We start from the raw sequence: 71,215 nt of genomic DNA on the forward strand, positions 1-71,215 counted from the left end.
GCCACCTTAGGTGTATGTGGCTGGCGCCTTAGCTGCCTGAGCCACAGGTGCCGAGCCCATACTTCTTTCCAAAAGGGATGTATTGGCTTGTACTCCCACCAGCAGTGCAGAAGTGTTCCCTTTCTCCATATCCATGCCAACATCTGTAGTTTTGGGATTTTGTTATGTGAGAGACTCATTCAGGAGTTAGATGATATCTCAAGTGGTTTTGATTTGCATTTCTCTAATGATTAAAGATGATGAGCATTTTTTCATGTATCTGTAGGCCATGAGCCTATCATCTTCAGAGAAGCTTTTGTTCAAGTCCCTTGCCCACAATGAAATGGGATTACTTGTTCTTTTCTTATTAATATATTTGAGTTCTTTGTGGATTCTGGTTATCAAACCTTTGTCAGAACCATAACCTGCAAATACCCTCACTCGTTATGAGGGCTGTCTGCTTGCTTTACTTACTGTGTTTTTGGCTGTGCAGAAGTTTTTTAGTTTGATCATATCCCAGTAATGTATTTTTGATGTTGCTTCAATTGCCTTGGGGGTCCTCCTCATAAAGTATTCCCCCAGGCCAATTTCTTCAAGTATTTCTCCTGCACTTTCTCCAAGATCTTTATGGTGTCATGTCTTAAGTTTAAATCTTTTATCCAATGAGAATCAATTTTTGCTAATGGTGAAAGGTGTGGGTAGAGTTTCAATCTTCTACAAGTCGCCAGCCAATTCTCCCAGCACCATTTGTTAAATAGGGAATCCTTCCCCCAATTTATATTTTTGACAGGCTTAGCAAAGATCAAATGACGCTAAGTCTCTGGGTTCATCTCTTGGTTCTCAGTTCTGTTCCATATATCTACCTCGCTGTTTCTGTGCCAATACCATGATGTTTTGATCACTATAGATTTATAATATAGTTTGAAGTCTGGTAGCGTGATTCCTCCTGCTTTGTTTTTATTTCTGAGTAATGTCTTGTCTATTCGAGGTTGTCTCTGGTTCCATATAAAACGAAGTACTATTTTTTCCAGATCTTTAAAGTATGACAGTGGTGCTTTGATAGGGATTGCATTACATTTTTAAATTGCTTTGGGTAGTATGGACATTTTAGAAATGTTGATTCTTCCCAGCCATGAGCATGGTATGTTTTTCCATTTGTTAAAATCTACAGTTATTTCTTTTTTCAGAGTTTCATAATTCTACTTATAGAGATCTTTCACATCCTTTGTTAGGAAAATTTCCAAATATTTCATCTTCTTTGGCACAACTATAAAGGGAAGAGTCCTTGATTGTTTTTTCATCTTGACTATTATTGGTATATATAAAAGATACTGATTTGTGAGTATTGATTTTGTATCCTGAGATGCTACTGTATTCTTTGATCACTTCTAAGAGTTTTGTAGTTGAGTTCCTGAGGTTTTCCAGGTATAAAATCGGATCATCTATGAAGAGTGAAAGTTTGATCTCCTCTGGCCTTATTTGTATACCCTTGATTGCCTTCTCTTGCCTGATTGTGATGGCTAAGACTTCCATTACAATGTTCAAAAGCAGGGGAGACAATGGGCAAACTTGTCTGGTTCCTGATATTAGTGGAAATGATTTCAATTTTACTCCATTCAATATGATATTGGCTGTGGGTTTGCTGTAGATAGCCTCTATCAGTTTAAGAAAAGTCCCTTCTATACATATTTTCTTAAGTGTTCTGATCATGAAAGTATGCTGGATGTTGTCAAAAGCTTTTTCTGCATCTACTGAGAGAATCATACGGTCTTTGTTTTTTAATTTGTTTATGTAATGTATTATATTTATAGATCTATGTATATTGGACCAACCTTGAGACTCTGGGATAAAACTCATTTGGCCATGGTGTACAATTTGTTTGATGTGTTGCTGAATTCTGTTTGCTAGGATTTTGTTGAGTATTTTTGCATCAATATTCATTAGTGATATTGGTCTATAATTTTCTTTTCTTATTGAGTCTTTTCCTGGTTTGGGGATCAGGGTGATGTTTGCTTTATAGAATGTGTTGGAAAGTATTCCTTCTTTTTCGATGTTTTAGAAAAGGTTAAGTAATATAGGTACTAGTTCCTCTTTAAAGGTTTGGTAGAATTCTGATGTGAAGCCATCTGTTTCCGGACTCTTCTTTTTTGGGACATTTTGTATAGTTGATTCTATTTCAGTACTTGATATAGGTCTGTTCAGCATTTCCAATTCTTTCTGATTAAGTCTAGAAAGTTGGCATGCTTTCACATATTGGTCAATTTCTTTCAGATTTTCATATCTGAGAATAATTTATTGTAGCATTCATTAAAGAGTCTTTGAATTTCTGTGGTGTCTGTTGTTATTTCACCTTTGTCATTTCCCATAAATGATATTATGCACTTTAATTTTCTATGTTTGTTTAGGTTGTCCAAAGGTTTATCAATTTTGTTGAATTTTTCAAAAAAACAACTTTTTGATTCATTAATCTTTTGAATAACTCTTTTGTTTTTGATTTCACTTAAACTTGCTCTAATTTTACTTATTTCTTTTCTTCTGCTGGGTTTAGGGTTGGACTGTTCTTCCTTTTCCAGTTACTTAAGATATCCCTTTAAGTTATTGACTTCCTCTCTTTCCATTCTCTTGAGGAAGGCTTGCAACGCTATAAGTTTCCTTGTGAGGACTGCCTTTGCAATATCCCACAGGTTCTGATAATTCATATCTTCATTATTTTTTCATTCTAAAAACTTGGCAATTTCCTTCTTAATCTCATCTATGACACAGCTATCTTTCAGCATATGGTTATTTAGTTTCCATTTCTTTGTATAAGTATGCAGATACCTGTTATTGGTGAGTTCAACTTTTATTGCGTGATGATCTGAGAAAATATAAGGAATAATTTCTATACTTTTAAATTTGCTAAGGTTAGACTTGTGACCTAAGATGTGATCAATTTATGTTCCATGGGCTGATGAGAAGAATGTGTATTCAGTTTTGTTAGGATGAAATGTTCTGCAGATGTCTGTTAAATCCAATTGTTGAATGGTAACATTTAAGTCTCAAACTTCTTTGCTTGGTTTCTTATTGGAGGATCTATCCAACACTGCCAAAGGGGTTATTGTTGCTCATGTCTGTTAGCTTCTCTTTTATAAATTGAGACGCATTCTGGTTGGGTGCATAAAGGTTAATAATTGAAATTTCACCATGTAGAGTTTTATGCTTAATAAATATGACATGACCATCATTATCTTTCCTTACTTTTGTTGGTTTAAAGCCTATTGTATCTGCTAATAAAATTGCAACACCTGCTTTTTTCTGATTTCCATTTGCCTGAATTATAGATGACTGTCCCTTCACTCTGAGTCTATATTTCTCTGGCCTGATTTTTTGTATCCAGTCAGCCAACCTGTGCCTCTTTAAAGGACAATTTAAGGCATTCACATTAATTGAGAATATTGATAAGGCTGGTAGTATTTTGGGTATTACGTTTTTCAATAGTCCAGTGGACATTTTTAATTTTTTCGCCACTGTGGAACTTGGAATTTGATCAAAAGTTTCTGAGTTAGTTTACTTTGGTGGTAGAGCATTGTGCTGGTCATTGTGGAGGATAGGTCTAAGAATATCTTGGAGAGTTCGTTTAGTTATGGCAAATTTATTCAACATATGGTCATTAAAGTATTAATTTCTCCATCATAAATGAAACTCAGTTTAGCTGGATACAGGATCCTGGGCTGAAAGTTATTTTGTTTTAAGAGATTAAAAGTCAATGACCACCCTCTCCTAGCTTGAAAGGTTTCAGCAGAGAGATCTTCAATCATTCTAAATATTCTTCCCTTTGTAGGTTATGGTTTTCTTACATCTGGCTGCTTTCAGAATTTTCTCCTTCATATTAACTTCAGTGAAGTTAATAATGATGTGCCTGGGAGATGTCTTGTTTGGGTTGAGTCGTGCTGGGGTTCTGAAACTATCTGCTATCTGCATTTCAGAATCTTTTGGCATGTCTGGAAAGTCCTCTTTCATAATCTCATGAAGAAGAGCCTCCGTGCTTTGTGAAGCAACTTTGTCACCTTCAGGGATTCCTATAAGGTGAATATTAGTTTTCTTTGAATTATTCCAGAGCTCTCTAAGAGAATGATTTGTTTTTGCTCTCCACTTCTCTTCTTCTTTGAGTGTGTGGGAGCATTCAAAAGCTTTGTCTTCAATGTCAGAGATCCTTTCTTCTGCCTGATCCATTCTGTTACTGAGGGATTCTACTGTATTTCTTCAAATCTTTAAGGGCTGCAAATTCTTGCCTGAATGTGTCAAAATGTTTGGTGATTTTTGTCTTTGAATTCATTGAATTCTTTGGACAAATTTTGACTTGCTCCTTGAATTTCTAATTCCAAAGTTACCTTCATTCTGTTAATCTTATTTGCAATCCAAATCCTCAATTTGATTTCTCACATCTCAGTCATTTGTTTATGAATGGGATCTTCTGTTGTGTCCCCTTTGTCATTCCTTGGAGGAGTTGATCTACTCTGATTAGTCATGTTGCCAGATTTTTTTTTTTCTGATTCTACCCCATGATTATTTTTCACCATTTGGCTGGAGTAGCTGGTAAGGTGAAAATGAATTGAGGGTTCCTAGAGTTGTAGTTAACCAGCCCTTTACCAAATAACTGGGACTGGTGATTGTGGCTTTTCCCCTAGAGCTTTACAAAGGCTGTTGGTACAACAGCCTAAAACTCTGAGGAATTGCTTGGTGTGGTGGGGCTAGATGGCTCTAACCTGTATTCAGCTGTTCAATCCTGGTGAATCAGTGGCTTTGGGCTGAAATCTCAGCTGTGGAGATACACAAGCGACTAAGACACCTACCACCCAACAGGCAACAACCGGAAGAGGAGAATCTTACACTCCCACAACAATTCAACCAGGGTACAACCTTGGTGGATCCCTGGGTTATTGGCCCAGGTCAAGAGTTCCAAACCAATTGTCCCAGCCAACACAAACACCTATCAGGTGAGAGAGTTCAAAAGGTCTTCAGCATCTAGGCAGTGGGGGTCCTCTGGCAGCTCAAGTATAGCTTACTATGGTGCTCTGTGGAGTCAGAAAGGCCCACCCAGCATAGTCTAGTGGGGCTGATGCCTCTTTTCCCCTTTGTACCTCCATCACACCCAAGCACTGGTAGCCCAGTGGTCCAGGCTGGACCAGGCTGTGGTCCAGTTCCCTCCAATGAGCAAATGCGCCAATTTGGGCCTCTGAAGCCAATGCCTTGTCGGATAAACTACCACACTCTGAGACCAGACAGCTGAGGTAGCTGAAGTCTGATTACCTCAGTTGCTCAATGGAAACTGGGGAGTGTTCCACCTGAGCTCATTGGAAACCAGAGGTTAACAAAGTGGCAAATGTTTTTTGCCCTCAGAGACTGTTTCTCTGCCCCCAGCTGCTCTGCTCCTCTAGTATCCCTGCAATGTGAGATCTAGCTCCCTGAAGCAGTTCATAGAATTGCGGAGGTGTCGCTCCAAAATTTGACCCGAGTGGGATCACTCTATTAATGCTACTGCTATGTGGGAGGTGTCTCCACTCAAGTTCTCATGCCTCAACAGTTCCCGAGCCTCCACACATCATACAGAGATCCAAGCCTCCACCCACTGCTGAGTTGCTCTTTTTCAGAGTTAAGCCAGACATCTTCCGCCCTGTGCCTTTCTGCACTGTTATTGGATTCCCAGTTATGGTGTAGGTGTGCTACCTCAGACCATGCAATGCCCAGTCTTAGCAAAGAACTGTGAATGTTCTAGTCTCTACAAGTGTTGGGCTTCTAGACCACCAGGCCAGGAGGAAGGGTGGACTGGGAGTTTAGTGTGGCAGGGAATATATTTGTTCAACCTTCATGCCAGACAAGAGAATGCCCAGGCTCACAGCAGGGACTCTCTGGAGAAGGAGTCCCAGCTTCCAGCAACTTGTTCCCGTGGGGTGAGTGAAGAGGACCTCAGTTCATTGCTCACTAGTAGAGATCTCATAGAAAGCAAGCAACTCTCTTGAGGGAGGGGACAGACACACATCCTCTTTGGAGTGGGTTCTGTGTCTGAAATTTGTTTCCTTGGAGTTGCAGCTTGCCTCAGCAAAGAAGATATGCAATTATCAATATTTTCTCTCAGCTTGGCTCCCACCTTTCAGCTTTGTTGGGTTCTTTCTGGCCATTATCTTTCCCTCTGGATGGGAGCTTCTTTTGAAATCCGGCTTCAGTTGCCTATCATCCCCCACTCCCCTTTGCTCTTGTTGAATGTAAAAAATGGAGTTAGGGAAAATCACCAACCTGAGGTTTTAGCAGAACACAAGGCACATTGAAACAAAATGAACAAACAAACATAAAAACAATCAGACACACAAACAGACCCACAAACAAACAATCAAAAACAAAAATAAAACTCGAATAGCCTGATGTAAGCACTCTAAGCAACCATAAGAGAAGGGGAGGGCTCACGCCCATAGCCCAGCGGCCAGGGCACTGGCCACACACACACCAGAGCTGGCAGGCTTGAACCTGGCCAAGGGCCTGCCAAACAACAATGACAACCACAACCAAAAAACAGCTGAGTGTTATGGAGGGCACCTGTAGCCCCAAGCTATCTGGGAGGCTGAGGCAAGAGAACTGCTCAGCCCAAGTAGAGGTTGCCATGAGCTACAACACCACAGTACTCCACCAAGGACGACACAGTGAGACTCTGTCCAAAAAAATAAAAAAAAAGGAAAGCAGAGAAAAAAAATAATTAAAACAAATTTTAACAATAACACCTACAAGAAAGAAAAAAGGGAAAATTTTTTTTTAAATTAGCAAAGAGAGAAAAGAAGGCAACAAAATTATTTATATATATGTATATATAAAAACACGAGACTATATATATGCCGTAGGGATCAACTTTAGGAGGAATGTATTTGTGTTGCAATATACTTTCTGGACACCAGGTGGCGCCATGAGTGGTTCCCAGGCTTAAATTGTTCTTTGTGTTTGCCTGAATATCCACTTGGTACCTAGACCCTGCCAAACTGCTGATTCCACCAATCTCAAAAAATCTTCACAGACAGGTTTCATAAATTCTCCCTGCAACAGTTCCTATGAAGTGCAGATATCCTGGGCCAGTTCTGAGTGTAGGACGACTGTCTGCTTCTGAGATTCAAATCACTGAGCCTGGCCCTAGTGGAAAGGTACCTGAGGCAACTGCCATCTCCCAAATTCCAAAACAATGGCCTCTTCCCATCCAGGATCTTTCCCACCTGAGTGTCTCTCCCTCCACCTAACCCCAATAGTGCTGTACCAGATGGCACCCCACTCTGGCCACCTAATTCCACTCGGGAGTCCACACTTCATCAATCTTTCCACACAATACCTAGTTTCCCCATGAACTGGGAACTACAATCCTCCATGGTGGGGCTGGGTGCCCCACTGCTGCTCACAGCCACTGCAGCCATGAGGCAGAACTTTTCCAGGCAGTCTCCGCAGCTCCAGATTACACTCCAAATGCAGCAATCTGCCACCTCTCTGCACACCCCAAACTGCCACTCCACACCAATACTCCATGCTGGGAATGATCTAGCCCACTCACTCTCACCTGTTCTTCCAGGAGAGCTGAGCTAAATATCCCTCCTGTCTGCCATCATGCGCCACCTCCCCTCAAAATAGCCTTTCTAATGCCAGGCGAGTTGTCTCACACTTGTAATCCTAACACTCTGGGAGGCTGAGGCAGGTGAATCGCTTGAGCTCAGGAGTTCAAGAACAGCCTGAGCAAGAAAGAGCAAGACCCCATCTCTACTAAAAACAGAAAAACTAGCTGGACATCGTGGCAGGTGCCTATAGTCTCAGCTATACGGGAGGCTGAGGTAAGAGAATCGCTTGAGCCCAAGAGTTTGTGACGTCCCAGCACTCTACTCAGGGCACAGAGTGAGTCTGTCTCAACATACATACATACATACATACATAAATAACTTTTCCAGGAATGGTGAACCTGGTAAAATCATTGTGTCCATCATACCAGGAAGGTCACACAGAAAACCTTTGCATGGACCTAATTTACGTCAGCCTGCTGGTGCTGCTGTTATTTTTCACCCATGTAAGGGTCTGGTAAACAAAATTTCAAAAAAATTATGGGAAAGTATTAGCAAAGACAGAGCTCTTTGAGGGTGATTGATACAGCTAGAAGTGGCTAAAGTAATACATACTGATACAAAAATTATAGTTTTGTGTATATAAAATTATATTGCCAGGTAGTTCTAAAGGCTCCAAGGTAACAAAGTCCATAAGTCCCCAAAAGATTTCAGTCACTCCGCAAAAGATTTTAGTCTATAAGGAAAAGTTCATAATGGATTTAAGGGTTCTTATTCAGCCTGGGAGGAAGGCAGGGCTAATGAAGTTGCCAACAGCTGTGCTTAGAGATAGGACAACCTCACCCCAGTACAGTGCCCTCTGCCGTTCCACACTATACCCACTGCAAGCAGTGGGCCTCAAAGCATGCTCCTAGCACCAGCAGCAATAGTATCTCCTGGGAATTTGTTGAGAATACAAAATTTGGTGTGGAGGCTCACACTTGTAATCCAAGCACCTTGGCAGAAGGGTTGCTTGAGACCAGAAGTTTGAAACCAGCCTGGGCAACATGGCTAGACCCTATCTCTATAAAAATCAAAAATTAATAAAAATGAAAAATTTTAGGCATCAACTCAGACCTATTCAATTATAAACTCTAGTGGTGAGGTCCAGCCATCCATATTCTAATAAAGCGCTCCAGGCAGTTCTGATCGAGGCCAAAGTTTCAGTATCACTCACATAGGAAGATTTTTAAAATGCTATATTAATGTCATTAATAGGTTCTTGGGAACTATAACTTTAAGCAAAATGACATATAATGAAACCAATTTTACCTGAGGTTAATTGAGATAAACAAGAGTAGAGTCACCAAAACATCAAACTTCTCAACGAGAACTAAAAGTAGACCTACCATTGGATCCCGCCATCCCATTACTGGGTATCTACCCCAAAGGAAAAAACACATATTACCATAAGAACATTTGTACTTGGATATTTACAGCAGCTCAAATCACAATCATCACAATTGCAAATATGTGGAAATAACCCAAGTGCCCTTCAACACAGACTGGATTAAGAAATTGTGGGGTATGTATACCATGGAATACTATTCAGCTATAAAAATGGATGAAGATTTTATATCTTCTGTAACAACCTGGACAGATTTGGAGAATATTTTCCTAAGCCAAGTATCACAAGAATGGAAAAATAAGCATCAAGTGTACTCAGGACCAATTTCAAACTAACAGACTAACAACTACATGCTCACAGGAGAGAAAGACCAAATTAAATTCAGTGGGCTGGGGAGAGGAAGAAGTTGGGTAACTTCCCACCGGACAGGTACATCCACAGGGATACAGCACATTTACCGAGTGAAGAACACAGCTACAATGTGTTCTTTAACCTTACAAAAGCAATTTATGTAATGTAATCACATGTAACCTCATATAAACCTGAAATTTAAAAAGGACTCAGAACACTTCTTAACACCAAACACTGCAATAAATGTGAGCTGTGCCTACTTTTCAGAAAAATGAATGAAAACAAAGTAATGATTTATTCATGTTTTAGTGGCTCAATGAGTGACCGTGGACATGGCGGGAGTGAGTTGAATCTAGGAGTGAAGGTTTGCAAGGCTAAAATCGTCAGAAGCTCCTTCCTCCCACTGTGCAGCCGAAAGCCACAATCACAAACAGGGCAGCTAGCACAGTCCCCCGCTTCTGGTCACACCAGTTATTGTCGGGGACTGTAGACTTCATGAACATTTATTTGACAATAATGTGTATTCATTCCTTCCTGCATGTTTTCCACCCCACTTACTCCAGTTCAGAGATGTAGGAGGCTAGAGTCTGTCTGACAACGCAGGGCCAAGGAGGAAGCTGACCTTGGTAGAACGCCCCCCCTCGGCAGGGCGCACTCACACTGGGACACACTAATTACCTAACATGCACCTAACGTGCGAGGAAATCAGAGTGCTCGGGGAAAACCCACACAGACATGGCAGAATCCGAGACTCCACAGAGACAGTGATCCTGGAGGGAACTGATTTCTTTGTTTCTCATCAATGTTATAAGGAAAGCATGTTGTATGACACAACATCATTTGAGGACCTGCTGGACAACAATACCAGGCTCCATCCCAGAGAGTATCAAATTTAATTAGTCCGGGGTAGGTCCCAGACACTCCCCTACCCCCAAGTTGCCTAGGAGATTCTAATGTCTCAGCCAGAGTTGAGAATCACTGGCCTGTTTGCTTTAGGATCCATTCCAAATGGTACTAATATACATAGTATCCCCACTGGAAAACAAGAGAGAAAAAATATATATATCTGGCTGAACTGAATATACTAATGCTTTTTCTCTCTCAGTAATTCTGACCTCCAGAGAGTTCAATTACTGGGTCCGTGCCTCCCTGACAAATGGCAGCCTTGCTAACTCACATCATAGCAACAAGGAAATCATAAACAGCTTCCAGGATGTGCCTCGCTGATTCAACTGTCTTAGATAATATCTTCAGATATATAAAGACATAAGAAAAAGGCAGACACCAAACTTTTCACCAGCTAATTCAAGCACATGTGTTTGGGCCGCATGTACAGGCTCTGCATTCACCAATCTTCACCAAGATGCCAAGGCAATCTGGAATACAGAAACAGCTTCCGATATTTGCTGTAAAAAAAACTTACAGGAAAACATTTTTATTCATATAAGGAAATTGAGTGGCTCCTCAAACTGCCACGTGATAAAAACCAAAGATCAGTAGCAGCTGTATTAATACTTTCTGATTTTTATTCCTCATTTCTATTTTATTATATTCTAAGAAGTACCCTAACAAATAGATCTGAAGAGCATCATTTCCTACTAACCAGGTTAATGGGGAAATTAGACTTCAAGATCTAAGACCAGAGGGTCAAAAATTATGAATCCCCATGCAGCAGCAGCAGGGAAGTTGTCAGCAACTCAGATTCCCAGGCACCATCAGACTGGCTGATCAGCAGCTCTGGGGTGGGCCCCACAGCCTGTGCCTTAGTGTGTTGGGGGATCCTGATGCATCCTGGAATATAAGAACCGCCAATTTGTAGATACGACATTGCACCTTTTGTCTAGCCAGCCCAAAGGACAAGACTTTCTTCTTTCCACGTTCTCCCAAAAACCGACCTGGTAAAAAAGACACATGGCAAATGAAGTCAGCTTTTCAGATCCCAAAGCTAACAGGACCCAGACATGGTTTCCACATCAAGGAGCCACTTATGGTCAAAAGGATCTGTTCCAAGACCACAGTTCTCTTCTTTTAACCCCTGTCAGTCCACATAACCTCTCTTGAACCTAGGAAGAGATGACTTAATGCCACAATTTGGGTCACTCGTTATCAAACCTCTGTGGCCAGTGATAGTCTAACTCTGACCAAGTGCCTTAATTCTAGTACCGGGGCCTTACTTTGTAGATCAAGGATCCTTTGTGATTAAATCTCTATCCTGTTTCTCTTATAGCTAAAGATTGATTCTTTATCATGTAATACAATAAGGGCAACCCGTGGGGCCTCAATCCATTTGCCTTACATCAGAGAATATCAACTGTGAGCCTAGCCAGCCAAATTTTGCTTGGGAGGAGAAAATGCCCACAGATGTGATGTTTGATTAGCACTGTTGATCCATATTGAGTTATTTTAAAAGTCAATATTTAAAAAGCAAGTGATTTCACATGCAAATCTGAACCCGTTTTCATCTGAAGTATCAAATAATATAGCAAGAAGAGGTTTGCATTCCCACATAGTAACCACAGGCCAAGGTAAAAGAGCAGTGCCATTAGTTTATCCTCTAAATTTTAATTATCCTTTGTTATCACAGGAATACTAATGCCATAATTAAAGTAGAAGGTGAAATACCTTTAATTCCAGAGTCTCCAACAAAAAAATAAGTAAAAGGCCCAAATAGCCATGTGTTTCAAGAAAGATAGAATGTTTCTTTAATATGTAAGCAAAGTACGTGTCTTGAAAAAATACCTCTGAGGACACCATTATAATAAAAAATGTTCCCATTTCACCCATTGGCATTACCTGTCAAGACCCCATACGATTTTGTTTCTGCAACCCCAGTGTATGAAATAATTCTCTCCTAAACCATGGATATTTTATTTACACACTGAGTTTCAACATTGGCTGCATATCTGTTTCACTTAAGAAGATTTAAATATGCTGATGCCTGGATCCCACTCCCCAGAGATTGTTTTAATTGGTTTGTGTCATTGCCCAGATGGCAAGACCTTTCTAAGCAGTATTAAGTTGATAGTAACGTGCTTCCAGAACTGAGAGTCATTCTACTGGCAGGGCGTGTGAGATGTGAGCTCCTAGATGATGGTGGGAAATTTTACAGAGCCAGCATGGATCTGCTTTTATCCTTTGTCTCCCTTTTCTGTGATAGGTTAGTATTTCAACATTGCTATACTTATAAATACTTTCTCATTCTCCCTACAAGTTTTTCTTTGACCCACAAGTTATCTGGAAATAAACATCTTAATTTTGAAACATACAAAGAAACGATTCTGTTGCCTTATGTCTGCATTAATAGCAAACAGAGAATGTAGCATGATGCCAATCCATTGCAGTTTAAAACTGGTATTGGACAAGACTGTGATCAAGTTTTATGAATATTCCTGGGCACATTAAAAGAGGACCATAATTGTGGTGTGCTGTGTTCCATACCTTCCCATTTCAGCAGGTTTACCAATCCCATTAAAATCTTCTCTATTTTTCTTAATTTATTTTCGACTTGCTCTGAACTTAAGATTATTTTAACTCACACGATAATGATGAATTTGCCTTTTTCTTCTGCAGTCTTATTTTATACTTCAACTAGGACTGATGAGCACACATGTGTGCACAGAGGAATGTAAAACTTAGTAGAAATAAAGGAGCGGGTAGGAGAGCAGAGGGGATAGACAAAAACCTACCTAATAGGTCTAACGAACACTACTCAGGTGATGAGCACACCTGCAGCCACGACTCCAGCGTTATTACAAAAGTGATGCATGTAACCAAAAATGTGTGTAGACCCTTAATACTTTGAAAAATTTTTTTAGAGATAATGTATAAAAGTTGGGAGGAAGGTAAAACTATGGGTTAGCTATAGACTGGTAGGTTACATATGCATGTTAAAATTTCTGAGATAAGGAAGAAAAGTCTAGAAATAGTGCACCTTACAAACTCATAGAGAAGGAAGACATAATGAGGGGGAAAGGTGAGGAAAGAGAAGGAATGAAACACAGGAAGCATAAAATGAGATAATAATAAAAATATTAGAGATTACAGTACATGTAAGTTGACGGAATACCCCAGTTATCAGAAACTGGTTACTATATTAGCTAAAATATAAATTCTGTTTATATGATGCTTATCAGTAAGGCACTTTAAAAAGCATACAGAAATCTTGGAAGTAAAAAGGACAAAAAAGGGGGGGTATGTTCGACAACACTAACCAAGAGAAAAGTTGGATGGCTATACTAACATCACATAAACTTCACGTTGAAATTAAAAAAAAAAAAAGTCCTGAGCAGGGCCTGTGGCTCAAAGGAGAAGGGCGCTGGCCCCATATACCGGAGATGGCAGGTTCAAACTCAGCCTGGGCCAAAAACTGCAAAAAAAAAAAAAAAAAGTCCTAGAAAGTGAGGGTCACCATAATGATAAAAGATACAATTTTCAATTCACATGTACCTGATAATATACTTTCAAAATACTTTGTGTCTCTCTAGAGAATAGTTCCTATCCTTTGCAGTTATATTTTCTTGTTACTACAAATTACTTCAGCAGAATTCTTCCTTCTCTCCTTCCTTTCACTCCCTTTACCAGATCAGCACTTTTCTTTGCAATTCTAACTACAGAGAGAATATCTGGGCAAGGTGACTTGTCAGATACACTAAACTATCCCTTCCTGCATTTCGAGTTGACAGCTGAATCTTCCCGTAGAGTTTGATAACTGTCATTAATAAAAAGGATGTTTGATGGTCATGCATAAACCTACTGTTTTACACCTAGACTCTCAAGCAGAAAGGCAGAGGGGACATGGCCTTGCTTTGCCTCTTGGTGATGATCACCACAAGTTTATTTGATTGGTTATAGTTTAGCAGATGGGAAGAGAAACATTTTGGCTGTCAAGATTAAATCACAATCTTACGGTCTAAATTCTGGACTGAACAGGAAATCCCTGCAGATCTGTTAACTTTTCTGTAATATGAGCAAACCATGTCTCCCACACAAGTTCTTACTAGCCATGGAGCAAATTACTTGGATTATCTTACAAAGTTGCAATTTGTAACTGGGATTCCTCTGGGGAGAAGTGCTGTGGAAACTGAATAAGGAGTTTCTATTCATTCATTCATTCTTTTTGCATTTCCTTCTCTGTTTCATATTTTGTAACTAGTAGAAAGTCAACGTAGAAACTCTTCCTCTAGTTTAACTTCAAGTTTACTCTTTATGTTAAAAAATCAAATTTGAAAAATAGATTATCTACAAATTCACTATTCTAATGTAATATATAAAGCCTATATATTTCTTTTGAAATATGATTTTTAAAATCCTTGAATTATGTGTTCAAAGATATTTCCATATTGCTTCTTAGGCAGAGATTCTGCGCAATCCCTTTGCAGACTATTTTTTTTTTAGATACTGAAATATTCCTTTTATTATATATTAGCACAAAACACAATTTAATACATCATACATTATTCACTATTTAATTTGCTTTCGATTTTTTATTACAATAATTGCTCCTGTCCTGAATATTTTACACATTTTTAAGACTATTTTGGCTTTCCCTTCATAAATTATTTCTTTACATGGAATCCCATGATGGGATTATTAGGCCAAAGGCTATGAACACTCCTACGAGTATTGATAATCCCTGAAGTTAGTTTTATGTGGACTGACACTGCACGTGACTAGTGGCTTCATGGCAACTTCATCAGGAAAGACCATTTTCTTTTTCTTTTTTTATTTTTACTTTCATTTTCCTTTGTTCTTTCTCCCCACGCCCCCACCACATGTGCTTTGTTCTTTCTCTATTTCCATCTTTACTTATCATATAATTCAATGTATTGATTTCTTTCTTTTTGATCTCTCCTAGTACTACTAAATTTAATTTTTGTAACTGAGTACATTTTTAAATTTTCTTTTAGTTTTTTCTTATTTACACGTTTATTATAATTAAAAAAAATATTATAGTGAATTATGTAAACTGCACATCTAAATATTCCCCTGAAATGCCAACCATTTACTCAGACAACTTACTTTTCATCATTCCTCTTCCCCCCTTTTGGGGGGGTGGAAGCATTATGTGTATTATAATTGAGTTGACTCAGTAGTTACACTTCTCTAATAACTCATGTTTTAGGCAAAAATTTTCCTTTAAAGATCCATTTTGGAAGCACTGACACACTAATGCACTTTGTTTCTCTCCCTCGAAGTTTGTTTATTTATTCATATTTGCTTTTTATTGTCTCAGTAAAGGTTCGTAAGAAATGTGCAATCTCTTTGCAAACTATTGTTTTTTTTAGATACGTGATGCAGTTTGCTATTATGAATTAAATTTTATTCTAGCTTCTAAATGACTATTGCTAGTAAGGCATTTATTTTGCCTATTTGTTTTTTTTATTTACTTTGTACTTACCTACTTTACTGGAGACATTTATTAGAAATTATTTTTAACTGATTATTATGGATTTCCTTGGTTACTCTTAATACTTATTTTTGAAGTAGTATTATATTGCATTTGTCAAACCACCCAAAATATTAAGAATAATATCAAGAGAAGCATTTTATAGAAATAGAATTGTTTTTAGCTAGGTATTACATTTGCTTTGGAATAAATATGTTGACTACGGCACAAAAATATTCTTAGATTTTGATTTGTTGCTTTCTAAATGTGTATTAGTTTATTAAGTGCCTTTTCACACATCTAACAATATAACCCTATCAGTTTCTTCCAGTTTTATCTCAGACACTGAATCATAGGTTAATAATAAGGGTTCTAAGGCTGATCTCAGTGGTAGATGGTTATAATCCAAGCATATCCAGCAGCCAAGGAAGGAAGATCACTTGAGGTCAGGAGTTTGAGAACAGCCTGAGCTACATAGCAAGACCCTGTCTGTGAAAAATGTAAAAAAAAAAATAGCTGAGTATAATAGCATGCACCTTTAGTGCCAGCTACTCAGGAGGCTGAAGGCAAGAGTACCCCTTGAACCTAAGACTTCAAGGCTGCAGTGAGCTCTGATCGTGCCAGTACACTCCAGCCTAGATGACAAAGCAAGACCCTATCTCAAAATAAATAAATGTTGATGTGTTAGTAAGTTTCAATATAGCTTAACATCCCTTCACCCATAAGTCAATAAAATAATTTATATTTATACTCATTCTGAAAGTTATTTATTTCCACTGAAAAATACTATTAAAAAACATATTACTCTACTTGTTTTTATACCTTGTCACTGCCTACGTTTAGAGGGTTGAGATGATCTCAGCAGGAATCCAGAAAAGCTAAGGAGAAGATTAATAGTGTTGTTGATATGTCCAATTTAAATATCAATTTATAATTACACTTATCCAGTCTTATTAGCAATCCAGGCAAAATTTGCTTGTTGTAACTATTTAATGATCAGTTACCACTTCATTAAAATGCCTATTCTAAAGATACTATTTCATGCCCTTAAATTAAAGGATTGAATCATATTCTTTTTGTGGGATCAGTCAGAGGTTAGAGGTACGACTTATTCTGACTCAGAATGAAAATTATTTTACATATCAGCAAACAAAGTAATAGGAGGTTTTGATATAAGTAGTATTGTTGTGCCACGTAACTGCAGCTCATGTGGCTCAAAGATGGAAGCAGAAAACCACAGTAAATTTTCAATGAAAAGAACTAGAAGCCAATGGTGTTGCTGGGTTAAACTGATTCCCAATCTTTACAAATGAGATTATGATGCCAATTCTAATGCATTGGGATCTCACTTTGGCAGATCATAAATCATATTCTTCCATTGTCACTCTCCAATGACACCAGATTGTATAGCATTCTCACATCAAGGGACATCATGACGTAAGATTGATGGGAACCTCAGTAGGCCATCAGGGTTTTCCATTAGGTAGAATCCTTCCCTTGTCTAGTCATTATTTGAAGGTGCTACTACATGTTTGAAAGCATCATAGGAGCCACCTGAAGAAACAGGACATGGTGGGAGATATAAACATATCGCCATGTATTTTTAATCTTTTAATGTGCATTGAATAGTGTAGTTTCCCCAGACTATTTATTCTTTTTTTCAAAAAGTCTCACAACACATAATCGTATCTATTGTCCATTTCCTTATAGCTATAATGTTTAGAACATCCAGATTTCTAGGGTGAGTTCTATAAGTATTCCGTTTTTATGTTATATTCATGGCAAAATTTCTATTTGTTTCATGGATGTCCTTAATATAAATATGCTCTAAGTAACAGGATGTATGAGCATGTCTCTTTTTGTTTCAGAAATATATCAGTTCAATAGTTTGATATTAATTGCAGGTAAAACAGGAATGTTTCAATGTAGATTATTAAAGGCAAAATCATTTTAGTTACTTGGTAGGCAAATGTCAAGGACCCAAGCCATCACTATACCCGCGTATCACCCCAAAATAAAGTATGCTTGACAATATTCACCACAATTATATTTTCCCACACTGCATCTTCATTTATTTTCTTGCTCTTACAATTTTGATATAATTCTGAAACAATAGGCACATGAATAATATTCTGTATTTAATAAATACTTCAGGGAAAGACATAACTTGAATATTGAATTCATTGTTTCCATTTTCTTAGAATGACATACTTCTTACGACTAATATGCTGACTCTTAATTTACAACTGAAATGCATACACATTTATTTTCATCAAAATATCATGAAAATATCATGACAGAATTAACAAAAGTGACAGCAAAACAGATTCCCTCAGCATTCTTTTTTTTAACATTCTAAAAGTAGTTTGTGAAATTCACGTTGAATGAAACATTTCTGTCATTATCATTCAGTCCATAAACTGACTTATAAAAGAATAATTAAGAAGAAATCTTTAAAAAGAACTTATCTTTCATAAAAGAAACAAATGTAAAATTTATTAAGGGGCATCACAAAAATGCTAAACTACTAATAGTTTTAAATCACCAAAATTAAATATAAAATCAAAATGCAGATTTTAGGCAGACTATCATTCGGTATGTTATAGGGAAAGAAATAATAGGCTAAAGGAACAGGCTAAAATCTTACAATTGTTACCATCTCTGAAATAAAGTGAGGTAAAAACAACACACAATACCAGAAATTCATTGAAACCTATCATATTATTATTTTCAAATAGTTTATCTTTTAGAAGACGGTATCTAAATATCAACAAAAAGAACCCAACATAAAACTATTCTGAAATATATTATTATCTTGGAAATGGAAAGAGACATTTTGATTAAATATGACTTAACAACATTATAGAAACCTTAAACAACCTAGAGAATATAGTGGGTAAGGTAAATTTTTAAGAAGGGCTCTAGGCAATATCTCTAGTTATTTTAATAGAAAAATCCCTAGAGGGGAAAAGGGAAAATTATCAGGCTCTCCTAGCTAGAAAGGATATCTGTTAATACTTAATTCCCATTGCTCTAATTTTATAGCCTCCAAGAAAGTTTCCTATCTATAATTTGGCCACCAGAGTACATCTACTCATCCAAAGGGAGAATCTTGTATAGTTAACTGATTCAGTTATTGTATTAAATTTAGCTCCCACTGAATTAATGAATAGGCATTAAGATTTACAAATCAGTTTCTTGTGACTTTGACTAATGCAAATCAATGTCTCAGGCTGCATCACCTCCAGCTGACTAGCCATGCTCTGATCTTTCAAGCACAGGACAATATCCTGAATAACACTCCTTACCCAAATCCAGGCACCAAAGCAAGCTCAACCTGATATTTTTCTCAACCTCATGAAACGGCCAGATGTTTTTCTCTTGATTATGGAAAAAAAGATAACAGTTATTTAAATAAGAGATAAAAGAAATAGAATAGTTTTTAATATATTACTAATTTGTTAATTTCTGATTCTATTCCTTAACTGAATTTTATTCTTAAGCAGAACTCCTGTTAAAAGTTACCAGAAAGATTATTCTAAAATTACGGTGAATGAATATTATTAAGCTTTTCTTTCTTCATCTCTTCTTCCTTATGTACTGTTTGGAGAACATTTCTTATATAATATAATCTAGTATCATCTTGATAATTTATCTCATCTTTGTTCCTGCAGGAATGCTTTGAAAACTTGTACACAAATAGGATGAAAGTAAATTTTCACTAAGAAAGTAAATAGTTTTCTGAAAATTCATCTTCTTGTTCAGAACTATTCATGTTCTCTAGAACATAACAACTAATTTTAACATTAAAGAAACATGTTCTATAAGAGTATCATTAGTTTACAGAAAAAATGTACCCCCCAAAGTAGAAGGAAGTCTACTTCCTGTGAATTCTAAAAGTGACATCTCTTAGAGACAGACTCGTGTTGGCAAAAGAACCAACAAATAGATCAATGGAACAGAAGAACAGCCCATAAACAGATGCACAAAAATATAGTCAACTGATCCTTGACAAAGTAGCAAAAGCAATACAATTGAAAAAAGTGGCCTTCTCAACACATGGTGGTAGAGCAACTAGATATCCATATGGAGAAATAAGCATAAATCTAAATACTGACTTTTCACCTTACAAAAAAATTAACTCAACATGAATTATAGATATAATTGTAAAGGGTGAAAGTATAAAACTTCAAGAAGATAACATAAGAAAAAAATGTAGGGTGGCGCCTGTTGCTCAAAGGAGTAGGGCACTGGCCCCATATGCCAGAAGTGGGGCCAAAAACTGCAAAAAAAAAAGAAAGAAAAAAATTTAGATGGCCTTAGGTATGTGGTAACTTTACAGATACAACACCAAAGACCTTATCCATGCAAGAAGTAATTGGTAGGCTAAAATTCATTAAAATTAAAGGTAGCTTCTCTGTGAAAGACACAGTAAAGAGAATGAGAAGACAAGCCACGGACATGACAAAGGACTGTTATCCAAATCCTGCAAAGAACTCTTAAAACACAAAAATTAGAAAACACACAATCCAATTAACAATTGGCAAAAGATCTGAATGGACAATTCACCAAAGAAGATACACAGGTGATAAATAATCATATGAAAAGATACTCCACATAAAATGTCTTTGAAGAAATATAAATTAAAACACTATAAATTTAAAAACTAAATCATTACAGATCTACTAAAATGGTCAGGTCCAGAACACTGACACCACCATATGCTAGAGGAAATGTGAAACAATAGGAATTCTCACCCATTGCTGGTGGGAATGCAAAGTGATACATCCACACTGGAAGAAATTTGGCAATTTCTTAGAAAACTAAACACAGTCTTCCTATACAATCCAGCAGTTGTGATCCTTAATATTTACCTAAATGAACTGAAAACTTATGTCCACACAAAATCCTGCACACAGACATTTATAACAGCTTTATTCATAATCGTCAAAATTTAGAAGTAAGCAATATATTTTTTAGAAGGTAAATAAGCAAACTGTGGTACATCCAGACAGTGGACTATTATTCAGTGCTAAAAAGTGAGCTATCACGCTGTGAAAAGACATGGAGGGATTTTATTAAGTGAGAGTAGCCAATCTGAAAAAGGCTACATACTATATGATTCTAACTATGTAACATTCTCAAAAAAGCAAACTAAGGAGACAGTACAAAGACCAGTGGTTGGTAGAGGTTGGGAAAGAGAAGAATAGACAGAGTACAGAGGATTTGGGGGGCTGTGAAACTATTCTGTATAAAACTATAATTGTAGGTAGATGTCATTCTATTAATACATCTGTCCTAACCATAAAATGGATACTCAGAATGTATTCTGTGGACTTGGGTGATAATGGTGTCAAAGTAGGTTCACTGATTGTTAACCAGGGCACTTCTCTGGTGAGGGATGTTGGTACTGCAGGGAGGCTGTGAGTGTTTGGTGGCAGGAGGTTTGTGGGACAACAGCAACTATGTACATTCTGCTCAATTCTGACGTAAACCTTAATCTGCTCTTTAAGAAAAAGTCTATGAAAAAAATCCAAAAGACTAAAAATTTTAAAAGTACTATCTTTATAAATGTATACACTCCAAGTTATTATTCCCTGATACATATGTAATACAATAGACTACTTTAAAAGGTTTTTAAAATAATGAACTTATACTTGATACTTAATTTCTAACTTTCTAGATGATCTGATCTTTTTTACACAGAGAAGGCAGAACACAGCAAATGCATTAAGATGTCACTTATATTTCACGTCAAGATTATTTAACTTACATACTTGTGTCCATAAGTAAACCACATCATATTTTAAAGTGTATCTTATAGGACTCCTGCCATCTCTCTTCTTGTTTTATCATGGTTGAGAAATTTTTGTTGCATAACTCTTCTAATTGGTGTCACCCTTTGAGTTAACACGTGTAGTCATTACCTGCACTGGCTTTAATCAAAGCAGAAAGATCACAGAATTAAGTTACAATAGTAAAAAAAAAAAAAAAAATCCCATTTGGCCAGAAGGATATTTAATTTCTCATTGGTCACTTTAAAACACTCATAAACACTTCTGCTTTTCTTTTTCATCATGGAAACTTGCTTTTCTAGTTGTAAATATTGGAACAGTACCATAAAGCAGAAAAAAAAAAAATCCCAATAAACAAGAATTCCCCAGGCTAGACTGTTAACATTTCAGCAGTTATGTTTAGAATTTTTATGCATTTGCATAAATTAAAATAATTAAGAAAATATACTTTAACTTTCAATCTTGTTTTCACATGTTACATGTTACTGTAAGTTTCTTTTCCATGTCATTATAAATTCTTTATAAATACCACTGTTAAAGGTTGGGGACATCACATCAGGATCAAGGATTTCATTATTTTCTTATTTTCCTGTTGCTGGGCATTATAATGTTGTGATGAAAATCTTTCCACAGTAATATCTGCTTACATCTTAAATATCCCTCATAGGAGTTTCCTATATGGTACTCTAGTGGCCTTAAAGGGAATTCACTTTGACCTGTGATAAGTATACCATTGAACAGTGATCATATTATTCTTCAGAAAATACAACTATCACATAAATCTACATCAAATATCAAAGATATTTCCCACATAGTACTACTTTCCTCATTCCTCAATACATTATTTCCTCTTTTAGTAGCTTCTTTGGTTCTGTAGTTTCAACTACAATCAACAATATTAAAAAAGTTTTTTTTTAAAGACAGAAAAATTATTTTTGGCCCCACACCAGCCCCTGATGACTTGAAAGAAGGGAGGAATGGAAAGTGAAACCAGAATCCTTGGAGAAATCTCACCGGGGTTGACAAGACAGGGAAAATGTGAGCTGAAGCTTAACTGCAGAGAGCGTGCCCCATGCCACATTCCATCTGTTCCCGGGGGAGAGTCCTAACTTAGGAGTCAGGCCATAGGTCAGACAAGGAAAGGCACTGCACAGTTAGAGAACAAGAAAGGGTCCAGGATTCGGAGGCTGTTCTGATTTGAGGGCCCAGGCTGTTTGGGGGAATCCTAAAACCATGTCAGTGCCAGACGTTTTGAGGGACTTGGCTTGCATTTTCTTTTAGGCCAGTGCTTCTCAACCTTCCTAATGCTGCGGCCCTTTAATACCGTTCCAGTGGCTCATGGCCCACCAGTAGAAAATCGCTGTTGTAGGCTGTCAGTAACTTCTGTTTGAGAGGCAACAGGGTCTAATGCCTAAAAAGCCTCAAGATTCAGGAAGACAGCATGGAAGGGATGAGAAAAATGAAGCTTTAGAGTAAAGCCCATGAGCTTTCAAACTGGGCTACACTGTTTAGAGAATGTTTGACCTTGCACAAGGGTCTGGGCCACCCTGACACCCTAAGTCTCAGTACTGTCTCCTGGATGATCGCTAACTCTAAAAGCTGCGGCAATGTGTTTAAAGCAATGAATCGAGTACATGGTAGTGCTGAATAAGCATTAACCCCCTACCCTGTCTCCGAATACCCTCTACTTCCATAAGTCCTTCTCTTTCCCCTGTAGACTCAGGGAAGAATAAGATCAAAGGAATTCTGGATTTCTCCTAGGCTGTCCGGCCCACTCCAGAAGGAAAGGTACAATACACAGGTAATATCAGTATTAACTTACATTGACATCTGAATTAACTTGCCGAAAAGACCAAGTAATGCTATTGCATAATTCAGATATTTATTTTATGTTAAACCACCTACTGCTTTTATCGAGATCAGTGGAAGAAGGGGGAAACAATTTCCAAACTTTCTGTACCTTCGAAACAAAGAAATTTCCTATGACATACGAAATTATCTTCCTACACTGCTGGATCTCCGCTTTACTCAATTGTCACTGGTTTTATAGCTTGAGTTCTGAATTTCAATTAATTCAAGCTATAATTACTTTTAATGCCATCAAATCCAGCTATGTTTGTAGCCATCTATTAGATTCACATGAGTATTAATTTTATGTAGCTCATTTATTAAAATCAACTTAAGGAAGAAAAATACAGTTTAAAGGGATACTATAAGAAATCAAAGCTGTTTAATTAACTGTAACAAAGAGGATATTATCCAGCAATGTTTGTAATGGATTTTTAAAATGTAATCTCATTTTATTTATTATTTCTATGACAACTAGAATATTTTTATTTTGCTAATTTAAAAACCAGAACTGAATCTTGCCTTTCTTTTGATGTGTACATATCATAATTTTATGTAAGTGAAAACATTTCTGAGAACACAAAATTGGGTTTATATTTTATTTGGTCTATAGTTAGTGTCATTCTTCTATGGATCTTAAACACCTTTACACCTAGATAAGAAACTCTAGGTGTAAAAACTGCCTATGAACCCAGTTCTACTTTTCCTCAGCAGTTTTCAACTAATTCATCTAAATGTTTGCTATGGAAGTTCACATACCTAAATGATGGAGTTACATTTGCTCCCCAGACTGAGAAACAGATGAGAGAACAGGCCTAGTGCTGTAATTGGTTTATTTCAATATTGAATGAAGATTTTAATGTTTCAGATACTCTTTCGCTAGATAAATTCTAAGAAGAAAGGCCCTTTCCCAACCCCCATGCCACTAAACCAGACCTTGTCATCATCATCTCTTGCCCAGGTTATACCAACACCTTTGACACTGGTCTCTTCACCTCCAGTCTTTGCTTCTGTAGTCTTTTTTACAAGTCCAGCCAAAGCAATTATTACAAAGCAAAAGGTTACATGTTTCCCTTGCTTAAACTCGTCAGCTAACATCAGCCGAACAGAAGAATCAATAGCACAAAACTATAAATATACAAAAATATCACTTTCATCTCATATCAGGCGCTCAAAATACGAGATTTCCTATTCTTGAAATATGTTATAAGATATAAGAAACATAATAAACAGGGTTAAAACTTGTATGCATTTGCTAACCAGATTTAAAGTGTCTTCCAGAGATGTTTCGTTGATGAAATGACAATAGTTTCTATAAAAAGAACTTCCTGGTAAATATAGTTGACTAGAGCCAGGAGCTAAATAGTGTATATAAGCTGCTAAGCGATCTGAGCCAGGGCTAGGGCCTATCTAGGGAACTATCTGTTTTCAGTAAATGTTTATTGAGTAGCTAATACACATATTAATTTGGTGAATAATTTTTAGCCTATACAGAGGTGTAAGAGAATGGTCCCAACCCTTGAGGTAGGTACTCAATCTACTTGAGGAGACATGAATAAGAAAAAGTTGAAAAGCAAACAAACAGAAGATGTTATTTAAGGGAAAAAAATGAGATGACAGAAAAGAGATTAATAAGTGCATAAACGCTTGGTAGGAAATAAACAGAAGAAAGCTCTATGTTTAGTGAAAAGTATACATGAAGCGGCTGATGGGTTGGGGCAGAAGCTTTGACTTAAGGAAGGTTTTATCTACTTTTGGTTGTCTAGACAACTTAGATGTTTTTGTTATGATAGTGAGAAATAATAGTGTTATGTCATAATAGTTAATATGAGTTCCTATCATATGTTTATTAGTGGATTTAACTCCTTAAAGATTTTAGATTATTAAAATCAATTGTTTATTTGACCACAAGCCTATTTTAGAGGTCCAGGGAGACCTCACTGGTATGTTATGTGAATGTTAGCCTGTGAATTTTGCACATATAATTCACATTTGGACAAACCACTCAAATGATTCATCCAAACAGATGATGATGCCGTTAAATATTTTTATTCAAAATATTTCTTGTTGAGAATGCTATAAATTCTATTAAATTAAAATTCATTGAGCATCTTTATATGCAACTAGCAACCCACCTGATATATTATCCCAGGGATGACATCTCAGCCAGTCATATTGCCTCGGGTTACAGCAGAGTTAGAACTATACCAGCATACTCTGTATGAGTCAGGCGGTTACAAGGAAAATGTCAAGTCCTGTCTCATGAACAACATTTTAGGAGCCAGAATGAGTCAGCTGGCTTTTTCCAATTTTTATTTTATAGTGTCAATAGAGATCATTAAAAAAACTATTAATACATTAGATAGATATTTAGTCCAGAATTTCATAAAAAAAGCAGCATGTCGACAAGTTTTTCTTTTTATTTCTCTGATTGATCTCCAAGTCCTATCAATTATATTTTTTAAATGATGACTTGAACATGTAAGCAATTCTTCCTAGATTCTAGTATTACCAAAATAAAAATTGAGTTTAGTGTCTTTAAAGGCAAATTACAAATTAAGTACTTCGCCTTGGTAAAAAAAAAGATTGGTTTTTTTGGTTTGATTGGTTCACGGGATATATTAGTTCAAGGATTAATTTAGTATCTGACAAAAAATCAGCCACTTTTGTTCACCTTTTTACAATATTTCTAGGTCTTTTTTCCCTTCGTAATAAAAAAGTTAATACATTTGAAATGTCAAGATCAGATAGTACATTAAATATTTCCACATTTGGAAACACAAATAGCTCCATCTTCCCCCCTAAGGTTCACACTAATTTGTCCTGTTTTCATACCCTAGTAATTTAAACAGCATAGTCTCTGTTCTTTCTTCAGAGACACTATTTCATTAACCTTCATAGCTTACATCCCGATTCAAGTCTTTGAAATAAGTTGAAATGAATCTACAGGCAAATAGCTATAATCTCAGGGATACCAGCTGCCAAATGCTTCAAGTTGTGCCATACCCACTATGCCCTACAATAGTCCTTTCTTGCTATAGAACTCTTTATGCTAAAGCCAACAATCTTACATATATTATTTGATTCTCACATCATCCTTTGAAGGAAGCAGTGTTATCTCCAGTGTTCTCATGTGAGAAAATTGATCAGAATGTTATCCCAATTCACCAAACTAATCAAGGTTATACTACATAGGATTTTTTTTGTGAGTAACCTTTTCAACCCAAACTGCTAAATGAATTAAAAATGGATTTTTGACCCCAAGTAAACCAACAGTTCATGAGATTGTCTTGAGAATTTGAACCAAGATACAGAGAAAACAGCTGATTGGATGTAGCCTTTGGAAACAAAAAGCCAGGTGTCGTCTGAGGGGCCAAGACGACACTAAGTCATATCCAACAAGCAAGCAAAATAAATTGGTTAAGAAAATAAACACAGTGAATGTACTAAGATCAGAGGAAGTTGACATGAATAGAACTGTGCAGCCTAAAACAGAGTGAGAGAGACAGGGATCTCATTCCTGGCTTTGTATTCTTAACCTCACAAGATCTGGATGTACTTTACCTTTTGATCATGGATGACAGCGAAATTGACTACTGTGAGCTTACCATAAATCCCTTGGCTTAAGCTAGTCTGAGTGGGCTCTGTCACAACCAAAGCTGCCTTGACTACAGAACAGTGGTAGAGATTTAACTTGAATCATCAAGTTCTCGTTTCATTCGCAATGCTTTTTGTTGTGCACTAAATTGCGAATTTTCTCCTCTTTATAGAATTCATGCCTTGATACCTTCAAGTGTCAGAATGCGCTACCTGGTGTAAGTCTCCCAATCAATGCATGGCTAATTACATTGATTTAGTAGATTTGTTTTATTTATGTATGTAATTAATCTTGTTACATATAAATAATTAGGAAAATGACAAAAATAGCTATAAACATAGCTCTCTTAATTAAGGTCTTCAAAATTATCAATCTTTTCTACAACCCATACCAAAAAATCAGACTTTATCTAGTCCAAGATATTAAAATGGGCTTCCACTAAAACCTAGAGAAACAGGACTAATGTCAACAGAAGCAAATTTTTATATTGCAGGCAAGGACAGATGCTGGCATAGCTTCAAACACCAGCTTATTATGATACGTCACCTTTGAAAGCTGCTGGCATATTTGTAACCTTTTCTTACATAGATGCTTATTAAATCTTCAGAACAGACTTGAGAGAAAAGCATTCCCGCATTTAACAGGTGAGAAAATTGAAACTCACAGATATTATACATTATAAAATGCATTCTTGTTCAGAGGTGAGAGAGGACAGGGCACGTTTCAAAGACGGTCTTTCATAAAATAGTTAAAACGACTGTTAATGAATGAAAAAACTGCTTAAGCAAAGGGAAAGAATGAAGGCAATGACAAAGTCCACACTTCCCCAAGTCGACAGAGATGTAATTTCCCTTCTTTCAAAGATGCCAGTCTTCCCTTCTCTCTCTCTCCTACTTACACACACGCACACGTGCACAGTGACACAGGACCTGTCACCACACTTCATTAAATGGGAACAGTAATGTGATCACAGATTTTCTGTTGGGGCTTTATTTTGTTACTCTGCTTATAACAATGTATTTTCAATTGCTAATCATAACTGGATTCATCTAGATCAGCAGTTCTCAACCTGTGGGTCAAGACCACTTTGTAACAATGAAAATACACCCTGCATATCAGACATTTACGAAGTAGCCACGAAAATAATGTTAGGGTTGGGGGTGACCATAATGTGAGGAATTGTATTAAAGGGTTGCAGCATTAGGAAGGTTGAGGACCACTGATCTAGAGATTTTATACATCTGTGGGAAGTTTGAGTGGAATCTGAACCTATTTCCACGATAGCAGCGGTCCATTCTAAAGTTTTGATTACAGTGATGGGATATATGTTGTAATGTAGCTAACTTAAACACTTCCTCCAGGACCATAATATTTGCCCATATCAGAAATTACCTTTACTTAGGTTTGGAAACCTTAAAATAAGGCCGTTGAGTCTACTTAGCCTAAGATTGTTGGTCAAGTGTTTGGTCACTCTGTGGAAAACCTCATGTAGGGATTGAACTGAAAGATGATACTATCCTGCAGCAAGGAAAACATCCCACATTCCTTGATGTTTATTGGTAACAGTTCACAGGGAGTCGAGAAACATCAGATCTGAACAGGAGCCAAAGGCTCATTGCATACAATGCTTCTATTTTACAGGTGAGGAACCTACCACTTTCCCACATAGGTTAGCAATATTCACCAAGTGCTCTTTGTATTAGAAATATTTAGCAGACTATGGGCTCTTAGAGGGGCAAAAGATACACTTGCCTGGTTCCGTCTGAGTGTGCTGTTAGTGATGGAGGAATGAGTAATGAACTCATAAATTGCAATTCAGATTCCTCAAACACAAGTTATAATAAAGATGAAGAAGTAGATGTTTGCTGTGTCCGTGATGCAGTATCCATTCTCATTAATACTACCATTTCATGCTCCTGACCAGCTTGCAAAGAAGCCTAGGAATACCCTTTTGTGTTAGGCCTGGCTGGAGCTTCCCTCAGCCCCAAAATACCTTCTCCATCCTCAGTAACAATGAGGCCCTGGTAGTGGATGCGAGTCCCCTCTCATGATCCCCTATAATCCAGCAGACAAGACACAGGGCCAGCGTGCCAGGTGCAGCCCCCATGCCTAAATCCTGCTTAGTGCCTACAGTGGGGAGAAAAACTTCCCCCACTGATTCCAGGTGCACAACACACTGGTGGTGAACTCACCTGTGACGATGGCATCAGGGCTGCACGGACCGGGCAACCATCTGTGCTGTGTGCAGAACCTTGACTCCTACAGAAGACTCTGCTCAGTTGCACATCTCCATCTTCCTTGAACCACAGCACCTGCCTTCTTGTGGTCTGAGGCTGAATGTCTTAGCTTTTATTAAAGAGGTGCTAACAATTTGATATCAAGTTAGGATTTTATTCAAATGTTATAAGGATCAAAAGATCATTGAAAAGAGGTGGGCTGTGGAGAACAGTGAACAAGTGTCCAATGCCTTTGTACAAGCGCTTAACATGGTAGTGCTGCTGGGGGCATCTAAACATCTATCATGCTGAGAGAGGCTGATCAGCCACACCACACACTCATAGTCTCCCCAGGTAATGTCCCCTTCAGAGGAGAAGTAGTAGCTTCCAGGAGTAAAGAAGAGGATTTTCTTTTTTTAGACGGAGCCTCACTATGTGACCCTTGGTAGAGTGCTATGGCGTCACAGTTCATAGCAACCTCAAACTCTTGGGCTTAAGCAATTCTCTTGCCTCAGCCTCCCAAGCAGCTGGGACTACACGTGCCTGCCACAATGCCTGGCTATTTTTTTGTTGCAGTTGTCATTATTGTTTGGCAGGCCGGGGCCAGATTTGAACCCACCAGCTTTCGTGTATGTGGTCGGTGCCCTAACTACTGAGCTACAGGCACCGCCAAAGAAGAGGATTTTATGTACAATATGAGTCATGTTGAGAGCCTCTGAGACAAAATCTACCAATATAAAATGAGATTAAACTACGAACAAACAGAAGAGTGTACTACCCATCATCTGCTGGTTTTCAATCTGAAAAGCGCAGTAAATGAACTAGCACTTTAAAATGTTTAAATAACCTAGTCTGGTTTTTAAAGTCTGTATTTGGAGCAAAATACATACCGTCTGTAGGGTCTATAAACTCTTCTTTTATTCCTCCAACATCATCTGAATTCCCCTTAGAAGTCAGCTTGGCTTCTGAAGCAACTGCTGCCTACTAATGTCTTCCTGAGAGGGTCTATCAATGTTTTAAAAACGTTGTAATGTATTAATCATTATATCTTGACTGCTTCCAAAAAGGATATGAGCGTGTCAGCTGCGCGCCGTGCTTAACATTAAGTAGCACGACAGAAACAGCCGTCCCAAGCAGCCCATTTGCCTGCGCTGAGCTGTGCTGGATTGACTGGGGAGACGGGCCGCTCTCTCATAGCAAAAAGAGAAGGAATGGCTACAGATGGCATTTGCCAAAGAATGAAACATTTTTTTGAGGGGAAAAAAATGCCTAAATGACTAAAGAAATCAACGTGTCCCCTACCCTCTATGTTCTCTGAGTGGCTTCTTTCATCTTTGCCACATTTCTGGAAGCTCAACCTGCCCAGGTTTGTCACTAAAGGGCCCACTGGTCACTTCATCCTGATCTTTTCCTCACCCTTTTCTTTACCATCAGGTCCAGGGTGTAATGACCAAGGCTCAATGTAAGACGGAGGTGTTAGCTCTCCGGAATTTTGAGCCAGGGAAGAAAATGCCCTTCACTAATTAACACCCAAGAACTAATGAACCATAATAGCCTGAAGGCTGCCCGTCATTCTTACTGTTTATGTGACTGCCACCACATGTCATGCAAGCAGGTTTGAATTCCTCCACAAGTACCTTTGGAGCAGAATATGATCAAGCAATTAAGGGATTCAAGTTTAATTCCAGGGGTATTTAAAATATTACAAAGAAGTTTAAGAAAAGTAAGTTTGAAAAATAATTATGTACAAGTCCCCAAGGATAAGTAATTAATGTTAATTCTTACCAACTCTCCTTTGACAAGCCAACCATTAATTATTATAGACTTTAAAGCTTATATTAATGAAAATATTCAGACAGCATATAAATGTCCACTTTTTACCATGTTTCCCAATTCTGAAAACAGTCTTGGTAGGAAGGAGTCTGGAATACTGACTTCTGTTTGTAAAGCTGTTCCTCGGAATCTAACAGGACAAATCATTTGGTACCTTTTGGAAGATTTCTTCATCCTTTCTGACGGGCATGGCAACATTTGTAACAATGATATGGCTTATAAAAAATTTGTATGCATGGTAAAGTTCAACTGGCCTATTATTTTTATTATGTCTCCTGCACTGCTTTACAGCACAGGTCACACGTACATTTTTAACTATCATTGCTTCTCGGCCTTTCGGCTAAGATCAAGTATATTTTAACTACCACTTTTAATGCTGTCACACACACACACACACACACAAATGCATTCCCATGACTATGCCCTAAAAGCCAAGACCTTCCACACTCACACATGGACAGCATTGAATGCCTGCAAAGTATAATAATCAAGAGTTTGGGCTTTACAGGATTCAAAATTCTCCAGCACTTACAGGTGAAAAACATGGGCTTTTTGAACCTGTTTCTTTTTCTGTCAAAGGGAGGTGACAATAGAGCTATTGTGAATATGAAATGGAATAGAGACAGAAAAATGCCTGACACCATTATATCAACGGTACCCTGTCCTTGTTAACTCAGAACTTGGCTGCCCATTCATAACAGTAACAGTGGTATAGCTATTCTTTTTTTTTTTTTATTGTAGCTTTTTTTTTTTGGCCAGGACTGGGTTTGAACCTGCCACCTCTGGTATATGGGGTCAGTGCCCTATTCCTTGAGCCACAGGCGCCGCCCTCATGTAGCTATTCTTGATTACCAACTACCTTGACTGCTCACTCTTATTTCATGTGTGTTAGTCTCTCAAATTTGCACCTGGAGATAAATGAGATTTTTGTGTGTTTCGGCGAGTGTCTAATGATATTCCAGCATACGGTGTACAGAGTTAAATATGGTTTTAATTCTATGATTCTTCACCATTTCCACTGATCAAGAAGAGCTAAGTACGAAGTATCCCAAAGCCATCCAGCTGGGGTGAGCTGAGCCTCAGGAAAACAGCAAAGGGCTCAAAGGGGCCATAAAGATGCTCCTTCAACTAAGTAGGCTCTACTTTATATGTTCTGTAAACTAGAGATCTGGATGGAATTGGGTAAAGGGGGTAGGGCATTGTAGATTAATAGAGGGTGAAAACCACCTTCATGGGTAATCAGAATGATATTCACCATGGAAGCAAGTCAACATGCTTCTTCAATATCATGCATCAAGCTATTTATTACACCTAAATTCTGGAGTATCCTTCCTTTATGCTCTCCTGGAGTTCTTTATAATAAGGAAAAGAGCTATGAGGACTGTGCCACAGAATATGGAAAATGGAGACATGCAGACCTGGATACTTTCTGGACAGCCTTCGTATTCAGCTGGCCCCAGAATTTTGGGACACAGTCACCCTATAACAAGGTAAATACATGTTTTGTGGACCTGCAATTGTATTACGGGAGCATGCCTAAGCCTCCGCTATGTGCGGGGTGTGCAATAACTCAAACTTAAGGACTCAGGAACCTTCGCACAAATAAATAGAGGCAATTTTTTGGAAGCAGCATATTCTAAGTTTTAAGATGAAGGAGTTGTGGGATGTAAGTTGGCAGGCCAGAAAAATGAGCGAGAAAAAAAAGGACTCAAATTTAGAAAGACAATAGAAGAAAGCCAACCCACTAGAAATCACAGTCTGGTAGCAGCTGCAGCACGGGGCCCAGCACAGCGCCCAAAAGCCATCTTCCTTAGGCACAGCCCTGCTGCCTCCTCACGCAGGCGGCTCCGTCGCTGTCAGACCACACACGAGAACATCCCACTAATCTTGCTTAATTAGACCAGAAATTGCAGCCTGAATTGGTGAAAAACAAAACTGCACATTTTCGTTACTGTTACCTAGTTTAATTACTTTCAAGAACACAGTAACTCGATTAGGCTAACAAAAGGTTTTCAGTTCTGTGCAGGGCTACTTGAATAAGAGAAAAACATGTTTTATAATCACTGTATAGACTCACGCATCAATAGCACTGTTAAAATTCCCAATCTTGGGTGGCACCTGTGGCTCAAAGGAGTGGGCACCAGCCCCATATGCTGAAGGTGGTGGGTTCAAACCCAGCCCCAGCCAAAAACTGCAAAAAAAAAAAAAAATTCCCAATCTTATACTAATACTATATTAAAAAAAGAATGGGTTTTATTTATTGCGTGCCAGCCACTTATCAGTTATTATGCTACTAATGATCACAGTATCCCTGAAACGGTAGAATTTATTATTGCCAGTATTTTTCTAATAGCAAGGAATTAAATTCTCAGTACAGTGAGGCAGAATGAGCACAGACTACACTTCTGATGTCTCCAGCTCAGAGAAGGTGGGACGGTGATAGATACCTTGAAGGCTAACACTAAGGCGTGTGCTAAAGGTTACGGTGGAGTTAGGGATGTTAAGGGGAAACCTGAGGGTCATAGAAACCTCCCAACAACTGGTCCATCCTATCAGGCTAAAGGCTAACTCACTGTGCAACTACCTACCATCAAGGACATCCTTCCCATTGTAGTGTTGTGTGACTGGTATCCCGTGGAGAGATACAGTAATAGCCTGGGGAGATGTGTCTGCCCTGAAGAGACAGCAGGAATCCATGCACGAGAAAGCCTCAGGGTAAGACTCCAGGATGCCAGATGACCAAGAGGACTCATACAGATGGGGGAGGCAGGACCTACAAAATCCTACAGGTAGAGGGGAGCCCCACTCTTTCCTTACAGGGTCTCCACAGGGTCATGTTCCAGGAGCTCGTGGAAGTGCTAACGTCTAGATAGGTCTCATTTTTCTAAAAGACTTGTCTGGAACTCAGGAATAAGACTTTGTCTATCTTTAAATGGCTATGAGAGCTTGGGTAAATTGCTTAAACTCCTGGAAGCTCAGTTTTTCACCCATAAAATTAAGAGGACAAATTAGAATGCCAAGGAGGTTAGTAGAATTTCGTATAAGTTGATCTTATGGAATATTACTGGACAGATTATGTTAAAAATAATCCTAAATATGTGTTAATTATACCATAATAAAAATAATTCTGTATTAGGCAAAATTTCAGATAAATTTATAAAGTATTTTGTGGACATAAATGTAGTGTAGCAGAAACTGGTGTTTTAAAAGTTAGATTATACACTTAAAATATGTGTTTAAAAGTGTAAGAAAACTTGCATTAATGTTCAAATAAGATAAATTAGCCACATATCAATTTTGCCTTGTAAGTAATAAATACCCCTCATGTTGCTTGGGAATAATATAAACTTATATTAAATAGCTAATACTTAGTTTCCTAATGTAGTTACTGCAAATAGCTGCTATAACTTTCTACTATGTTAGATACCATGTTCTACATAGAATATGGATATATGTGTGTGTATATATATTCTGTATTCTCTGCTAAATTCTATATTCTACTACAGTCTAATGAGAGGAGTCTCAATATTGACTAGGCATACTTTTTACCTTTCTTATCACTTGGTTTATATCCTAAAAACAGTAAAGATTATATTCATTGTATATAAGCTAAATATTTATAAAGATTATTAGGCAGATATAGTGATTATGTAATACATTCTCTGTAACACAGTAACATCAGGGAATGGAAAATTCTGATTAATTGAATAGAGTGGCCAAATAACATCATCAATCCACCTGGATAACTGATAACCTCTTTACTGACAACCTCGTAACTACTAGATAACCTCTCAACTACTATGCCTTTACAAATCTTGGATGATTTAAAAAGATATTTCAGAATCTTGATGTACCTTAGAGTTTTTATTTTAAATATTCCACGTGTATTTGTAGCTCTTATATAAAAGCAAGCTTTTCATTCTGATTAGTCTGATTTTGATCAGGAATAATAGGCTTTTACTAGATATATCTTGTGCTAGACTTTTTATCTAACCCAAAGGGAAACTAATCTAGGTCAGTGGTTTTCATGTCTTTTGTTTGTTATTTAGCAGTGAAACCCGGTGCTCTAGGGAAATCTTACACGGTATGGCAAATGAGCTACAAGTGGCATTTTATTAACATAAATAAGCTCACATTTTTAAAAATGTACTTATTACAAAGTCAATGAGAATACAGTAAATTCTACTTTGATGAACGACAAAATGTAAAATCTGGAGATAGAGAGAAAAGCTGTGGTGTTATGTCTGCTTCGTTATCAACCCATTTATATATTTTGTTTGGGTTCTACAATTTATGAAGACTTTGCTTCACACCATTGAGCATTCATGTATAGTTTTATAGGTATTTTTAAAAGACCAGTGAAATTCCACAAACTTCCTATTAATAACACATTTAGAAAAATTTAAAATACATGTGCAAAGTAGAAGCTTTCCCCAGGAAAACACAAAGGCTTTGCTGGTTTCTAAGCGTGACAACTTTGATTTAATATATTCTGGTAGGTTTTCTTAAAACCTAAATAACTAGGGTATCTCTGTTAATAAAGTTTGAATCAAAATTTGAAGAATTCCCTGAGAACTTCCAAATATAACAAACAGTATATGTTAAGCAATTGGTCTCTATTCAGTCTGGTCCCTTTCACGTTTAATATTCTGAATGCATGGGGACATTTTGTCTCCACAGGGCCCAACAGGGAAGAGTTTGTAACTGTGGAGCAAATATTTCTACAAAAAAGGATATTGATGATAACATTAAACCGAGATCACAAGCTCCATTTTATACAGAATCCCAGCAGGAAACACAAATCCATGAAAAGGATTGAAAGAGGTTGGCTCTGAGCAGGAGAATTCAAGCCTTATACTTAGGAAGCCAGTCAGAACTCGGCTTCAGCAAATGTCTATGCTGCTACCAGTGAGCAAAAGACTTTGGAAATGGCTCCCAACAGCACTCACGCCTCTGGGTAAGGCTCTCCCTGTGAGTGTGGCCTGGACCTAGAGATTTGCTTCCAATGGGGGACAGAAATAATAGCAAAAGTGATTAGATGGTATTTTCAGTGTCAGCTTACAAAAGACTGTGACGTCTTCCTGCTGCCATACTTTCTGACTCTTCTCATATTTGATCTGAAGAAGCAAATTGCCATGGGATAAGCTGCCCTGTGGAAAGCCTCTTTCCCCGCCCATCCAAGGAACTGAGGGAAGACTTTGACTGACATTCCCTGTGGAACAAAGATCTTCTAACAATCACAGGAATGAGCTGGAATGATCCTCTCCCAGTAGAGTCTTAAGGTGACTTCAACCCCAGCAGACAATTTGAGTGCAGCTGTAGACGAGAGCCAGAGAGAGCCAGAGGACCCAGATACCCTGTACTTAGATTCCTTATCCACCGAAACGGAGGTAAGAAATATCTTTGCCTTAAACGGTAGATATGTATAGCTAATACAGAATATTATCATCTGACTTTCCAGTTTTTCAAGAACAGCTGAAAATCTAGACTCTGATGTGTGAAATCTTCCAATTTATTTTTTTAAGTTGAAATCCAATCCATTTAACAGCTCAATATGCAGCGCAAAGAAAAATCACACCTCTGAAGGCTAAAAGGGGCTGTATAGTTCCAGTTTTCCACTGGTACATTAATTAGGGAAACGCCAGAGATGATGAGCGTATGTGAGCATTCCTTTATAAAAATGAAGAATGATAAAATTGCTCTCTAAAATAAAAACAAAACTATTTTTCCTTCTAATCCTAGAGTGTAACATGCCAACAGAGATGGTATATTGAAAAATAAGAAGTTCCTGCTGCCAGGGGTTATGACAATCAGTAATTAAATTAGCGTGAAAAAAAAATCAGAACTGAGCAATTCACCAGAAAGAAACTTTGAATCAATCAAAGCTGTAATATGAAATCTGCTTAACATTTTGCTCATGCATTTCTACCAAATGGTAATGAGCAAGCAGTGGAGAAAACCCAAGGGATTATTTTCTCCTTCTAAAATGTGAAAGACTATACTGTGGTTAATAAACATGAGTTGCAAACTGCCAGGCAGAAGAGGCCACCCTCTAATGCAAAAGTGTACTCAGGGATATAAGTCACACGAAAATGTCTTAAGACAAAATGTTTCTACAAATTTGTGCCACAGAATGACCATAACATCATCTGCTCTGTGACAAATGATGGCTAATCCTGTCCTACCCACTCTCAGCATTTCATCTATCACCTCCGGAAGAATGAATCCCAAGGAGGCATCTCTGTCCCTTAAACTATGATCCTTTGTCTCAAATTATATTTTATCTTAGCTATCCTGCTTTTTATTCAACAACCATCTTTTTCCCCAAATTTCCTCCCCTTGAACCACTCCAACACAGCCATTTTCATTTGGTCATCAAATCTGATTACACATCTTTAATTTTATTTGTTCAATGTAAGTATCTAAGACATCGCTTCCTTAAGATTGCTACAATAACAACACTGGTTCAAGGCCTTACCAGGTAACACCCTAATTATTATTTTTCTTCATCTTTTTCTTCCATGCTATTTTTTTCTTCATCTTTTCTTTCCAACTCTTTACCTGATTATTATTCTATATATACATACCAATATTGAGCTCCTTAAAATAAAATGAAAAAAATCAACTATTGGTAATAATGTATGATTGGAATTTTGCCAGATTTTATATAAAATGTAACCACTATTAACTGTCATAATGGGATGAAATAAAGTAGGAGATATTAGGAAAGAGATCATGGGAAGCAAAAAAATTATGGATAAAAGCAACTACAGTCCATTTTAATGATGTGAAAATAGATTAATACATTTTCAGACATGAAGCATGAGCATGGCTCACTGGCGACCTGGGGTCAACTCTCTTCTCTGGCAAGATTTGCTTTTTAGACTGATTATTGCAGATGGCAGGCAACTTAGACTCGCCTTAAAGCCCTAGGTGAAAGTTTGGGAAATAAAATACTAGGTGAAAGTTTGGGAAATAAAATACTTTTGGTTACATTTTATGTAAATATATCAGAAGACCACTTATACAAAACTAATAAAAGAAGAGAATGCTTCATAAAGTGAGTAACCATCTTTAAACTTAACTTGTAGTTGAATTCTCATGTACTGAATATTTTTAAAATAGAACATAACCTTATAATCTTCCTATTATATGACTCATACCAAACACTTTATATCTTGAGAATGCTGCATATGAAAGTATCTTTTCACCACTGATACAAAACAATTCTGAAGGCAATTGCCAAAATTAAGTTCATTGTTTTTCCCCTTGAAATAAGGAAATCACAAATCAGTTTGATGTTTTGCCCTGGGACCAATAAACTGGGTTATTTGAAAGAATAAGCGAGTAATCTTTTTTTTTAAAAAAATAGTTTTTCTTATACAAATATTACATTTTTTTCAAATCTTCAAATTAATTTTGTAAACATAAAGAATGTCAGGTGAGGTTTAGTATCAAGTAGAATCTACTGGACTCTCACATATAGAAACAGATCAGGACTTTAATACTGATTCTTTAACCTTTATTAGAAGTAGAATGATGCGGTGCTCTTTAGCATCCAACTCTGCATGTAAATAGCATAAAAGCAGCAGGCAGATGGGTTTTCCAAGGTTGGCAAAATCATGACACAGTCTGCGAGACTGATCAGGCCACGACAAAATATTTAAGAGTGGCTGCTCCTCCAATCTACCAATCAAGTCATTCTCAACAGTCAAACTATTAGTTTATTAACATTCTCCAACAAAATATCTTTTGGCAACGTAGCCTTGAGAAGTAACCAGAACATAATAAAACTCATTTCCCACACCTTGAAAGTACCAATCAGAGTAGGTAAGACAGTGTGGTAAAATGGACAGGGTGTTGGTAATTCCACCAACATTAGTCTTCATTCTCAATTTCTGGATTCAAATTAACTTCCACTTTGGAGTTAATTCTACCAAGATTAGACTTCATTCTCGATTTATGGATTCAAATAATGGCAGGGTTGTTTGTATCAGACTAGACTTCTTACCAATAGCAATAAAAAATTCCAGGGAAAATATTTTTCAATGTGTTTGGAAGTATTGGAGAGTGAACCAAATTAAATAGGAACTAGAAATAATTCATTTCTTGACAGAGGAAGGGATGTTGAGTAAGATCCACCTGTGTACAGCTATTTCCCTGAGAACACTATGCATTCTCCCCAGGGGAAGGACTGGACCAACTCAGGTACAAAATGGTAATCTTAATGAGCTGACAACTGGGACATCAGAGTTTGGGGTTGCCAGATAAACTTGGCTGGGCACGATGGCTCGCACCTTAATCCTAGTACTCCAGGAGGCTGAGGCAGGAGGATCCTTGGGGTTAGAAGTTTGAGACCATAAAAACTAATAATCAAACTCCCTAAAATGAGGTAGCCACAAGTTGGGAGTCCAAAAATCTGCATAAAATTTTCTCTTAAAATGTCTGGATGACTCCTAACTGCACGTATTTAAGAAAAGACTCCAAAGAGCCCAGAAGAAAACACCAGAAGGAAGGTTGACCAATATTACAGTTCAGACAAGAAACATAGGCAGCTCCTCACTCACAGAGGCTTGGTAAATACTACTCAGCCATCCCATTGACCCTCTGTTTACTTGAGGAATAAAAATCACCTCCCATGACTAGAAGACGTTCTTTAGACTAAGGGCAAAGTGGATTTAGCACTACTCCAGTAAAACCTGAAACCAAGCCTTCAGAGGATCAGGGTAATCTGCCAGTAATGTAACTGCCTGCTATAACAATTCTCAACAGTCTTCAGAAGGAAATGACAGAATTCAGTGTCTCCTTGGTGCGTCATACATAATGGCCAGCATATTAGCAGAGAAATGTGAAACTATGACTCATGGTCTACAGAAAAGTAAACAGAAACAGACCCAGTTACAAGGCATAATTTGGACTTAGTGCAAAAGAATTGAAAAATAAGAATGAACTGTGATCAATTTGAACAAGAAAAGATAATATATAAATAAAGAGATGGGGCTCTCAGGAGAGATATGGAAACTGTAAAATAAATTAATGAAAATATTCAAAATGATAAAAAGCAGCAACTGAAATGCAGTATTTAATTAGCTGTCAAAAGGCCTTTGACAAAATTTAGCACCCATTTTAAATTTTTAAAAGCCCTTAATAAAGAATAGATGGGTAGAAAGAATAGATGGGTACTTCCTCACTAACATGCACTTACATGCCCACACATACACATACACACTCCCCTCCCTCAGTCTGAGAGTCAGCTGCATCTTACTTGATAAGAAAACATAATAGACATTACTACTAAGGTCAAAGTTAAAGACAGGGATGCCCAATATCCATCTTTTTAAAGTTATTTAACTAAAGGTGTTAACTGATGCAATTAGACATAAGAAAAGAACAAAATAAAACTATCCCTATTTGTAGATAACATGATAGTATCACTAATATAACTCAACTAGTAGAAGAATTAGGTAATATAGCAGATATAAAGTTCTCATGCTCAAATCAATAATCCTTATAAGAATAAACAAGTTAGAAGATATAATGGAAGAGAAAACCCAATTCACAATAGCAATAATAGAGAAAAACTCAGAAATGAACTTAGCTAATTAACTTCAAAAGCTTTATAAAAAGAAATTATAAAAACATTCTTAAAAGAAATAAACAGTTCTTGCATAAATTAAAAGTACCCCTTATTATTGTTTTAAAGTTTTGAATAGCATCTGAATGTAAGTTTTCCCAAAGTTAATTTATAAATTTTAGGTGATCACAACAAAGCTTTTTTTTCTGAAGCTAGAGAAGTTGATGCTGCAGTCCAAATGGAAAAATAAATATGCAAGAATAACCAGGAAAACAGTAGGAGAGTTATGAGGGGAAAAGAGCTCTACCTGGATTTACATACACTACAAAGCCTACAAAATTGAAGCAGGATGGGTTCTAGTGTGTGAACTGACAAAACAATGAATAGCATCAAAGGCTCTAAAATAGACTCATTAACTTATGGAAGCTTAGCATATGATGAAAGTGGTATCTTGGACCACTGGGGCAAAGACATACTTTTAGATAAAATGTTGTATAGCCATTTGGGAAAAGATAATATTAGATCTGTTCTTCAGCTATATATCATATATGATTCATTCATCTAATACTCTAAAAAAGACAAAACAATAGAGTTAGACAACAAATCTGTGCTTTCTGGAGGCTGACTGACAGAGAGAAGGGTTGACTATGAAAGGACAACAGGAGGAATTTTGAAGGGAGGAAACTGCTCTGCATGAAACTGTGCTGGTGGACACAGGACTCAACACATTTGACCAAACTCAGGACTAGACACCACAAAGACTTCTTTGTAAGTAAATTTAAAGGAAAAACAGGTTGTAGGGAAAGAGAGGGAATTCAGACTGTAATAAAATTGTAAATGAATCACATAATCACACCGAAGAGGTTGAGGAATGAAAACGACCTAAATAACTTTGAAAACAGATTTTGACTAGACATTGTAAGGCTAAGGTCGAAAACATGTCTGCACAACACCGCGCTCTACTTGATAAAGTTGTTTCTTATAGGGGTATGGCTGTGCATCACTGAAGCTATATGCATGCTAGGGTTGAACAAATGTATAAATGCATTGTAGATAATGAGGGCCAGATTTGCCACTATCGGAGAAAAATGTTACAAATAAGGAAAGGGAAGAGGCTAAAATAAACCCAGTGGTGTTGGGCTAGAGTCAGAGGTACCTGTATGGACTATGGCTTTTGTTATATGTAGTATACACACATAGTAAATATAGTTGAATATTATGAAGTGAATATGTGCGAGGATGCATGAGTTGTAATATTATATGTACATATATTTCTTAGGCTACCCATTGAGAGAGATTAATAGCAGTGACTCTCAGTAGCAATGAACACACCTAGCAACCAGATTTTTGTTTCTAACTACCATCTTTGAATAAAAATAACCAATGTTCCTTGTAGAAGTGGAGATTCCAGAGAGTGAGCAGGAAAAAAACAGAAAAGTACCCTGAAGCATTCGAGGTGCCAAAAAGCAACAACCAAAACAAAAATCAGTACATGTCAAAAGGGCTCAGAAGCCAACATCAACGAGTTCCCAAAGGCCAAAGGTGGAACATCTTACACATTAAATATCTGCAATAATAAAGTATATATCCACAAGTCCATATTACACAAATAACTGATCATGTTGATGAAAAATGACAACTCTTTCTTACAGAAATATGTCAATTAAAAATGCAGAAGGAATGAGGGAATGAAAAAAGGACTACTGGAACACCATAGAAAGAATTGCTTCTGGCAAAATCCACTGATGGATACTAAATTTACCAGCAAAAGTTTAAGCAGAAACAGGCTATTCTCATAAAATCTCAATGTATCATCCCCTATTATCTATTAATACAGGATAGTGGAGAAACCTGGCAGACACCACCTTCACCAAATAATCAAGGTCAGCAACCTGTGAGACTATCATATGTCCTGGTATGAGACACTGAGAAGGGCTTATCTGCATAGTACTCAATTCTGTGGATCTATCATAATTTACTCATCTAGTCTTTCCAACATGGGCATATTAGCATTTTCCAATATGCACAACCTCAGCCTATTCACAAGAAAACATTACACAAACCCAAACTGAACAACATTTTTTAAAAATAAGTGACCAGGAAAATAACCACTGCCTTGCGAGCCACTTCCTTGGGCTTATGTCTGAGTCTCCCCTGTTGCAGGCCCACTGAGATGCCCAAGATCTAACTGCAGCCATGAGCAGCCATGAGTGCTTCAAGTGTGGACCATCTGGCCATCGGGCCCGGGGAATGCCCTGCTGGTGGAGGCCATGGCTGTGGAATAAGAAGCCGTGGCAGAGGTGGTTTTACCTCAGATAGGGGTTTCCACTTTGTTTCCTCATCTCTTCCAGACATCTGTTATCGCTGTGGAGAGTCTGATCATCTTGCCAAGGATTGTGATCTCCAGGAGGATGCCTGCTATAACTGCCGTAGAGGTGGCCACATTGCCAAGGACTGCAAGGAGCCTAAGAGAGAGCGAGAGCAATGCTGCTACAACTGTGGCAAGTCAGGCCATCGGGCTCGTGACTGCGACCACGCAGATGAGCAGAAGTGCTATTCTTGTGGAGAATGTGGACACATTCAAAGAGACTGCACCAAAGTGAAGTGCTATAGGTGTGGTGAAAATGGTCATGTAGCCATCAACCGCAGCAAGACAAGTGAAGTCAACTGTTCCCGCTGTGGCGAGTCACGGCACCTTGCACGGGAATGCACGATTGAGGCTACAGCCTAATTATTTTCCTTTGTTGCCCCTCCTTTTTCTGATTGATGGTTGTATTATTTTCTCTGAATCCTCTTCACTGGCCAAAGGTTGGCAGATAGAGGCACCTCCTAGGTCAATGAGCTTTACTTGCCATGTAAAAGGAGGAAAGGGGTGGAAAACGTGACTTTCTGCATTTAACTACAAAAAAAAAGTTTGCTTAGCTTGGTAGAGGTGTTATGTATAAGGCTTTGTTAAAGAACCCCCTTTCTGTGCCACTGGTGAATAGGGATGGATGAAATGGGAAGAGTTGAATCAGACCAGTAAGCCCGTCCTGGGTTTCTTGAACTTTATGTTCCCATGTAGGAGGTAAAACCAATTCTGCAAGTGTCTATGAACTTCCATAAGTATCTTTAATTTTAGCACAATGATGGCCTTGGATTGTCTGACCTCAGTAGCTGTAAAATAAAATAAAGTAACAACTGTATCAGACCCTACCTAGAACATACAGTTGAATGGGAGTGAACAAAATAAAAAGACAAACATGTGTGTTAATGGCTATACGAGAGAAATTGGGGTAATCGCCTACACTTCATCGCAGCGTTGATGCTGTACGTATAGATGGTGTTGACAAAGGCTTAGAACACATTTTTTCAAAGATTTAATCTAAAACCCAGAGTAAACATCCCTGCTCAGAGTTAGCATAATTTGGAGCTATTCAGGAATTGCAGAGAAATGCATTTTCACAGAAATCAAGATGTTATTTTTGTATACTAGATCCCTTAGACAACTGTGTTCCATTTGCTGTAATCAGTTTTTAAAAGTCAGATGGAAGAAGCAACTGAAGTCCTAGAAAATAGAAGTGTATTGTAAAACTATTCCAATAAACCTGGAGGAGGAAGGGAAAAAAATAAAATAAAATAAGTGACCAGAACCCTTCAACATGACTGTGTTTGTAAAAGAAAAGGAAAGAGACGTTGAGTAGGAGAAGGGTGAAGAGATATGACAACTAAATGCCAGGTGGAATCAGACTGGATCCCAGGACAGAAAAAAATAATGAAAAAAATGGTAAAAGTCTGTTCAACCAATCATCATGCTAATGTTAATATTTCTATGGACGTGAACATTAACTTAAAGGGGAGGAGAGAAAAGTAAATGTGAGAACATTCAACTTCTGGCATCTCATTTGTATCAAAGAAAACCATAGTGTCAAATAGGGAGAAAATAGTGACAACACCAATCACAGAGAAAGAGCTAATTTTTTAAAGTATAAAAAATATGTAAAAATAGAAGGGAGAGATAAGCAAAAGATGCGAACAATTTATTTGAAATTATTTAAGAATGGCCCTTAAACAGATTAAAAAGATGAAAAACTTCACTACCAGTTAACACTACCCAGGAACGCTAATTCTCCTAATTCTCCCCCATCAGGTGTGCAGAAGATTATACTGGCAATGCGGTGGGGAAATAGACACTCTCCAATGATGCCAAGTGGAGTGTAAAATGTGCCAAATTTTTATGGAGAAATATCTACTGAGATCTTTATATACACAAGCATATACACACACCTATGCATGTGTGGTCTGTATATACACATATAAGCTTTTATTCTTCAACTCTGCAATTTCACCTCGAGAACTTTATCCCGAATATATACTTCTGAAAATATGAAAACCTAAGTATGCAAAGCTCTTTACTGAAGCATCAGAAGCTACTAGTATGCCCACATATAAAAGACTGGTTAAATAAATTATGATAGAACTACACAATTGAGTATGATGCAAATAGGAAAAGTAATTCCTAAGCTCCATGAACTGATATGAAGTAATTTCCAAGATATATTATTAAGGGAAAAATGTAAAGTAAAAAATAATATCTACCCATATGCTGGCAAGGATCTCCAGCAGCAGGAATTCATTCATTGCTGGTGGGAACATAAAATACATAGGCTGTCACAAAGGTCACCCATAAAAATCACCACCCAGGGGAAAATGGGAAATTGGAGCTAAATGTACCTTTATTTACAAAATAGTCAGTACAAAATTATACAAAATATTTACAAATTATTCTCTACATATTGGCCCCCTCTGTAATGGCATGGGGTGGCAATTCTGGAATTATTTTATGTGTACTCTATTAGACAATGAATACATGTGTTAGTGTTGAGAGCTAGAACACATGGAAGAACGGAGATATAAATATGAAATGGAAGAAGGTGCAGAAGGGCCGTGTAGGATTGGCTTGAATTTCAGTGACTTAGATAGAATAATTATAGAAGGTAATTTTATAAATGTAGATGGTTAATATTCCAACTCTGTCCACTGGAAGAACCTCTAAGTAATACCATCCCAGTAGCAACCAGCACACTCAGCACCCAGATACTGGTTTCTAACATAGTATTTCCCTCTAGAAGAAACAAAAGATCCAGACGTTTCTGGAGAAATGCATGATTCTAGGGCTGACGCAGGGAAAACAGAAGATGATCTTGAACCATTGTACTAAGCCAGAATGTAAGGAAGTTCTTTAAAATCAGATGGACAGATTTCAAAAGGAATGAGGACTTATCCTCAAGGGGCACCCATTGGACTTAGCTGTGACAACTTGAGATCAAAAGACATGATAAAAATTGATTACAATCTATTGAATAAAAGAGGAATCTATTGCTCTGTGCCAGGGGAAGGGGGGGAGTGTGAGAAAAATTGGAGAGATTCTTCCTTCCACAGAATAGTAACTAATAAATATGGTAGAGATGAAAATCTGCCATTTTAAAGCCATCATAGAAAAAATTAATTAGGGGCAAGAATCATCCATAGGTAGTATATCTAGTAGGGGAAAATTCATGAAAAACAAGATATTTGCTTGGCTTTAAAGTACCTTTCACAAGTTCCTTAGTAGCTGCAAGGAGAAAAATAATAGCTATACAGCAGAAAAACTGAAAAGCTAAAACAATAAAACTTATAGAAGAAAACACAGGAGAGGGCCATCCCATCAATGGAGTTGATAGCAATTTCTTAGAACTCAAAATGTACTAACTAAAAACATAATTTGGATTTCACCCAAATTAAAAACTTCTGCTATTACACAAACACTATTAAGAAACTGAAATGGCAAAACATAAACCGAGAAGTGTTCACAGTACATCTGACAGAATATATAAAGAACTCTCTGCAATTCACTAACAAGAAAACAAACACCCAAATTTAAAAATGGCAAAAGATTTGCCTACACATCGCAAAATAAGATAAATGTTTAATAACCACATGAAAACGTTCTGAACATTATTCATCATCAGGGAAATGGAAATTAAAACCACCAATTGTACCACATATTCAGGAAAATGGCTCACATTGAAATGCCTAACAAAATAAAAAATTAGTGTGTATGTGAAGCAACTGGAACTCTTCACTCTGCCAGTGGCATATTTTGGAAAATTCTTTAGCATATTTTTCTTAAAACATTTATTTGTTAAAAGAATTAGCAATTGCACACAGTGTATTCTCAGAAGAAATAAAAGCATATGTACTTAAAAGGAGTTGTATAAGTATATGGTATATGCATGCAGTTTTACTCATAACATCCTCAAATCAGGGACAATGTCTATCAACAGGTGTGTGGATACACATTATATGGGATATTAGTATATTGGATGTTTTTATTTGGCAATAAAGAGAAATGAATTACTGATATATAAAACAAGAATGGCCCTCCAAAGTATCATACTATACACTTATAGTCTGTGCATTGTATAGCTTGCAAATTTAAAGAAATAATAATTATAAATACATCTTGGTCCTTCTTATTAGGACCATTTTTCACTTATATGCTTAGCATATATAAATTTTTACCAAGAGCAGGTTCAAGATTTAGAGGTTTATCTGCTGCTTCTACAGTTTTAGGGATATACTTTAAGGCCTATTGCAAGGGCAAATGTCAAATCTCTAAAGAGTATAAATGTCTTAATGCAACAATTAAGTAAGTCAGGTGAAGGCGATGTTATCCAGTTTGATGTAAGCATTCCAAATTGTATATAAAATCAGCACATTGTACCCCATAAAGGCATTAATGTACACAGTTAGGATTTAATTTTTTTTTAAAAAAAAGAACAGGCATACAACAATACAAGTACAAAATTAGGCACAGGGCCTAATTACGCTGTTTCGTGGTAAACCAATCTCCAATTACCTACAGGGAACACAAACTCTTTGCAAAGAAGCCTGTGCCACTAACAGCTGTTCGCCTGTTGTAAACTAGAGAAACAAAAGAAAAACATTCTTAATTTGCCTTCCAAGAAAGACAGGAGCCATTGGCCAAGAGCCAAAGGAAGCAGAGAGGCAAACACAGAGAAGAGGGATTGGTGGCAGGTGAAGCAATGACAGAAAACGTGAACATTCAGATCAGTGGCATCTCCATCTTGGTGTCTAGGTTGAAACAGGAAAGCAAAGATGAACAGCTGAAGGGAACACCATGGAGGTGGAAGGTGGGAGGAGCTGTCTGCTTTAGGAAAAACTGCATTGATGAATGGAGGGGAGGATCCAGAGAAAGAATCTGTTTTCTGTTTTTATTTCTTTAGTTAGGGTCCAGCACCGCTCCATTACTTGCAAAAAAAACGTGGCACAAACCATGAATGAAGTCTGGTGAGAGAAACTGACTTGCCTACCCTGTTGGGAAGCCTGTACGCAAATCCTTAAGGGGAAAGAGCTTCCCTTTAATAAACAAGGGAGCAATATGTGGTAACTGTACATTCTGCTTTTCACAAGAGAGCTCTGATTTATTCTTTGTCTTCCAAAATCATTCCTGGTTTAGCATTTTAGCGGTTGAAAGTTATCCTCATTTGGATAATAAATTCCTGTAATCTCTTTGGATCTCTCTTTTCCAACATTTGGAACTTTTCAACACCTGCAGCTCCCACCACCACCACCCAAGAATTCAAGTTCTTTTGTTTTGTTTTCTGCCTAGGCACTGACAGGGTCTTTGTACATGGAATGTTCTTAGGTCTGTTCAAAAGTGGTTAATGTTTTTAAACTTTTATATGGATGCTATAGCTATACAGCTTTAAAAACAAAGAAATGTGCATTTTGGATTAAATAGTTTAATTTGTTGCCCACCAGACAATAAATTCATCATCTGTAGTTCAAGATAAAATTTAAAAGAAATGAAACCAGCACAATTTTTTTCTCTTCTTTTCTTTTTTTTTGAGTAGAGTGCAGTGGCATCATAGCTCACAGCAACCTCAAACTCTTGGGCTCAAGTGATCATCCTATCTCGCCTTCCGAGTAACTGGGACTACAAGCGCCCTCCACCATACTTGGCTAGTTTTTTTCCTATTTTTAGTGGAAAAGGGGTCTTGCTCTTGAGCTCGGCCACCTTGGCCTTCCATAGTGCTAGGATTACAGGCAGGAGCCACCATGCCCGGACCCAAAACAACTTTTTAAATTAAAAATTAAAAATTCTATTTATTAGGTTTTTACAGTTTACATTAAGAAATCCTATTATTATTGGTTGTTCATTTCTTAAAAAGTTAAAAAATACATTTTTTATATATTTCCTGCAAATAGAAATGATTGTATACATTTTTACTAATAATATATTTTCCTTTGGTTGAGGAAACTCTCATGAAGATTAAGGAATATTTTCTCTTCTACAAAAGTTTCAAGTGACTTCAAGAAATAGAAAATAAAAAAAATTAGGGCAGTGCCTGTGGCTCAAAGGAGTAGGGCACTGGCCCCCAATACTGGAGGAGGCGGGTTCAAACCCAACCCCAGTCAAAAACTGCAAAAAAAATAATTATCATTTTTCTGATTATTGATAAGGAGCTTAAAGTTTAAATTGCTTAAAAGAAAAATGACTTTTTCCTCATTTTTGCACTAATGTTAAGAATTTTAAAGCCACACACACTTCAGTGCGCAATGGTGGTAATAATTCAAATAAATTCTAACAATTATAGATTATACAAAAATCCTTTTGTGAATTATTTAGCAAACATTGCCACATTTTATAAACAGTTGCTATGTCTATGAGACATTTTAATTCTTATTTTCTGTGGCTGGATATCTTAGAGCAACAAAATTCTGTTACTTTCCTCCTTTCTCCTGGGTAGTTGTGGCTGCGTGCTAAGTGCTTTCAGGAACGTTATGTAGCTCATTTAATCCAAGAAATAACCTAGAAAAAAAAGCAGACCTTTTTCACTTTCACACATGAAGAAATTGTTTCTAAAATTCTTTAGTTCAGTGTAATCATTTTGATAGTTATTTAGTAGCTGACTTTTCCGAAATCAAATTCTTAGTTTTGACAGAATTATAAGAATATAAATTGTTCTTAGAATGGCCACTGATCTGTTTTGTGGTATCTCCTAGGCTATTGAAGATGAGTCAGATTAGCCAATATGTAAAATCAAAAGCAAAAAAAAAAAAATCCTAAATTTTAAATCCAAGATTCCTGGGCTTCAAATTCCTTATACAGTCAAGAACATCAACCGACTCATATTAGGGTTAAAAATGTACTTAATTTTTTTTTTTTTTTTGAAAATTGAGTGTTCCAGCAGTGCTTCAGATTAGAAGGCTCAAGATGGGACAGTATGAATCCAGAAATGCATTATTACTATGATGGCTCTGAAATTACCTCTACTATCCCATAATCCAAATAAAATGCATGCCAATCTTTCTAATGAGAAAAATTATGAAACTATATGTTTTCCACATTAAGATATTGTATTTTTTGAAGGTTCAATAGGATAGGAGCTGTGAGGCTGAGTGAGAGGGAACCTCCCACACACACCTTAAAGGTACATTTCTAAGAGGCTTCACCAAAGTTGAGCAGATTAATTCACATTCCAAAAAATTACTAAACAGAAATTCCAGTAAGGAAACATTATATTTCATTATAATATATTGACTTTATAAGTTTGCCAAAAACAAAACAAATCAAAATCTACATTTAAAGTCCATGAATACTCTTACAGGGCCATTTGAACATATGATTATAACCAATAATTATTCAAATGTCTTTTCTTTTGACGAATGTCAACATGTGTTTGAAAAGGAGCCTCCGAAGCTATTCACCTATGTTATAAAACGTTTCCCCCACACTATTCTTATACTCTGCTAGAGAACCCATTCATCTCCTTGAATAGATTTCCAACTCCTACACTTCACTGTTTGCTTGAGAGGGGAGAAGAAAAGAGATAGCAAGGAAAAAAAATATATATATATACACACACACACACACACACACACACACGTGTATATCCCTCTAGAATAACCTCTGAGCAAGCTGAAAACTTAACATTCACTCTGAATTAGGAATGTAAACCATTATCCTCTCTCAATAGGTTGGAGAATGTACCAAATTGATTCTTTTTTTTTATCTTCCTATTTACGATTTGTCCTAGCTGGAGAAATTGTGATGAGATATAGCTGCAAATAAATGAGCAAATGTCTTATATAATCTATGAAAGGAAGAGTCACAATGTATACATTGTTTTAATTTTGTCTGTCAAATTTAATTCAGTCTATTTTAATTGAGTCTGTCAAAGCAGTCCATGTTAAGTACTGGTCAATCACATCACCAGAACTGTGGGTAATTAAAGAAAATGGTTTTCATAAAAACCCTTTTTCTTGGCACTATTTCCAATCTTTCAATATTTGGGTCAGTTTCTAGATCCCTAGTTTCTCAAAGTTCCCATGACAGCATAGAATCAGGAATTGCAAGCACATCTCCAGATGTTGTGTGACTAGTCTCTAAAAACAGCAAGGTGATTATTTCCCTGGATTGGGAAATTTTACTCCTATACTATTAATATAGTCTTAAGTTTGCATTTTTAGTTTCATGGAATAGTTGATCTGTTGACTTACACTAAAATTTTCATCTAAAATCCTCAGATATTTTTCACATGAGAGGTTGACAAATATCATTGACTCAGTGAAACACTTTTTCACTGCTTTTTAAATTTTTCCATTCATTCTAGTTCAATTTAGTTAGTTAATTTAGGTTTCTTCTTCTACCAGATGATGTTATCTGCTCTGTTATCTAAGTTCAAATCATTTGCCAAGCTTTATATTGCCCCAAATTTAATAAAATTATCTTCTGTCATACAACAGAAAAGATGTTTCTTTTGGTGAAAATATTTGAAACATCAATGACAACCATTGTGAAAGATATTTGTGAAGGGGATGATAGTCCCATACATACCTGGTGATTAGGCCATATTGATATCTACCTCCATGCTCATAAACCAAATATGCCTAAAACTTTCTAGAAATTAGGAATGACTAAAAACAAAGGCTAGTCTTGCTTTAGAATTCAAGACTGAAAAAGCCAAAAGTATCACACAATCTAAGCAGGTAACTTTTTCTCACAATAATTCATCATTTCAAAGGTGAACCTGATCAACTATCCTGAAAAAGTTAATGTTTTTACCATAGAAAAATATTGGTTCAACCAAATTGAAAAACTGGTTCAATGCAAAAAGGGAGATTAAAGGCCACTTCTGTGTTCTGGCTTTTCCTTTGCACCTATAATCCCTATGCAAGCACTCTAAGTTGCAAGGAGCCATTTACTTGGCTCCTTAAATAAACTCACTGGAAGTAGAAAATATTGGGTACAGAATACAACAAGAGCTTCAGGCTTATCATGGCTAACCAGCTACTCTCCACTTAGAAGTCGACCTTAGTTCATATTATATGCTTGGGTACATGGTTTCAAACTGTAATTGGACTCACATGAACAAATTTAGTGGTTATTGCAATGTCGTCTTTATCTTTCTATAATCTGTCTGAAACAATGGTTCTATGACTTTTTAGATAATCATTGAATATGAAGGAAAGAGGCAACTATAAATGACAAAATCTAAATAACTGAAACTTTATAATCAGTAAAAGAACTTGACTTTGTAGGTTGTTTCCAATTTAAACATCTATCAACAGTAGAATAAATAAATTACAGTCTCTTTGAACAGTCAAATATCATAAAGTAATGAAAATGAAATAGTAATATATACACAGATATATCTTCAAAACATAATATTGGGCATAAAAAAGTTGTGGAAATATATACACAGGAAGCTATGTGTAAATGGTGTTCTAAAATGCCCAAATAACTATGTATTTGGGGGTCATACATTTATATAAAAAGATATTATTGAATGACCCAAATCAATGGTCCCTAAATTTTTGGCACCAGGGACCAGTTTCATGGAAGACAATTTTTCCACCACCAGAGGGTTGGTAGAGGATGGTTTCAAGATGACATGATTCAAACACATTACATTTCCACCTTAGATCATCAGGCATTAGATTCTCATAAGGAACACACAACCTATATCCCTCCTGTGTGCAGTGGGGTTTCCCTTTCCTCTGAGAATACAATCGGCCACTTATCTAACAGGAGGCGAAGCTCAGGTATCATGCAAATGATGGGAGGCGCTGTAAATGCAGATGTAGCTTCGCTCCCTCGCCTGTCACTCACCTCTGGCTGCACAGCCCATTCCTGACAGGCCACAGGTCATTACTGCTCTGTGGCCCAGGGGCTAGGGACCACAGACATAAATGATAAACATCAAGTTCAACAATAAGGTTATGGGAAGGAAAATATAAAAACAAAGTAGGAGGCTTGATGCCCATAGCTCAGCCATTAGGGCACCGGCCACATGCACCAGGGTTGGTGCGTTCGAATCCGGCCCAGGCCTGGCTAAACAAACAAAGAGCCAGGCATTGTGGTGGGCGCCTTTATTCCCAGCTACAGGGGAGGCTGAGGCAAGAGAACCGCTTGAGCCCAAGAGTTTGAGGTTGCCATGAGCTGTGATGTCACAGCACTCTTGGTACTGAACCAAGGGCGACATAGCAAGACTGTGTCTCCAAAAAAAAAAAAAGTAGGAGAGGAAAATGGAAAAATGGAATTGGAAAGATTTTAAACTGAATAATAAAGTATATACTGATGCTCATTGTATTATTCTCTTTACCTTTTTATATATTAGGAAAGTTCCATAATCCAGAAGAAAAAATTGATAAAAATTTTAAAAAGAAAACTGACTTAATTTCTCCCATGAGTACTCTAAAGGCAACTCATATATTTATTCATTATATTGAACAATGAACTTATTTCCCTGAAAAAATAGCACAGAGATGTCACTAATAAAAAAAATGATGATTCTTTCTTTATATTCTTTTAGAGCTATTTATTAATAAAAGTTGGATAAGCTGTTCATAGCATTTGCCCTAGGGGATTAATGTAAACCACTATCAAATGGTATCAGGATACTAACAGACGTCGGTCACACTTCACACACACAAGACACCTGGACTCTACTCGTCCCAAGGCAGACCCCTGCCATTAGTCTTTGAGAGTTTAATATGCTCTAAAATATTTTTTTCAAACCAAAAGGAAAATGATCATTATATCACTTCAGTATCTTTTCCAACTTGTACCCTCCAGTTGCCCCAAGCAGTACTAGACTGTTCCCAGAATTTCTAGCCTGTCTTTCTCAGATATCACCCAAATCTAGCCAGGGTGAGAAGTTCCCTTGAAGGTTATAACCTTTGCTTTGTAACTGGGTTCTATCCCTGCCCCCTTCTAATGTGCTTCAGAAGGTCCATGCAGGGCAGAACCACCTATCTCCATGCAGGTCTCTTGGAGCCAAATCAACCTCAAATGCATAGTGTACTAACCAGGCTGGCCCCCAAGCCATTTCATTTGCTATGTAAATATCCAGGTTCCAACTCACAACTATCAAATCAAAATCTCAACTGATGGTCAAGCAGCCAACCAGTCCAAAGTGTAACAGCTGACAGCTGGCTCCGGGTTCTACCACTTGCTCTGTCTGCTAGAAACACTCTTCGTTCTTTTACCCACTCCCTTCACGCCATACTCAGCCTTCAGGTTACAGTTAAAGGTTACTTTTTCTAGGATGCCCCCTGTACATGCATGCTCTTACTGTATCTGGTGGATATCAACATTTCTGACAGTGCATTATAAGCCCTGTGTAACTCCCCATGTTTTCCTACTACACCAAACCCTGGGAACATAGGAACTGGACTTCTTTCGCATTATCTCCTTGGTGTCTTGGTGCACAGCAAATAATTGTTTCATAGATGAGTGAACATGTAAGTTTGAGAGAGATTAAAGGCCACTTCTGTGTTCTGGCTTTTCCTTTGCACCTAATCCCTATGTATGCATTACAATGCAGGGGTTAGGAGCAGGGGCTCAGTCGGGCCACCTCATCACTACTGTGTTTCCTGGGGAGGTGACTTCAACCTTCTGTGGTTCTGTTTCCTCCTCCAGGATTTCATGAGAACAAAGGCATAGAGAACAGTTAGAATAGCAACAATAGGAATAGTGATTATTATACTCAGTAAATATCTATTATTTTAATTTTATTATGGTCCCCTGTACCCAGTTCTGACACCAAACCTAAGATATCCCTCTCTTATAAGTATTAGGCAGTCTTCCCACACATGGAAAACATCATCTACTCCATGAATCAATGACCACATATATTGATGAACAGAAAGTTGCAGATGCTCTTAATCACAGTAGTTTCTAGCCTGAATGATCTTTAGGAAATATCTGGTCCAATTTTAAAGAAGGTGGCTTTGACAAAGCTTGGCCTAGAACCCAGTTCTTCTGTTTCCCAGTCTTTCTACTACATCCCATGGCCTCCCAGCTCAAGTAACTGCTGACTATTTTAAGATCTAGGCCACTCACCATACACCATAGCTGTAGCCCTTCTCTGTTATTTCCACATACATTACTCTCCACTCCCGGAATATCTGTTCACCTTTTGCTGACATTCAAGATTCTAATGCAAGAAAGATCTCACCACCACCAACCCCAGACTCTCCCAAACTCTGAGAGGTAGGCCATGGGAGAAACATAACTGGTATAGTTTAGATGTGATTATTTGGTCCCATCAAGTCTTATATTGGAACCTAGACTTAATTGGAGGTGTTGGGTCATGGGGAAGATCCAACATGAATAGCTTGATGCCATTCTCATAGATATGAGTCCTCACTCTATTAGTTCCCTCAGGAACTGCTTATTAAAAGAACCTGGCACCTCCCTCTCCCCTCTCTGGTTTCCTTCCTCCCATCAAGGGCTGCTTGCTCCCCTTCACCCTCTGCTGTGAGCGGCAGCCTCCTGAAGCCCTCCCCAGAAGCGTGCTGCCATGATTCTTGCACAATCTGGAGAACTGAGAGCCAAAGAAACCTCTTTTTCATAATTTACCCAGCCCGGGCACTTCTTATAGCAACACAAAAAGGGACTAAGACAACAACCAAGTTGCAGCAGGCCACAGAGAAGATTCAGCTGTCAGACTCATTCTGTAACAAGAAAGGGCCCCAGATAAAGGCTGTTTTCAGATGCTACCACATCAGTGACTCTAATTCTGCTGCTGAGCAGGTCCCAAGAATACTCCCCCATCCCAGCCACCCACACACTCATTAGGTACACAGTGTTCTTGTGATGACCAAGCCCCAGTGTGGGTACTTTAAACGAGCTTCTGATGGGGCCTCCTTCTCAACATCAACACATTTATAGCCATATCTTTCCCACAGCTTATTTGTCCTAATATAATTCATCTTTAAACAGAATTTTTTTTTAAAAAATCTTATTTCAAAAGGCGCCTAAGTAATAATCAACCAAAGATGCAGCTTTTCAACTTTTCAATTAATCCTTGATTTTTTTTCATCATCCATTTACACAGAATCATTATTGGTCATCAAATGGTGTTCTTTGTAGTACTCTCAATCTTAAGACAACCTGGCACCAAAACGTCTTTCCTACTTATTTATAAGTTATCCTCTGCCACAATTACTACCAAGATACTCGTGTATGAATAGAAAATGCTCCAGGGAGATAAAAGGAATTGGTTTGTATTTCTGAGCCACTGCCCACAAAAATTCTATTTTACTTCTCATAAAGTGGCAAAAAAAGTAGAGGCCTCAAATCATTGAAACCATCAAGATTCTTGTAGCTCCTTTTCCAAACGGTACCTCTCTGTTATTCAAACCTTCTTGGCAGGTGAACTGCTTGGCTTACATTCATAGTCAGGTCTGTTTTATTACTTTGAGCTACTAACTTCTGTTAGACTCCTGGCAAATTCTGAAAAGAAGTGCCCCAGTTTCAAATTTCAAGGGGGAACATAGTAGTCATTGGTGTCATTTCTCCTTTCTCCCAACCCCATAATCTAATTGTACTTGACAGTTCCTGTTGTAGGTTGAATTGCACCTGAGAAAGAATATGTCTAAATGTCAAGCTTGGGTACCTGCAAACATAACCTTGTTTGGGAAAAGGGTCTTTACAGGTGTAATCCAGTTAAAATGAAGATGAGGATGGGCACTAATCCAATACATAGTTTTCTTACAGGAGGGGAATTTGGACAGAGATGCCAAGCGAAGACAGAGGCATAGATCAGAGAGATGTTTGTTTCTATAAGCTAAGAAATTCCATGGATTGGCAGCAACCACCAAAAGCCAGGAAGGAGGCATGGAATACTTTCTTCCTCAGATTTCTAGAAGGACCAAACCCTACTAACACTCAGGTTTCAGACTTGTGGCCCAAATCTGTCAGAGAATTAATACCTGTTGCTGTACGCCACTAGTTTGTGGTCCTTTGTTATGGTCACCGGAAGAAACGAATACAGCCCTCTTGTAGCTATTTGTAACGAGATGACTATTTCTCTCCAATAAGCTACAGTGGAAAGTTCATGTGTTACTAATAGGCAAAAATAGTTAATTACCAATGAAAGAGCCTCCAGAATCTCTTTCCATCCAGCTTGCATCTTTAACAACCTTCAACGGATGTGAATACCTAGCATGACCCAGAACAAAACCTTTGTTGTTACAAAAAGTGGACATTTAGATGTCTGGGGCATGGTAAAACACAGATTATTATTTTGTACTCCATCCCAGGACTATAACTATTATGTCATTTAAAAAGACAGAAATAAGTTGAAATTTTTTTCTAAAATTTTGTAAAAACAACTAAAACTTAAAGCCCAAATGATCTAAACCCTTGCACTTAGACAAAGCACTCATCAGGGAAAACAACCCACTAGCTTCTTACTGATTAGACTTCAGTGTGTTCTCACCCCTCAAAGAAATCGTAATCAGGAAATTTCAGGCAATAACCAGCAGGTGGGTCTCTCTGCCACTCTTGAGATGAAGCCAAGTAGGTGACTATTCAACCAGTGTAGACAGCTACTCTGAGTGTGTCCCTGGATATCATGTGCTTTTAATTGAACCACTTTTGTGTTATGTCTGTGACCCAGAAAACTCAAAGTTAATGTCTCTGTGCTTTAAGGTAGAAAAACAGAGAAGTGTTTTGGAGGATGGGGTTGATATTAAATCTCAGTTCCTTCTCACCATTGTGAGCACATTACTGCAACTGGGTAACCCTCCATTTTTACAAATGTAAATGGAGATGATAATATTATTAGGTTGCTGTGGAAATTAAATGAGGTAACATGGGAACCACTTGGGCCAGTGTCTGGCACACAGAGAAGTTCTCAAGCAGTGCTGGCAATTATTAGTGTCAACAGCATGCCTTTTTGACCTCGTAGCACAAAACTCAGAGGCTCGTATCATTTTCTGTTCATTTTACATATTCAGTTCTATCCGCCAACACTGAGCCCCAAAGAGGAAGGTCAGTGAGAGCTGGGCCTGTGAGATGATTATTCTAAATAGGAACACGAAAACTCTCCCAGGGCAGCTCTCTGCAAGCTCCAAGGTGGACAGTGCCCGTGAAGAACACAACAGTGGAACAGGATGACAGAACATCTGTGAACAGAGAATCCGACCTTCAGAAAGCTACGACACTCAGGGTCACCCATGCACTCTATTTGGCATGAGGGAAAATAATTTTAATGAAACTACTACTCAGTCAAAATTTATTTCTTTGACTCAATTTTTAAACATTTCAAGCTTTACTTCTTGCTGCAGTTATCAACATTTCCTGTACAGTGTGTTATTTCTAAAGAAGTAAAAAGCATTATGTGTAAAGGTACAATTTTGTGTCATTTATCTTCAAACCAGAGTGGTAATGTTTCCTAAAAAGCAGCTTTATACTGTATTCTTCAAGTGCCATTATCTCAAACAGTGAGAGATGAGTAAGTTAATCGTGAACCAAAGCTCAGGAGTTCCAAATACCAAGGTTGACAGAGGTATTTTATTGTGCCGAGGTTCAGAGCAGTTCTATTTCATACACAGATAGCACTACATCACATACAGTGATGTCCCCTCACTGTGGCATGAAGTTACATCCATCAACATTTTCTGGCCCATTCTCTAAGTAACAGCAGCATGCATTTCCCAGTTGTTTCACAGCAATTGAGAACACAGTCTATGGGCATGTCACACACCAAAATTAACCGGCCTTCTCTGAATCACAAATCATATCCTCTCCTCATCTTGACTGTGCTCTAAGTAAGCCTAAGAGCATCACACTCAAGTGATAGGCTCTCCTCAAAAGCAATATGTCTTTTTCTCTTCTCGTCTCTTCATTTCTTTTCTTGGTCATAATACAGAGTTCCAGAGTCAAATGCCTATTCAGTTCTAAAGCTTTCCCCATGGATCTGTTAAGAAAGAAATGGATTCCAAAAGCACTTGCAAAGCAATATGAAAGATAATATTCTATGTTGCAAACTAATTTCTCTTATTCTACATTTCTGTCCTAGTTCTTAATGCAACAAGAGCCTTGCAGGATAGGAAAAGTTCAGAAACAAGTGAACAACATGGTGGGAATACAAAATTTACTGTATTTAAGAGAACACAAGACATCCTCAACTAAAACTACTTACTGACCAGAAAATACCAGTCATTTTGTCTTCAATCCATTTGATAGCTCAAATCTCACTTTTGGCAAAACACTGTGGAAGTTCAGTAACAGAATATCAGCTTACTTTATTATCAAACATTATCATTTTTAATATCATTATTTCTTTTTTCTTTCTTTTTTTTTTTCACTTTCTCTGCAAAAAAGAAATTCACTCATTGGTTCCTGAAGCCAAAATATGGACTCAATCCCCATATGGATCTGGTAACATCAATTTCAAAATCACAGACCTATAAGCTTTATACAAGCTTTTATAAAATGTATTATGGGTAAGGCAGAGCCAAGGAAGATGGATCAATCATCAATACTAAAAAAACAACTAAAGGAATCTACCCTACTGATTGGTTAGGGCATAGCCTGCAAAATCAAGGGCTGCAAGTGTACACATTTGCTCAAGCTTTCCGTTCTTGTCTTTAAATGGTCCATGAGTCTAAATACCTTATAATCTATTAACAAGCTCTCTAATAGCAATATATTTTAAATTTAACACTCTAAAATAGAAAGAAAATAGATAATTGAAAATAGGGGGTAGCTAGAAAACTAGAAACAGCAGAATGCAAGCCAAGATGAGAGGAGGAGTAATCAGAAGTTTCAAACCCATGAAGTGCCATCTCATTTTTACCACTAAGTATCTGATCGTAGGGAAACAGACAAAGCTGATAGCTCCAGGAATGCCATTTTATCCAGCTGGCTATCAGGGCTTGCAATGTGTAGATACTATCAACAAAGGGATGAATAAGTGTTCGTAATTCCCAAACTTCTTGCCAGCTGCAATCACATTGCAGGCTCTTGAAGTTTTCTAGAAATAATATGTGGCTTTTTACACATCAAAATAAATTCAAATAAATCACATGTTTCATAAGATTTGGCTGTACTTCTTTTGATGATATGGTGCCTCATTGGGCATCTTGAAACCAACACTGTCATTTTTCTAACCATTGAGATCTGATGGTAGGGTAGGATTAACTATAGTAATGTTCTGTTGTCCCTAAAGAGTGAGAATGAGGAGATACATTCAATATATAAAAGAAAGAAGAGGCTTAGAGGTTAGAGTAGGAGGTAATAAATCTCTCAGAATTTGCATAACCCATTTGGTGAAGAGTCAAATGTTAAAGGGGGAAACTGGGCATTTGTGTGAGTGTGTGTATGGTATATCTGTGATGATCAGGAATGGCCATATCCATGAAGAAAAGAAATTTTGACCAACATCACCAAAACCTTGTCAGAAAAATTGAGGCCCTATGCAAATGCCTCATCCTGACTTAGTTCATCACATTGAAACTAACATAATGTAATACCTTACTTAAGACCCATGCTATTAAGTCACTGCTGTTTATTTTTCTAAAACAAGTTTAAACTGAATGGATAAATTTTTCAGATTACTTGCTCATGACACATATTATGGATAACCTCCCATAATTATTATTAAGACCATAATTTTAATTTTCTTTCTAGATTTTCTTAATGACTTTCTTGGGAACATGATTCCATCTAAAATTCTAAGATGTTCTTAGAGCTTCACATTAAGCAGAAAAATGTCATTGTTTTCAGGATTCAGGCTAATTCAAATTCTAGGTGTCACATCTTACCTGTGTAAGATATCTTCCAGGTATCTTATCTTACCTGTTTAACATATTTAAGCTCTGCTTTTCCATTTTCCCATGAATAAAATGGGGATAAGAAGCATAGCTAGCCATAAAGTTATTGTATAAATTTAAAGAACACAATAATCTAAAAATACTATACTATATAAAATGCATGAGACAAGTGATTTGGGGCTTTGCCTATTGCCATACGCCACCACCTAGAAGGATTAGCACTCAGGAGGAATTCAAAAAACACGTACAAGATCTGACAACTACGCTTGTGAACTTCCCACCATGAATTTGTTTGTACACTGGCATCACTGTACAAACAACTCGGTAAGGTTTCATAACCTTGGTGTATCACTGTCTCACAGTTGTGTTTGTGTCAATGTGTGGCAGCGTCTTGCTGAGTGGCACTCATTATTGTTGCACGTTTTTGTACGTCATCGTGGGAATGTCAGTGTTTGAATTACAGCAACAAACGTACATTTATAAATTTCTTGTTAAACTTGGAAAGAGTGGAAGTGAGATCAGGGATGTGTTCGTCCAAGTTTATGGGAATAATGCCATGAAGACAATAGCAGTGGACAAATGAATTAAACATTTGGAGGGGAGAGAAAGTGTCATTTATTAAGAGAGGTCAGGGCAGCCAGTAAAAAGCAGAACTGACAAAAAAACACTGCAGAAATAGGTCAAATTATGCATCGAAATTGTTGGTTGATTGTGAGAAGCATAGCAGATCAAGTAAACATAAAGAAATAGTTATAAAAATCTTGGCCAACAACTCATGGCTCTCACATTATGACTCTGCCTCACAAGAAAATGTCTGTGTGGGAGTTTTTAGCCAGGGAACACATAAGTATAATTGGAACACCCTCCCTACTCACCTGATCTGGGCCCTGGTGACTTTTTTCTTTATCTGAAGACAAAGGAAATATTAAAAGGAAGATATCTTGATGACTTTCAGGATATCAAGGGTAATAAGACAACAGCTTTGATGGCCATTCCAGAAAAAGAATTCCAATATTGCATTGAAGGGTAGACTACACACAGTCTGGCATCAGTGCATAGCTTCCCTAAGGTCGTACTTTGAAGGTAACCATAGTGATATTCACCATTGAAGTAGGTAGCACATTGTCTAGGATGAGTTCACTAACTTAACTGTCAGGCCTTGTATTACATAAAGGAGAAAGAAGGAACAATGCTGGTGGAAATGTGCCTGGCCCATAGCCATAATTTGGGCTAGTTATTATTTCCACTACTATTATTTATATCATCTTTATCATCCTAAACTTTACTTCCCAGCTGGGTGAACTAAATATAGTTATTTAGTCTCTAAGTTTCTATTGGATTTTAGAAAGCACTATGAGATAATGATAAATGCCTGGCCTCAGACTCAGAGGTCAGGACTGCAACTTTAACCCAACCACACATGATTATTTGACTCGGGACAAGTCTCTACCATTTTGGTAATCAGTGAACCGGTAGACTAGTATTATAAATATTGTAATTTTGTTAGTAATATTTCTGAGTGTAAAGATTGTGAAAGCTAAATAACAGATGAAACTTAAGAATTTCAAGAGAATATATTAATTTCACAGAGATAACCTTTAAAATAAATCAGACATTTTATTATAAGCTATTGGATCAGGTACTACAGTTGGGAATGAAAGAGTAACAAAAACATATCCAACTTCTAATTATTCCAATCTCTAACTTAAAAGACACAGTCCAAATAGTAACTGAACTTGCCTAAAAAACCGTCCAGTAGATGATGATTCATGATAAGACGAGATCATATACCAGCTCTTAGAGATGGTCTCTGCACAGCTACAGCACTCTTTGGAATCAGATAAAACAGCCCATTTGTAGTTCTCTGTACATTCAACTGTATTTGTCTAAAGATTTAGTAGCCAGAACACAGCACTATATCATCATGTAGTAGTTGTATTAATTATAACGAGTTTGCACTAAAATTTCCAAAAAAATAATCAAGAAAGATTATCAAAATGTCAAAATTGTAGAAGTGAGCTGATAGACATAGGCAGTTCATTAAATTATTCTCTCCTTTTGTGCACATTAGAAATTTTTTAATAAAATTTTTAATTAGACATTAACTATCATCTTAAATATCATCTAGTTCTAAAACAGACTTTGAAATTCCAAAAACTAGTAAATATAGCAGAGCATTAAATATCCATGTGATGTTTTGAGAGAGCACAACATAAAAAAAAATGTTTAACTCTCAAAGAGTTTCAAGGAAATTAAAGGAAAAAGTAAAGATCTATGAAGAAATAGGTACTAGAATGAATGTATTCCCATGGTGGATGTATTTAATAGCAGAGATTGGTTCATGCTTTGTCTGTGTGGCTGATCAAGACCAAAAGACCAAAACTGTTGATTAGATAGTAGTAGTTATGGGAATTTTACACGTGAAAAGCCCAGATGGGCGAGCAAGGTTTGTCCTCTTGCATCTGTGTTTATATGGAAGCTTCCTTTCCAATTAGACTTCATATTAATTGGTAGTGTACAGCAACAGAGAAATTTCTGGCATGTAAAAGTGGCTTTCATTGCTTCTAATGCCTATGAATTCATACACATGAAATTGCTCTAGACTTTTCAAAGTCTACACCACACTACGATTTCAACCAAGAAGTTGATACAAATTAAACTGGATTTATTAAAAGGTTGAAGACATAGTCATGTGTCCCAGATAAGTTTCAAATGTATTTGAAAAATAAAATTTTGTCATTTCTTTACCTGAGGTCTGATGGAAATAGTGTGTGAAAAGAGCTGAAAGAGATTATATAATCACAGAATAGTCCAGTCAAAGCCCCTTCATTCTACAGGCTAGAGAACCAAGTCTCAGTCAGGAGGTGATTTGTCTTAAGATCACACACTACTCAAAGCCACATTGGATGGTGCCTGGGGCTTCTCACTCCCAGCTAGTTCTCTCTGTCATATTAACTATGCCCACAGAGGAGGCCCCCGTAGGCCACATCTCACATACATATGGGCAGCTGTACAGACTTCAGACAGGGTTCCTCTGTGCCCAGTCTAGGTCTGTTCACATGACCTAGACATCTCTCATAGCAGAGACTTTTTTAAAAGGTTTTCTTATTCAGGGATAGTTTATTACCAAGTTGATTCCCCTGAGAGATACACCTGTAGCTATAAACAGCAGGAGGAGAAGAGCAGGATCTAAGAATAATCAAAGATGCTGATTTGGGGGACTTCTTCAGGACAGCAAGGAGGGTGTGGTATTGGAAGCTGTCACTAAAACAAAGAAAAAACTCTGCCTCCTTGACTAGTTCCCATATGGCTGGCCCCAAAGGATAGTATATAGTTACTATTATCTGGTGAAAGTAATTCTCACAGTGCAGTCAGTGTACTTATGCACTCTAAAAATATGAACTGAAATTAAAATTTCGAACTAACAATCATCAGAATGATTTTTTTCTATTTAATATTACTGCCTGTCTCTATGACTACAGGTAAAGCTTCTGAATTGATAACAATTTTTATAACTTGTAATTAAATACATTTTTTCCAACATAATGAATGAGATCTAAAGTTTCTAATTAAACAGTATGCGTACCTACTAAAGCTGAGAGATTCAGGAACACAGATTATAGCTCGAGCTTATGACTGCATGCAATTTTGTTTAAAACTTGTAAAGATAAAAAATGACAATAATAACCACCTTTGGAATTAAACTGAATAGGCATGGGTTTGGGAAAGCCTAATGGCATTTCATTGAGATTGCTTAAGAACATAAAAAGTGATTCTTTCATTTAAAATAAGCAAACAAACTAAAAAAGCAAAATTATCTTCAGAGCAGCGCTTTGAACACAAGAAGTCCTGCTAATGCTAAGGTGGAGAAACTAGAAATGTTAATTGCATCTATTTTACTATCTTTACTAATGGTGCCAAAAGATCATTCTGATACAATTTTTTCATATAGCAAAATTTCAGCATGTGGGCGCTGCAGGAATCCAACAAATTACTATTAAAGAGTTAAGAGTATATTAAGAGAAATGCCCAGTGAAATAAGAAGACATTTGCCATTACTCCTAGGTTAATTACCCTGGTCTGCTGTCATTTCCTGCTGTAATAATAGAATTGTTACTCTCAAGTCATGCCTTTGCTAGTCAAATAAGGAGTCCATCTGCCAACAGACCTAGTGTGCATGAAACTGTTTTCCACAGACTGTGGGTTGAGAGGTTGTTAAAGAAATATCCTTAGTTCCACCAAATTCATCTTTTGAAAATTAAAGAAATAAAACATAGAACTTCAAAGGCGTGCTACAAAAATCTTCAAAGTGATAAACACGCCAAAAACAGTTGGCATAGATTCTTGAATCCATTAAAAAAAAAAAAAAAAAAAAACATAAAATTCATGTTGTTTGTAAAACTAGCATTGTTTAGTTTTACTAGTAACTGCAAGAAAATTGCAGTGATCACCTTATCTTTGCTGGCATGGGTAACTGAATGTGAATGTTGATCATAACAGTTGAGTCATGCTCACCGTACCCAAATCAAACATAACCAAGAAGTCAGAAAGTAGGGGGCAAAGTAATTAGGGTATAGAATGTTGTTCCAAGAACGTAATTCTCCACAAGCCTGACTGCTGAAAACTACTTGTAATCTAAAACCAGTTTTATTCATAGCTTCTGAGGTAACTAGCTACAAGTAGGGATAATTTTGTTCAACCTCCTATTGTTCCCCAATGAGAGATTTCCAGTTCCCCAAACCATTACTAGTGCCAACAAAATTTCTCAAAGACCAGCATGTAACCTTTCTCCTCTAATCTCTTTGTTCTTTGGAAAGAGCACTTTGGCTCACTCAAACTGGTTTGCAAACTGATATTGCCAATAAAACTCTCTTTTCTACCATCTAGCCATCCTGATGGTCTTTTGGACAACACATGTTGTAAATAAGGGAGCAAAATCCATGACTCAATTCCAATGACTTTCAGCAGGCTAACTTGCTCACCCTACTATAAATGAGTAATGTAATGGATGACTTTCAGATTGTGCTCAAGAGTCCTGAACCAATAACAAACTGACACCATGCAGTCAGGAGTTACTGTGTGCAGAGACTTTATACATCCTAATCTAAAACTACCTGTGTAGAGAATACTAAAGACTGGCTTAGTTAAGTGATATGTCCAGGGCTCATAGTTAATAAACAGCAGGGATAAGATGAGATTCGAACCCAAGCCCCTATTATTCTAAAGTTATTCTATGTTTATATCATCACACTGCCCCATTTGGTGTGAAATATGCATTAAGTTTTATTTTCAACTGAATGAGTTTCTTTTGGTTTCAAACAACTCTTCTGCCTCTAATCATCTACATAAAATACATTTGCCAGGGCTAGAAGCCCATAAGCCCAAAAGAAGTAAAAAATGTACTTTGTAAAATCTCTTTCTAAGCTAATTCATTCTCACCCGTTGAATGTCTTTGCTTATCTCACACTTCCTCTGGGACTTCTTCCTACCTTGTGGCCAGGAAGACCCTGGTACACATTCCCATAGCTCTTTGTTCTACCATAACACGTCACACCAAATTTATGTGTGTACAGAATCCTGTCACCCTTTGCTCTATAAATTTGTGAGGGTAGACCCTGAACCTGGCTTCGATCACACTGTGTCCCCAAGTCTACCTCATACCAAATGTAGAAAATTAGTTATAAAATGAATGGATGGATTTGTATGCTGAACTTGAAGTATTTAAGTTCCTTTTGGCTTTAGAAAGCTGTTTATTTATTAATGTCAACCAGCAAAATAATGAGACTAGAAAAAAATTGAGGCCATCTCACAATAGGGTGATGAGACATCTATATGCAAGCAAAAATAAAAGACAGAAATAGGAAAGCAAATAATAAGCAGAGAAATGGAATATGACAATAACAAAAAGAGAGCGAGGCTCCCATTTATCAAAAAAAATAAAAAATAAAAAGGTATATTGTTATTCTCGAGGCAGCCTGAATATTTCTATTCATCCCTATTTGGTATCAGTTCTAAACAATATCGTAAACTAATTCTTGAACCATTTAAGGGAACTCGAACAGTCAAAGATAACACGAGACACATGGTGTCATTGTTTGTCTGTGGCTAATTAAATGGGATATTCTTCTGGACATTTCCAACCACTAATTGGTCAGGGTAAAATGTGCATGCGGTGGGCAGATTACCTTAACACATCTGCCTTCAGCAGTGTCAGGGAGAAAGGGAGAGTCATTAAACGAAGGTCAGCTAATTTGTTTGCTTATCACAGAACCCAACTGGTTATTCCAAATGACTATAAAGGATTCTAAATCCTCTTAGAGTTTAATGTGAAGGCTCAGAGCTAAACTGGGACAAGAAAATGATTTTTAAAATCTTCGCCAGCCCTAGGAGGCAAGAGGTGGTAAAGATCTCACGGACAAGACAATGAAAGAATATTTATACCTACAGCGTAGAATAGTATGTCTCATTAAATAGAATGTCTTTTATCATTCTGGGAAGTTACTGACCCAGGGCTCGGGAAGTAATGACAGAGAAGTCTACAATTAGGAAGACCAGTAACTGTGAATCACTGCAGATTTGCTCAGATACAAGAATACATCCTTTTTCTTTTTAACTGAATAATCACTTCAATGTTCTTAAGTATTTGCCTGGGGAAAAGAATCTATTCTTTTTCAGAAAGGAAATAAAATTCTAAGCTACAATCTTGTTTTTCATTACTATCTGCTCATTTTAACAACTGTAGACCTACAGACAAAAGAAAGACCTGGTTTTAGTGACAGCGGCTGAGGAAGGAAAAAATGAAAAGAAAGGGGGCAGGAGGAAATAAGAGAACTAACAAGAACTTAAGAGTGCAGGGATCATTGTCCTTTCAGCTCCATGTAGAGGACAAGCCGAGTCCCCACTTCCTCCACCGTTCTGTGGCCCCAGGGCCCTGGAATAAATAAGCAAATAGAGTCTACCCGCAAACATCCCTTTGATTCATAATAAATTGCTTTTTTATGTTAAATCACATAGTAGCATGTTTTGGGTGGATTTTGTCTTCCTGGTAAGAAAACCTCAGACCCCATGTAAAAATTATAATTATTTATCCCTGTTTTTCTATCCTATCCTATTTCCCAATGTCTAGGTCCTATATGGAAGTGATCTTCATATTATTTCTCTCATTTTGTAATAATCTTCCCTTTAACATAATTTGAGACATCACTTTATCTTAGATTCTGAAAAGTCCCTAATAAACATACAAGTGGACCAGCGCTACAGCTAGAATAGATTGCAACATAGATTCTGAACATAGGGATTCTGAAGGCTGTGACTCAGCAAAAAACAAACAAACAAAACAAAACTGTCCTTTGAAGAACTAGTGTGTCATCTGCCATTTATTTAATTAGAATCCTTCCCTGTTATGTTGGGGGTGAGTAAAGTTCCAGCATGGCATTAATGAGAGAAGCAAAGGTTTGGAGCCAAACGAGTCTGGATTCTAGTCCATTTCTGCCATTTTCTATTTATACAGTTTTCAGATAATCACTTAATTTTTACATCCTACATTCTGTAGTTTCTTCAACTACAGAAATTGAGATAATGCTTCACCTTATTCAACCAGTATGTAGCACCTATTGTTCTAAATATAAGAAAAACTGGAAGATACAGTGGCAAACACAAGACAACCCATCCTCTCATGGGGCAGCCATTTTAATGGATGTGACAAAACATAAGCAAATATACAGATACCTAATTGATATCATGCCAGTGTGATAAGCAATGTGAAACAAAAATTAAATAGAAAATGGGAAGAAGGAGGGATGGAGATGAGGGTAGGTTAGGTAGGAAGACCTTTCTGAAGTTCCATGTGAGCAGAAACCAATGAAATGAGAGGAAAGTTGTTAACAGAAAAAACAAAAGCTGTTCAGAGATTGGTCATCACAGGAAATTTATAATAAGAACCTATCAAGGTGTAGACACTCCAAACTACTAAGTGTGATAACTTTAAAATCTGATCTGATTTCTTTCCTATCATTAAAGCCCAAGTTTCTAAAGTATTAATAGATGGGTTATTACCTATAAAAGAGTACCCACGTGCACCTTACCATGGACAGCTCTATGCTATTACTGTTTCCTTGGAAAACAGAAGGAATGAAGTTAGACAGCACGAAGCAATGACACTTTGTGTTGGCATTGGGAAGTGGAAAAGGGAGATGCATGGGGCTTGGGACACGCATGGGTGGAGGAAGAAGGGACCATGCTGGTCTCCCAGAAGCCCTGCAAACAGTCAGGGTCTCACCGCCCCCCCCAAGCAACGTGAATGGTTAAGGTGGTATAGGGGTAGGGGGAAAAGGAAATATGGTTCTCCACACCTAAGCCACCTACAAACCAGTTTGCTTAGCACCCATATAGCTGCTGTAATTGTCTATGTATTTTAAGGAACATTCAGTTACTATCTTAAAATATTTTCTTCCCAAGAGTGTGTTTCACTACTAATAATTTGTTTTGTGGGGGGCAAGGGCTCATGGGAAGAAGAGTTTCTACTTGAATGTTTAAGATATATATGTGTATATATATAACTTTTTTATTGTGTGAGAGGTCAACTTACAATAAATTCGGTCATTTCAATGCAGATTACTTTATAATAAAACTAATTTGGCAGCCATGAATCTGCATCCTCAGAAATTTAAATAGTCATTATAAATTCAAATGGATTTCTTATAGACAAGATTCCACCAATTGAAAGAAATTGAAGATTTTCATAGGGCAAATGAGCCTACTTAATTGACTGGTTTAGAGTGTCAGGCAGACGGAGGCATTAACTTGTATATGATGAATAGAGCTAATAAGGAATTTCGTACAGTTTTCCTTCCCTCGGAACTGTCTCGTTCTAAGAGGATAAACAAAACAAAATGATTCTGAGAAAAACATTCAATGAAATCTCAGAATTAAATTTTCTTCCTTAAAACAGTGGTTTGAAAAATCTAGAGACAGTGGCAATGCTCTACTCGGGGCTAAGAGCACAGTCTGAGAAGGATGTATAGGAACAGTAGTAAGAGGCCATGTACAGAGAAGTATTTTGCATAATAACATCTGACCATCTTCATCTTCCAATATCTGCCTCTGTCCCAGATGCCAGGGATAGGGACATTAATCGTCAAGAGAACTTGATGAGGAAGATTTTATTATCTTTATTTTATAGATAGGGAAATGAAAATTTATCACATAGTTCACCAAGTTGAAATTCACCAGTAAAAGGCAAGTTTGTAAATGTAATATTTTGTACAGTTTTTTTTTCCCTTTTTAATTCTCTTTTGTTATAGAATGGAGTGCAACAGGAGGAAAACAAAACCTGACCTCTAGTTATGGTTTCACAACTTAGTAACCAATCCCTCCAAGCCTGTTTTCTCACCACAAAAATATTTAGTTTAGGTCAAAGATTACCAAAATCATGAAATAAGAGGATAAAGGCAAAAGTGGCCTGAAAATTAAAGAGAACAAATGCATGAGGAATTAGAAATTTCCCAAGGTTACTGGTTACGAAGTTACTGGCAGAAATTCCAGGGGGAAGCTACCACCTCTCTTGGGAAATATAGCTAGTGCCTGCACAGGCCCTGGGGCAAATACTCAATTACTCTTAGAATAGTCCGATGATGCTTTTTTGCCATCTTTCCATTAGTTATCTCCTCCTACTTCAAAATATCCTAAATGGCTGGTGTTTCAACTTACTATCTTGGTAACTTTCTAAGTTATATATATATATATTCATTATACAGTCTCTCTCTCTCACACACATACACACACACATATACAGGCGCATGCACACATACACATTAGATTCACTGAAAAAGTTTCAGTGACCAGAGTTGCACCTGAATGTTTATAAAGAGGACCAACATTTTAGATAAGCCATGGTGACCTTAAAATAAATTATTCTTTGCAAAAATATGATGAGACTCCCAATGGTGCTATTCTCTCTGATTGTGAGTACAATTGTAGCAACTGATTAGGACCATCTGAGTACTTGTCTGACAGCTGCAATACTGCTACCATGAATCTTTTCTTAACAAACTGAGTGATTGGAAAATTCTCAGGTAGCTGGCTAACCTCCAGGCCTGAACGTCCATGTGAATCCTAGTAACAGCAGGGAAGCTTTTATTTCAAAGTCTAAAAGGGCAAAAAAGTTTCACCAATAGATTTTTTTTGTGTGCCAGGAAAACAGAGCAGTGTCTCACCCAGTAAATGGAAAGCCGCCTGAAAGCAGGAATCGTATCTACCTTGTACCATCCTACTTGCCCAGCAAAAAACAGGACGGTTAGTACACAGAAATGCTCTGGAAAAATCCCTGAATGAATGAACAGACCTGTAATAAAAGGAAAGGTTCTACTCTGTGCAGAGACCCTTAAAATTTATAAAATAAGTCTAAAGAAAAGAAGCCCAAGAGCCCATTGATCCACAAATGGATCAATAAATTGTGGTATATGTACACCATGGAATACTATGCAGCCATTAAGAAAGATGGAGACTTTACCTCCTTCATGTTTACATGGATGGTAAATATTCTTCCATCCTGGAGCTGGAAAATATTCTTCT

At 37.3% G+C, this 71,215-nt stretch overlaps 1 pseudogene; it reads left to right on the forward strand.

Annotated features, from left to right (window-relative positions):
* The first annotated feature begins 42,721 nt into the window (after positions 1-42,721).
* LOC100964414 lies at positions 42,722-43,285 on the forward strand (annotated as a pseudogene).
* The last annotated feature ends 27,930 nt before the right edge of the window (positions 43,286-71,215 follow it).

This window comes from Otolemur garnettii, unplaced genomic scaffold (assembly GCF_000181295.1).
Source record: "Otolemur garnettii isolate 467f Iridium unplaced genomic scaffold, OtoGar3 scaffold00006, whole genome shotgun sequence".
Lineage (NCBI taxonomy): Eukaryota > Metazoa > Chordata > Mammalia > Primates > Galagidae > Otolemur > Otolemur garnettii.